General features: G+C 33.7%; 1 protein-coding gene across 9 annotated transcripts; it reads left to right on the top strand.

The window, feature by feature from the left end:
• The first annotated feature begins 18,927 nt into the window (after positions 1 to 18,927).
• LOC105226091 (homeobox protein abdominal-A) lies at positions 18,928 to 58,278 on the top strand. 9 transcript variants are annotated; one of them, XM_019990209.3, is made up of 8 exons: positions 20,895 to 21,242; positions 22,486 to 22,528; positions 22,632 to 22,836; positions 23,122 to 24,657; positions 26,094 to 26,329; positions 34,564 to 34,611; positions 55,274 to 55,497; positions 55,774 to 58,278. In XM_019990209.3, the coding sequence occupies exons 4-8, from the start codon at positions 23,765 to 23,767 to the stop codon at positions 56,128 to 56,130; spliced, it is 1,758 nt and encodes a 585-aa protein (XP_019845768.1). In that variant the 5' UTR covers positions 20,895 to 21,242; positions 22,486 to 22,528; positions 22,632 to 22,836; positions 23,122 to 23,764; the 3' UTR covers positions 56,131 to 58,278. The 9 variants fall into 9 exon arrangements, with proteins under 9 accessions (XP_049303991.1, XP_019845768.1, XP_019845771.1 ...); XM_049448034.1 differs by lacking the exons at positions 20,895 to 21,242; positions 22,486 to 22,528 and adding an exon at positions 18,928 to 20,865 and having other exon boundaries at positions 26,097 to 26,329; XM_019990212.3 differs by lacking the exon at positions 22,486 to 22,528 and having other exon boundaries at positions 20,895 to 21,147.
• The last annotated feature ends 13,811 nt before the right edge of the window (positions 58,279 to 72,089 follow it).

Below are 72,089 nucleotides of genomic sequence, written 5' to 3'. Positions count from 1 at the left end.
CCATGAAAGGACGACGTTACGCTTCTCTTGACGAGATAAAGACGGCATCGAAGGAGGAGCTGAAGAAGATAAAAAAATGATTTTTTGAAGTGCTTCGAAGATTGGAAAAACCGTTGGCACAAGTGTATAATATCTCATGGGGATTACTTTAAAGAGAAAAAAATAGATATTCATGAATAAATAAATAATTTTTAAAAAAACACAAAATTCGCGATACTCTTTGAACACACCTCGTATACTCGTACATGTATGCTTGTACCATTAACCATTTCTATACATATTGAAAAAGTTATAAATATATAGAAGTATGAATTATGAAAATCATAGATTGACATCAACTTCTGTTTAATTTAGTAATGATTTTTCTTCTTTAAATTTCATATCAAATAATTCCTTCGATATTGCGTTTCAATCGAAATCTATTCGTCTCAAATTATTTAATATCACGACCTTCTCAATCCATAACATCCAAGTAAGGAAGAGCTACGTTCGGACGTAATTGGCAACTTAAAAGGCTCAATATCGTTTAGATATTTTCAAGTGTAAGCAAAAAATATTAAGATTTTTTAATTTAACTTTCGCGCGAAAACCCATTCGTTGAAATATTTTTTTTTAGGTTGGTATGACTGTAAGTGATATCTGTGCCAGATGTCACATCAAAATAATCATAAGTGTTTAACGCTTAACTTTCTGAAGTACGTAAGTGCATACAGTGTCTTTTAGAATGAATGAAATTATACAACGACGACATTGACGTAGTTCAGGGTATTAAGAGACAACGGCTACACTGGCTAGGTCATATAGGTCGAACGGATGAAAACACTATGGCTCTGAAGGTATTTTACGCAGCAACCGCCGGGGGAAGAGGTAGAGAAAGACTCCCACTCCGTTGGCAAAACCAGGTGGAGTCCTGGCTATATTTGGAATCTCTAATTGGCATAAAACAGCGAAATAGAAAATCCTCTGGCTAGCTGTTTTAAACTCGGGTATAACCGCGTAAGCGTTGTCTATGCCAATAAAGAAGAAGAAGAAATAAAAAGTTCAAATTTCTGAAGGCGAAACGTTCACTGTGTTAATAAATGATATTCGTTGGAGTATCAGAAGGAACAGTGAAAACCATATTGAAAGATCAATTGAGCCTAAGAAGATTGGTTTCAAAATCAGTAAATTTTGACGCATAGCGCCGTGTTAACGTCAATGTTTTCCGACTATTAGGATGTCATGAAATGTACAATTTTTTTCGATGAGTCTATGCTTACGACCTAGATCAAATATCAAGGGTATGTTCACAGTTTTCTTCGATTATCGAGGTGTGGTGCACACCAAATTCCTTCCGTCTGGCCAAACTGCCAACAAGGAATACTATTTGAGTGTTAGCGCCGTTTGCAGCTATTCATACAAGGTGCGTTCCAAAATAAACAGGACTTAAAAAAAACAGAACGAATGGTTTTTTATGCAAAATTTATTTATTTTATTCAAAATAGTCTCCTTCTGCTTCAATAAAGCTTTTTGCACGGTCCAAAAGCATGTCGAACGAGAGTTTTAGCTCGTTGGCCGGTATGACCTCTACGTCTGCGTAACGCTTTCTTTTCATGGGCAAATGCAATTTTCCGAAAAGGAAGAAGTCTCATGGTGTCATATCAGTTGAATACGGGGAGTGAATTCTCCTGTAGGGAATAGTTCTGTTTAAATACAACGCATATATAATATGATGTCCTTCAATAAATTTAATTACGCACTGAATTGTATATCATAATTCCATAAAAAGAAGAGAATAAACAATTTCATTCACAAAACTTTATTGGTTGAAAATATTTAAAATATGAAAAACAAAATCTCTCACTCTGAGGCGGTGGGGTTATGCTGAAACACCATGGCAAGAAGTTGATAAATAAAGCAGAGAAATTGGACGTTAATAATTGCCCAGGAGAAACCGAATGGACCTTATTAGCATATTTCGACAAATACAATTAAAAAAATAATTGTAGTGTTTGAACGAATTTTGTTCATAACATAATTATTACCTCCCCTTTTTTCTTCAATTGTTATAGAGTAGCAAAGTCTGTTTAAATAGACCGTCGCAATGGTGTAACATTATCCTTACGTTTGATTTATTTCTTTGGTCAACATAAATATTTAATGGAGTCTTACTTTATTAAGGGGTCAGTAGGGTAATATTTTTTATACCCTTAGAGCGAATGTAGAAATCCACTTTACCATTGAAAGGTTTCGAAAAAGGCCTACAAATAATAATACCTCTCGACGTTCGTGGCGCCATAACCATTCACATACGTTTTAAGAATAAATTGGGTTTTTGTGTTTCAGATTATCCAAACATGAGAAGATGGTCTATTCCTCCGTGCAAGCGATAACTTGAGTAAAAATTGAGATATTTTGGCACTCAAGAATGGTTGGTATGACAAATGGGACATGCACGGAGCATTGTTACATACATGTAGAAAGATTTTCCTTTTCTAATAATCTGTATGCTAAATATGTCGGTCAGTGTATGAGATATATATACGTATATGTATATAATTGCTTAAAAATATGTTCTCAAGTATGTCCGAGCAATGACCAAAGTTAGGGCAATCAGCTGACTTTAAGCCATCATTTTTTATTTTCGCTACGTGTCACCAACTGGACATTCCAAACAAAGCCAGGAACTTCTCCACCTCGTCTTTCTAATGGAGTCGAGATCTTCCTCCTATTGCATCGAATATTTTTAGGGGAGGTGTGCTTTCATTCGTACGACATGGCCTATACAGCGCAACCGCTGTCTCTTTATTCGTGAACTATGTCAAAGTGGTCCCATATCTCATACAGCTCATCGTTCCATGCGATATTCACCGTAGTCAACCCGCAAAGGACCATAAATCTTTCGCAGAACGTTTCTCTCGAAAACTCGTAACGTCGACTCACAGATGTTGTACAAAATCATGTAAACACTGAAGCCCGACAACTAGGAGAGAGTAGAAGTAGCAGGCGCAGACTGAAGAGGACAACATTTCCTGATCTATTAAGAATCTAAGAAAATAACAAATAAATTGAGTTATTAAAGTTAGTTTTAAAAAAGAAAAAGTTTGTTATTACAGCTTTTATTGTATTACTTCATAAATTGAAAAAAAATAGTGCTTGTTAGTTAACATTTGTCACTAGCTGCAATTTCAACGAAATGTAAAACCATTACTTTATTACGTTTCAATAAAACAAAACAAAAAATAAAAAAACCGTTGGAAAAAGTTATTCTGCGTTGGATTTCGAGGCTGAAATTGTTGTTGCTGTTTAATGCTGGTTCCAAGAAAGGCGAAATTATCGACAACTTCGAAAATTTGACTGTCATCTGACCGGAGACTTAATTCTGGTACCACGGGGAGCAGGAGCCCTTGGAGGTAACTCCAACCTGCTCATGCGGACAGGCCCCTCGGGGAGTATCGTGGTGGTTGTGGTTTATACCCAAATGCGGGTAGAATTGACATTTTGTCAGTTCGATGTGGAGTTGCATTGCAACCGGGTGCCGGACCCATAGTACGGCAGAGGTTTTAGATGGGCCTCGAACCCTACCAAGGTGGTTAGTGTGTCCATTCCACACTGCCAATTGGTACTGGAAATGCCTGGCATTTTCAGGGCGCTGATCAACGCATTGATTTGATCCGTTGTACTTTTTGAGTACCGTGGAGTTAGACCTTCGCAGGTAGGATCCCACGTTAAATTTTCCGGTTGTTGTCATCAGTGACGTGGGTGCCTAGTAGAGACTGCAACGACTGTTTGTTTGATGGCAGGAGATATTCTGTCTTGCCCCCTTCACCACCAGACCCATTTGCTTTGTTTCCTTATCTAGTCGGGAGAAGCAATACATTCTTATAAAAGATTGTACCTGTCGTTTGGTATCGAACGGCTCGGCGAAGTCCTTCCCGATCTTGACAGAGCTTTTGGTGTTACCCAGCGTCAGTTTACACAGTCGTATTAGTTTTGCTGTCGATTCTCTTCTTGCGGGTGTTTTCTAAGATTTGGTGCATGGAGAATATATGGTCGGATGTTGATTTTCCAGTTCTAAAACCACACTGATAAGGTTCAGTCAGTTTGTTGACGGCGAGCTTTAATCTTTCAAACAATACGCTCTGCCGGCAATACGAGAAGGTAATTGCTATTCGAACTTCTTCATGGTCGGGCAATGGAACGTCTGTTCATCGTCATCGATTGGAAATTAGGGTACGCGTTCTCCTGGCGTTTTGCATTCACTACCACTCAGTAGGCTGGAGAAGTCTTCTATCCATAATTTTAGTATGCTCTGAGCATCACCTCACCTAGATCACCTCTGGTGGTTCTACAAGAGTATGCAGCTGTAAGCAAAGAGCTTGAAATGCTGCCCCACATTTTCCTTTTACCGAGTTGCTGACGAGTCATAAAATCGTTCGTCTGTTTGTTGTACTGCATGTCTAAAATACTGGAAACGTGTCTTCCGTCTATCACTGCATGATTGATTTGGTTGGTGGCTTTTCGATCTGGAGACAGCCAGGTATCTTGATAAATTTTCTTATGCTGGAATTTAGTTTTGCAGATGACCATATTTCGGGCACCGGGGAAAGAAACCTTCCCTGCTCACCTTGCCGTTAAAGTCACCAAGCACGGTTTTGACATCCTGGTGGGGGCAACTCTCATAGGTGCGCTCTAAATGCTCACCGAAGGCATCTCTGATCACATACAGTCTGTCAAGTAAGAGCGTGGTCGCCTTTACCGACAGTTAATAAAAGATTTCACTCTCATTTCTTCGCGAGCCGATAGAGGGAAGCTTTGTCATTGATGCATTGCCAACAAAGGTTCAGTACGCGCCGCGCTATGAAGCTGTGTTCCTTTGCATCCACCCGAAAGGTCCCAAAATGTCGCAATCAGCGGCTGCTAAATATATAAGAAAGTCGAAGGCATTTGTACAGAAGTGGATACAGCGATATATAGTGGCTAAAACTATCGATGATTTACCAGATCGTGGTTCGATAGGAACAGTGAACAAAAAAGATGAAAAAAAATAGTGAATCTGTTTTCGCGGAATCTTGCTTTAACACTGCAGCAAGGACAAGCAAAATTAATGGCAAAAGGTTTAGATATATCCTACGAAACTATCTTAACCATTCTTCATACTCATGATCTGAAATGGCGCAACACAATGAAAAAGCCTTTGTTGACTAAAAAACTTGTGAAAAAACGACTCGCTTGGGCGCATGAGAATATTGATAGAGATTTTGAAAATGTCATTTTTACTGATGAATGTTCTATATGGGCACGTTCTGTTCTCACGAGAGCCTGGTCAACTTCAACCAATAGGCTTGTTCAGCGGACCGTAAAACATGGAATAAATGTGCACCTTTGGGGCTGCTTCTCAAAGCAGGGATGGGATTCGGCACTTTGTACCTCTTTACTGACAACCTAAATTCCGAGAAAATGATAAAAATCTACAAAAAGGCTTTACTACTATCTGTCAAACGATGGTTCATCAGAAAAAATGAAGATTGGATTCTGCAGGAGGAGAACGATCCTAAACACCGCAGCAAGCTTTGTACTCAGAGGAAAACTCAATCTGGCATCGTGAAAATGTGGGGCAATGCCCACTGGGCACATACACTTTGAAGCAGTTGTCTTACGAAATTCGTCGGATCTGGAGATCCTTGCCACTAGAATACGCCTACAAATTAGTAGAAAGCATGCCTCGGAGATGCCAGGCAGAGGAAAACTCAATCTGGCATCGTGAAAATGTGGGGCAATGCCCACTGGGCACATACACTTTGAAGCAGTTGTCTTACGAAATTCGTCGGATCTGGAGATCCTTGCCACTAGAATACGCCTACAAATTAGTAGAAAGCATGCCTCGGAGATGCCAGGCAATTATCGACGCCGGTGATGACTGGACATATTATTGACCAAATTGCATCATTGTTTGTAATGTGAAGAATGTATATACATATAAATATGAAAGTTTCATAAAATAATTTCTTGTATAAATTAACACGACCACGCTCTTACTTGACAGACTGTCTTCGTGATTGTTAGTAAAGACCATTAACTTAGATTTAGTTTTGATGCTGTATTTCAATTCGCGTCAGCTAAAATTTATTCAAAACATTTTCATACGAGATAAGTGTAATGGTAATTTGGTCGAAAAGGTAAAATTTAATACACATAAACCGCATATTTAAAAAAAAAGAACTTATTGATGCGGTGACTTTATACCGGAAAGGGAAATATTGACCCGATTCAACCCATTTTTAAAATACAGACATACCATTATCAGGACAGGGTTATCTCTGCCTTTCACTTATATACCTCGTACATTGACATGGTATTTTCGGTCAAAAGTCAACTATAAGTACTAGGGTCAACTTATTTGTTACCTATGGGCTTGGTGGCATACTTAAAAAGTACTGCTCGTGCAAAGTTTCATCTCATAACATTAATTGCAAAAGGAATGAAGGAATCAAATGGAATTATGTTATATGGGAAGTAGACATGTCTCGTCTGATTTGGCAGTGTAGGATGAAAAGATTGAAGAATGTCATACGTAGATTTTGATTGAAATCATGTCCCGAGATATGTGATTTAAACCAAAAGAGAGCGGTTCCATGACTATCGTACAATTTGGACACCGGCTACTATAAAGCCCTCCCATACCATCTCGGGTCTAAAATTTAATGCATGTGGCGTGTTTGCTTATTAATTTATTGCACTTTTAAAAGTCTTTAACAGAACTGTTATATAGGGAGTGGGCGGGGTTATCATCCGATCTCATCCATTTTCACAACGTCGGTAAGAGTTCTTATAAGAATTGTCCTAAGCAAAATTGGCTATTTTTTGCTTTAATAGTGTAGGATATACATATGTATGCGCATTAAACCTTTTAGAGATCGGGGCCACATCTAGTTTTAGCAAACTGATGTCCCTTTCTACTGCAATCCCATCTACGAACTCATCTTCACATTTTAACCGAGGAACACAGCTTGCAGGATGGGCGGACGAGCGGGCAGACAGACATTCACCCGAATTTCAACTCGTCCCGTATCGTGATGATCTATGAATATAACCTTTTTTCTATCTCGCTTAGTTTTAGGTGAAACATACTGAACGAAACTATTATACTCTGTAGCAGCGTGTTTTAAGAGTATAACAAGTAGGGAAGAGCTAAGTATCGGTGTAAACTTTCAACTTGCAGGCCAGATAAATACTTTTAAGTATTGGCACAACTTTAATTAAAAAAAAATTGCGAAAAGGTTCAACTTCATTGTTGGACGAAATAGGGAATAGATTACAATCAAACTTGTTATCATATTAACCTATTATGACTTACATATGTACATACGTACTATATTTCATAATACTCGTATACAAACATACATATGTACATATGTATATAAAAATGAATCGCAAAATGTGTTGGTAAGCGCATAACTCAACAACGCCTTGACCAATTTTGCCAACTCTTTTTTCTAAATGTTCGCTGAGGTTCAAAGATGATTTTAACGGCAAGAAAAATTCGAATAATTGCCCCTAAAAAGAGTCCTTTAATTTTTTCCATACAAACGAATGAATATTTGTTTATTAGTAACGCTAAGGAAACGACTGAACCAATCTTGATGAAATTTTCAGAGAATGTTCTGTTTGGATCGGGAAAGGTTTAGAAATAAAAATACATGCATGCTTTTCGTGAGGAAAAGTCAGAAAATTGGAAAATTCCAAAAAATTAATTTTTTCCATACAATTTTTTTTAAATTTTTTTGTTTTGTTTTTCAATTATTTGAATCGTTCAAATTTGTCGTTTGCTTCAAAATTTTTTGAAAATTATTCAATGAAAATGTTATGTGTGTTGCACACAAAGTGATTAATTACAGATTGAAATTTTTTACGATGCCACAAAGAGGTCGTGCTAATATCGGTCGGCGTTTTTTTGACATCAACATACATTAGTAGCCCAAGGCACATGACCGAGTACTCCCAGGATGCGATGACATACGTGCGGTATTATGGATCGCGGTCAATCAGCAAGCGATCAGCAAGTGATCGTCACGATGTCACAGCACGACTTTTGAAGCAACGTATATACGGTGCTGTTAGATGCTAGATGTACTCTATTGAGTGGCAAAAGAGAGGTTTGGCGCACGCACACATTTTTCTTTGGATGGTGGATGGTGGTTACACCAGATCAAATTGATGAAATCATTCAGTCATGCGGAAATTTCAGATGCAGAGGAAGATCCAGAATTATACGAAGTAATGAAAACCAATATGGTTCATGGACCTTGCGGACACCACAATCCCACTTCGGTTTGTATGTCTGCCAATAAATGCACGAAACAGTATCCACATGCTTTTCTTTCGGAAACACAAACTAGAAATGATGGATATCCACTCTATCGGCGTCGCTCACCAGACGACAATGGCAGAACATTCAGCATTCAATTTAGAAGAGTGAATATCGAAGTTGACAACACATGGATCGCACAATATTCACCATTATTGTCTAATTCACATTCAAAACTCATATCAATGTTGAGTATTGCAGTTTGGTGTAATCGATAAAATACGTTTATAAGTACGTCACCAAAGGAAGCAACATGGCCGTTATTGGTCTTGAACGATACGGTCGATACGTGAACTGCACTAAAGCGCTTTGAAGGATATTTACTTTTGCAATTCATGAACGTTTTCCGACTGTTATACGTCTCGCAGTTAATTTGGAGAATGGCCAAAGAGCATATTTCAATTCAGAGAATACAGTACAGCCAGTGGACATTCGGAAATAGCTTGATATGGAATGCATCGTTGAAGAAATGATTACTCAGAAAGCAAAGCCAACCAGTAGATGGACATCCAAGTGTGTTATCAACTAATGCATTAAGACTAATTTACACAATCCACCCGAAAAACGACGATTGTTTCTACCTTCGGGTGCTATTGATTAATGTACGCGGTTCAACTTCATTTGAGTCATTGCATACTGTGAATGATACGGTGTGTGCGACTTTTTGAGAAGCAAGCCAGTAATTACAATTGATGGAAAATGATAATCACTGGAATGCGAATGAAGTTCGCACACTTTTCGCGATAATCATTTCGACATATTAGCCTTCAAATCCGCGTCTATTATGGGATACGAACAAAAATGACATTGCCGAAGACATTTTACATCGTCTTCGCTAAAAATTGGAAATGGATCAATTCCGGTGGTTTGATATCAATTCCATTTGCCGTTTATCGATTCACGAAGATGAACTCATCACGAATAATTATCCATTGTCCAAATTATCGTAACTACACGTGGAAGTGCGATGAGAGCTCCCAAAAATACCGATGTTGATGACTTAAACTAGAAGATTCAAAGTCAAATTCCGGGAGACTTGCGCTCATACAAATCGATCGATCGTCTTGATAATGAAGACGAAGCCGTGAATTATCCATTGGGATTTCTACATTCTTTGGAGAGGCTTGGTTTGCCACCGCATCATTTGCGTCTCAAAGTTTGATCTGTCATTATTATGTTTCGCAATCTTCATGCGCCGAAACTGTGTAATGGAGCCCGACTGATTGTGACGCACCTATCGAATACGAAGGGGAATCTACGAATTCCTTTGAGTTCTATCAATTTGCCATTTCAGTTTAAACGGATTCCGTTTCCAGTAAAAATTGCATTTGATATAACAATCATCAGGACACAAGGATAGTCCCTAGAAATGTGTGGCATAAATATGGAACTGCTATGTTTTTCACACGGCCAAAAATATGTGGCGTGCTCACGAGTTGAAAAACTATCTTCTCTGTTCATTTAGGCACCGGAACAGAAACCAAAAAATTTTGTTTATCAAGCTGCGTTACATTGAAAAAAAAAAGAAATGATAAATTTAACTTTCCTTTCATTTCAAAACACATAATTTCACGCAGAAAAACGGCTGCGGTGTCAGCTACTATTGTGTAAAGCTCGTTGGAATAAAGACAATTTTTATAAGTAGTATATGAAAGTGCAGGTAGTATTGACTTGGTTTTATCTGTTTCTGTCCATACCACTTACATTTAGTACACCACAGACTAAAAAATGTTCTCAGGGCTCCATTAAATAGTAAAGTCAACCGGATGTTCGAAAATCCTGACATTAGTTATATAGTGCTGGTCAATTTTTCGGCCAATTTTATTTTAAGCACTGTTACTATAATTAAAATATGCATTTTCATTGAAATAACTCACATATTGTCCGATATTTGCGGAATAAAGTCACCCAGAAGCTCGAAAATAATTGTGTTAGGTATATTGGAACTAAGGGAAGTATTGAGCCGGTTCAAGACATTTTTGACATACAGACACGCTATTGTCTGCAAAGTATAATCTCTGAATTTCAGTTCAACTATTGGTACTGGGCTCCAAATATCCGGTACCTAGGAGCTTTTTGGTTTGACTTGTACACTTTTTTTCATAAAGTGACATACTTCAAAGGCATTATTCGCACATATCTCATATTAATTGCTTTTTAATTTGTACACTAGAATATGAAAGAGTCAAATGGAATTTCAAATTGTCTTATATGGAAAGTAAGTGTAGTTGTTGTTCGATTTCGCCCAATGTGCCATAAGAATATGTGAAGAATGGAACGTACTAATGTTAAGGTAGTAGTCTGGTAACTTATGCCTATTTTTATGACTTCTTTGGGGGGTGGTTTTTTGTAGGAAAATAAAAATAAATTAACTTGAATATTTAGAGTGTTTTTATTTACATATTGAAAATATAAATAAAAAAAATATTTGAATAAATTTGATATTTTATTACTATTATTATTGTCACTCGAAGTTGGAACCTAAAAAAAATGCACGTGGGTGGCCAGGGTGATTTTGGTTCTTGATGCTATCTGAAATCAAATATTTTTGATTATTCTTAATCTACAGACATGTCATTCTGGTCGGAACTACTAAAATGAAATTTCAAGGGCAAATAACAAAATGGTGGACTTTGAAAAAGTCCTGTTATTTTAGCAAAGAAAGGGTTGTAAAATAAAAAGTTAGGAGTGAAAAAAAGTTAGTACTGACGAGAACTATACGTGCGTAGAACATCCTGTTAAAATTTGAAAGCAATCGGTTCAGTAGAAAAAAAGTTAGGACCCGGGCCGACCAGAAAAACATTGTTTTAAGAAAAACGCGTTTAAAGTTCGGTCGACCTTAAAAGTTGTACACCGAGGCGCTCTAGGAAACTCGTTATAACCCCCGAAATATTTTGAATTTCGGTCTGAAATTTTCACAGTATATTTTCAAGACATTGTACTTTCAAATTAAACAAAAAAATCGATTTTTTGAACCCAAGTTACCAGACTACTACCTTAAATGGGCAGTAGGCGGGATTATCATCCGATTTCATTTTTACGGATTAGGTTTATTTCACTAAGATACGTCAATTTTTACTCAAATTACACCTTGCACTCCAATCCAACTTCTCTGGCCGTCGTGATCATTTATAAATACACATTGTGACAAAATAATAACCGGAAGTTGTAATCAAATTACCTGGGTAAATGGTATTTTTAAAAAATGTATGAACGCTTTGTGTCAACCAGTTTACTTACAGCAGCTGCTTAAGTGTGTACACCTCAGTAGTGGGTTACAAATTTTTCAATAGATAAAAATATCGAACAGAGATTTTGTTCCAAATTTTGTATTTTTAACCAAATTTCGTGTACAGAATGTTCGAAACGGTATACGGTGATTTGATACAAAGTATTTAAAGACGGTGGAGATCTCGATAAAGAAATGCCTCGTTATGGACGACCTTCGACCTGTTTAACTGATGAAAATATTAAAAAAGTGAAGGACTTGCTGTTTGAAAATCTTAAATTCTGCGAAGCCGAGCCAGTTAGCTTTGTTAAAGTTAACGAAGATGCGGTTGTCCACAGAAACATAATCGGGAGGTTTCTCAATAGAGATAATTATGGGCATATGGTCTGATGCGATACACTAGCAATGATAATATTGGGCGAGCTATTGCAGGTGCCCATAACTCTGGTGGGGGTTTCGTCATTCATTGTGCAGAATGTCGAATCGGCAATCTGTTCCCCCAGCTCCATCCCCCTATGATCGTTTGACAGGCAGGAATGCCAAAGATCGTGGTGCGCGTTAAAGCCGCCTAGTACCAGATGGTTTTCACCACGAAGTAGCGTGCCTATATTCGGATGATATCCTGTAGGGCAACATGTAAATGGGGAATGTATATTTTACATATTTCGAGCTCGACATCGCCTGGTCGGATAGCTATATCCTGACGTTCTAGGATAGTATCCCTGCGGTCGATGTATTCATCGATTAGACGATATTGCACGGTGTTGTGAAATATGAAGAGTAGGCCACCACCATTATCTCGCTCGCGATCCTTACGTGGCTTGAAACTTGACTTGACTTTGGAACCGGCACAACTTAGAAGATCTGAGCGGCTGTTTAACTTGATTTATTGGAGTCGGTTGCAGGTTGAAGAACGGGGGTTTGTCGTGGGTGTCCTTTGGTATTCTTGGGTGTGAGAGAGTGGCGTGTAGGTGGTGTTTGTTGCAGCTACAGAACCCGCAGAGACGGTTGTGGCACTGTGGTGTTGATTGGTGACGCCACTGTTGTATGTTGCGGGGGCAGACTCCTGCGGCATGGGGCAACGTACGACTCACTCCATGGTGCGCGGGCCGGAACACGCCGGCAAGTGACACCAGTGCAAGAATTGCAGTTAAGTGATATGACGTTTCGACGTATGATGGTTTGACACACGGAATAACTGTGCGAAGAACCAAGAGTTGCTGCTTGTTCTCGCACGAGAATTGGAGCCGCATGAAGGGGGGGGACAAGTTAGAGTGGGAGCTATGTTGCCTGTTTGAGCTTCTGGGGACCGCGAAGGTCCTTTGTAGGCCACTCGGGGTGAGTGCCGTCGCGGCGTGCGAACTATGTGCAGATTGCATAGCCGTAGAGGCTAGTGTCGCAGTATTGCGTTGGCAAAATGGGGCCACATAACTCGTGGTCCACTCCCTGTGAGTCTTAAGGCCTGAGCAGGTCTTAAGATGGCTCCATCCTGACCGAGTTAGATTAGTAATTTGATGCAAAGATATCACACTTTAATGATGAACGCCTTCTTATGAAAGATGTTCGTGATCATTGTCACTACATAACATTAGTCGGCAATTTTATAAATACAAAATTACAAACCACCGTTAGATAAGAACATATTATAAAATACATGTTACAATAATATGATATGTTTATAGTATAAGCCGCTACTTAATAGTAGTTTCCTACCGATGCCTAATTTTTGGTTGATAGCGATGCCGGTTAAATGGCCAGTTCTCCAAGAATAGGCTGATGCTGAAGCAAATATTTTAATTACCCGAATATTATTTCCTTAATGAATAAATGTATTTAGTAACTAGTTTAACAAATGAAAAACGTGAACAAATAATACCACAATGCCTTCGTCAATAAAGAAAAATTCAGTTGATATTTCAATACGAAGGTGCGAATCGCTATACCTAATTACATACATATGTATATGCAACTTTTCATCAAGCTTTGCTTGGTTAAAATTTTAAGCTTTAGTGGAATTGAAAACGAAAGAAACAAAAACATGGAATGGCATCCGAAAAAAGTGCAAAGGATCGGTCAAAAATGGCCGATGCAGACGCCTATGCCGATTACCATTTTCTTGGCAGATGGCAGTATCGATTAATCGGTCTCGCACTACTTATAGTATAATTGACAAGAATAGTTTCCTTTTAACAACTGTTACAGGACATGCGTACAAATTCGTCAAAACTGCATTGCCGAGCACTACCTTACCGACAATTAACTGACTTAACCCCAGATGTGAAGTTAAGTCAATAGATGTCTCCCTTATGCAAAAAAAATATAATTTTAAGAAGTCTGCAGTCGCTACCGACTGTTTTCCATTCTAAAAATATTGTGCCCTTTTTCTACTTATTCCGATGAAGCTAATAAAAGTCAATTTTTGAAAACGGTAAAGCTACAATATTAAAATAATGTCTAAATGTAAAACGCAGCTTACGATAAATGAAACATATACATGTAAAGATAATTGGAACATATACGTACTATTTTCCTTTTAGGCGCATACCAATTAGACTTATAGAAATGTTTAAAAACACTACGAAGAAATGTTAACCATGGAATGCTGAGAGTTTTTGTAGTTTTTGTCCTTCTTCTGCAGTAATATACCAATACAAATTTCAAATTGTAAAATGTTGATGTAACAAAAAATTGTATTAATATGACATCCTTTAAACGTTAGATACCACAACACTCTGAGAATTCTTGTATTACAATTACAAAAGTTAAGGAAGAAGTAAATTAAAATTATGGCTTTACTTAGTTAAAAAAAAAAAAACATTTATAAATAACATGACTACGTATACTCATTTATCAAGCCATTTACGTGACTGTCCCAGTGACCACACCATCAAACAGAGTTTCCACTCGTGTAATGTGGATTCAACATCTATTGGAGTATTGTGTAAAAAATGATTTTGAAAATTGTTTAATGTTCCAGCACGAACTAATAGAGAATGTAATAAGTGAGAACGAGTTAAGTATACATTGAAAAATTGCAAAGATAAAAAAATTATGTAACATTTCAACATTCATTACAATCATATTTAATATGTTGCTAATTTATATATAGGTCACCAAACACTCACTGACTTTCATTACTGTATTTTGCTCTGGTTTTGTATATACTGAGTAAATATAAAAACCATCAGCTAAAGGGACAGAAATTATTACAATATATAGAGAAAATGAGGCCTAATACAAAGTTGTAATCAATTTCATTCTTACTCAACGCTAATTCATATTTTAACTTAAAAAAAAAAAAAAAAATATCGCACAAATCGCGGGAATCCTTATACCAGAAGACTACTAAATGTTTTCAGGTGGTAAAACTTTGTTTTAATACTGTGTTTATTTAAATGGCTCAAAGGCGGGGAAATAGTTTCAACACCGGGACAGATTATTATCGGGAAAAGTATTTACCCTGGTGTAAATGAAAACTATGTTTGAAGTTGCAGATGACTCTACACATAGTAAGTACTATTATTTGTAGCTTAATTAAAGCAGTCTATAATTTTTCGATGAACATGTATACTAAGATTTGTAAAAATACTTAAATTTTTACTTAAGTTATCTCTTGCACAGGTGGAGAACATATGGACGAAAACTTTTAAACTAACAGTAATTAGATATGTCTAAGAAATAAAATAAATTAGAAATGGTATTAATTTAATAATTAATACTTTACTTTAAATAATACTTATGATAATGATTTTATCGATATGATATCGTAATAATTGAGTTTTGTTTCTCTTTTCTAGAATTCATGCAAAAATAACGCGTCAGAAGGTAAGTTAGGACGAAAGGTTAATAACCAAGCTGTTTACAAAGTTAATAAATTATTTCCAGCAAACCTTATTGTCAATTAGGACATCGTAAAGTAAAACAGAGTATATGATTTAGACTTACCGTACACTGAAACTTTAACTTAAATATCGCTAATCACTTTTCTTGTTGAATTTTAAATGTACATTTTTGAAGCTAATAAATATCAAACATCTACTCTTAATATATGTCTTTATTTTGAAAACAATTTGTTTTAAGGGAAGGCAATTTTTTTATATGGTATTTTACTGAAAATGATATCAATATTATTATTATTTGTTATGCATAATTCTAATATTTTTAAAAATAATTACAAATACATGTAATGTAAATGTAATGGAAAGTCAAGAAATTAAAGAAATATCCAATACTTTAAAGTAAAATGTGAAATACAATCAACAGACTAATGAACACCGAAATACGATGTAGCATGGAGAGTCATGGATATTTTCAATTATGTTTGATATACTGATATTTAGCTTTTACGATTTCTTTGCTTACTGTTAAATATGGAAGTATAATAAAAAAGATTTGCTAATTTTAATTTAATTTCTGTTTGTTTTAAGGGTTTAAATGTGTATATTTCTATATTTTATTTCTGGCTTGACTAGCTTTCCAGCTACCTTTCTAATAAGAAAATTCTAGGGATTTCCGGCTCTTTGCAGTACTTCCATAACCCTATCTTAAAACTCCAAGTTATGGTAATTAGTAAAGTTTAATTATTATTTTATTATATTTTCGTTAATATTTTTCACTAACCCATATGTATATCAGAATAATCCGTGACACGCTTTATACTTATATACACACATCCATAATGTATGTTTGTTTGTATATCATTGAATCAGGGTGTCGTAGCGCCTGCGTGTATCACCCAGTTTCAGTTTTATTATTAGTTTATTACGATTATTATCTTTTAATGACACTGTTGTACAGACAAATGCTTTACAGCGGTGAATAGTTGCCGAACGCCACAATTCACTTCTTAAAAAACAATAACACTAACATGACACCAACAATATGGGAAGTAAGCGAAATAATTTAAAACTCATATAATAACATACATATCTTTAAATGTATGTATGTACTTTAAGTGGTAGTTAAAACGAATAATACGTAACGCTGTTTTATTATTTGTTTTGATTATAAAATTGTTTCCAATGGCTTTGAATTTAGTTTCTATTTGTTTATGCACCGACAGTTTTCGTCTTCTAAACTATCATCAGAGCAAACATAAAATCATATAATTGGTGAATTTGGAGCCAAGGGATTATAGCAGCATAAGCAAAATTTTGTTAAAATGTGGACATAAGTATGCAATAAAAGATAATTAAAATTACAGATTGCTTTGCTATAAGCTTTGTATGATGTATTTGGCTCAGCTTAGCTTAACAATACTGTTATTATAAGTTTGTATAGCTATAAGTGATATGAAATATGCAGTAAAAGACGTAATGTATTATGTAATTTTATAATTAATGTTGTAGAATGTGAAAAATTATAAAACACATTTACTAAAAGATAATAGTAATCATATTCCCTTTGAAACGCGAACATCGTAAAAATGAAAAGTTACAGAAATAAATTACTTAATATTATGCACATAAATACTCTACTAAAATAACTACATTTATGCATACTTCTTTTATTATACCCAAGCGAAGAACTCGACTTATTGAATAAACTAACTCATAAAAAGCCTTCGATTTTTTTCTTATTTTAGAGTTCTTGTGTTAATCCGAGATTTGATTCAAAGTGGAGAGAGAAATCACTAACTTTCGATTTTTTACCGACTACTACAAATATATAAGCCAATATTAATATTAAGTGGAACAAAACGAAGAGTATATATTTTTGAAAATCTCTCCAAATAATTTCATATCGATAGCACATTTTCGTTTAAAAATTCACTACATATTGGAAAATCTATACTTGGATATGATTGGAAAGAAGAGTTGGACGTTACTATTCATAAAACATAAAACAATAGTTACACTGCATTGGCACCACCCAGCTTTAGCGATCACCTTAGGCTAGTTAGTCAAATCAAATAGTACATAATATTTTCCAAATAATTGGCGCCCATGAAGGCATTTATACATAGTTAAAGTGAATTTCAGTGAAAATTGCTCGATATGGTTTGATTTCTAGCCATAAATTAAAAAAATCATAAAACTGTCATAACAATAATTTGAAGACTCAAAAATAACAACCTCAGTAAAAAGCAAATAAGAATACAAAACAACATTCAGTAAGCACATCAATGGAAGTTCTCACTCAACTAAATTATTATGTCGGCGTTTTTCATGTTATTCCAAATTAAAATTGCACTCGGACATAATTTGGAATTCCCTCTTGCCAAGTGTTTGATTGCTTGTGCGATTTCTGGTTTTCTTGCATCTCGCTTTTCACCCCGACTTTGACCAGTAAGACATGTGGACATGTGGATACAAGAGGACTTTTGTTCCTCAGTCGACGACAAGCGGCAGGCAGCATCTGTCAATTATTCAAATACACACGTTCTTATGGGCACAGTTATTCAAACAACAGGAGGACTTCATAACAGTAGGCTTGCAGATGCCGCTGTCGCAAAATTAAAATCAATTTGTTGATGACAATGGGCAGCGTTGCCACTGATATGTTCAAATCTTTAACAAGTCTTATGGTCTTATGTAATAACTATTAGCAACAGAAGCTTAAAATATATCTGATGTATCACTTTTAATAATTCAAAACAAATGAATCGACCCATTTACTTATTTTTGCACAAAAATTTTATTTTGGACAAAATATTTAAAATTTATACGAGTGAAAGGTTTTCGGTCATTTTCAGACAAAAAAATTTTGCTTTCGTGTCGTGCAATCGTTTTTGTGTTTACAACATCATCATCAGAAAAGTCGGATATTATCTTTTGCTGTCCTTTTCGAAAACATGACTACATACAAAAAATAGACGATAAAATTCAAATATCTTAACATATATGTAATATTAAAAATATTACTTTGGAGACAAGCGCAATTGCAATTATGTAAAAAATTTCAAATAAACAGCAATGCCGAATTACATAGATACGAACTGTTAGGAACGTGAATAATCAACATGAACAATGCGTGTTGCCCGACTATGAGTGAAACGGTCTCTTCGGCTTTCCTCTTCGTTCCCTCGCCGGCAAAACACTAGTTTGAGCGAAAAAAGTTTTTGTGTGTGTGGACGCAATCTTAGTGATAGATATGTAGTTAGCGCATCCTTCCTATTTTGGAATTTTCTGAGAGTGACTATACGAACGATTAAAAAAATTAACTTTCCCATTTTAAAAATTATTTACATTTTTCCATTAATGATATATACAATTTTATTCATTATTTCAAACACACATTTACAGGTGATAGTTTCAGTTGCTTACACAATTGTATTAATATTTTATTTGTTGTTCCCTTACATTGGTTTATTTAAAATACATAAATGCGTTTATGCTTATAATCCTTGAAAATGTATTTAAAATTTTCAAAAGGAAAATATAAAATACATATGTATGTATATTCTTCAGGAGTAAAGGTAAATTTGATATTAAAATTTGTGCAAACTTATTGGAAATATGTTATATTATCAAAACCATAAATCAATGAAGGATTTTTTTGCAAACTTGTAGCCATTACAAAATCTAAATTCATAATAACTACGAATAGGAAAGCTATCTACTATATTGGAAATTGTCTTCAAAGCAGGATGCTGAAATCTTCTGGCAGAACTGGAGGACTCTCGCGACTTTTCATTTGAGACGTTAGCAGCTAAAATTTAATATTCTACAACGTTTGTTTAATTTCCTGTCAGTTATATTAAGACTTAAAAATAAACCTTTTGAAAACAATACAACTATTCTTATTTTTCTACTTTCATGGAAGCTTTAATTGATATATCTCGTGGTTTCTATGCACAAATTCACTACGTATATATGTATGAATATACATACATACATATGTCAATATGTAAATATATAGATTTCTAAATTACACTTGTGTGTGCAAGCATAGTCTCAACCAGCTCTTTTATCTGTGCTAACAAACAGTTGAGTGCCAGCTCGTTTTGGGAGAGTGGTTTCTGCTTTCAGTAGAAATTTGCACGCTATTAACCAGAATATTAGCAGTCATAGGACACTCACTAAATACAATACGCAAAAGTAGTAAAGCCTCTAGAATATATACAGTGCAGAGAACAATTCTGATATGAAAAGAGCTCACATGGAAAAGTTCAGAGAGCATTTTTATAAATTGACTACAATGCAAAAGACGCTCATGCAAAGCTACTCAAAAATAAAACACCAAATAAAATTTTTTTGTTATTTCACTCAAGTAGCAAATCGTCAATGCACTTATCACTTGCTGAACAAAAATACACCTCACTACCGTTCTTTCAGATGGAATTGAGTGCTCTTGCTGGCAAGCCACAAACGTTCAATTTTAACATGCGACAGACAGAGAAAAGTAGAAGTAAAATCATACAACCCTATAAGAAGCCCCAGAGTTATAAAGAGTGAATGAGGCAACGAACGTGGTGCCTTCGAGCAGAGCCAAAAGCAACGCTACCTAAAGCAGCGCGGCGAAAGATTGGAAATAACGATAACAGCGAGATGTTGCTGCGGCTGTTGAGTGTGAAATTGCGGTTTATTTATTTTGATTTGCTTTGAATCTGCACCCCGGATTTTATGAGTGTTATTGCCATGTCATTTTGAATACCTCACAGAACGAAATTAAGACGAGTAATGTGAACTCCCAACCGAGCAATATACATACATATGTACATAAGTATCTATGTACTATACATATGTATGTGTGTATATTAAAAAAAACATATCTTTCTATAGTTACGTACGATAATTGTGGTTATTCTATTTGTAGTTGTAACACATAAATAGTTGTGAATATCTAATTATTGTAAAGAGAGTTATAATCGACTTTTATATGGTAATATTATATATTACCATTTCTGTGGTGCATGTATGAAACCACTCACAACATACTCTTAGTGCGCTTTCATCCACCAATTTCTCTCCATGTAGCTCAATTCTCTTCCAGTTGAAATTCACATGTGCAAAAAATTGCAACATTTCCAATTAGCTTTACATTTTGCCTTTTGCATTGCAGCTCAATTACTTACACATACGAACTAAATCCCAATCAGTTACTGAGTGCCACTACGAATATCCACTCAACTCATTCAAACGTATTTTACTTCGTTTCAATGGGTTGCCCTATTTGTTCATACCGCTGGTCACTGTGCCTCGCTGCTTCTGCCTAAGTGTAGTATGTCAACCATATTTGAGTGTTTTAGATCTCAAGCGCGACTGCTACTTTTGTATTGTAAAGCTGCGGATTCTGTCGTTGTCGCTGCCGCTGGAGCGTAAGCGTCGCTGCTTCTGCTGCCTCAAATGTGTGCATAGTCATAGCGCGTACAAAAGCGCAGATATTACCAATTACACGAATTTTTATACTCTTTTAAAAATTTCGTTTTATTATAATATTTATTATCGTAGAGCGCAGTAGTGTCTGCGGAGCGTTTAGCGATTTAGTATTTGCGCTGACGTTGTGTACCCGACGAACAACAGAAGCGTAACCAAGCATACACAAAAATAATAGCGAATCAACGATTTGATATCAAAGTGAACGAGCGAGTGCCGTGAAAGCAAAATTCGCGTCGTATTGTCTTTTAACTGTTTGTGATTATTATTACAATACGAGCGACAATCGTCAAAACGCCATACGCTATTGCCATATATCATATAACGCGTAACGCTGTTGATATTAACCGTATTTGTGCAATATCATTACTATTACTATTATTATTATTACATTAATGTTTTTAATCGTTTTGTTATGTGTTATTATGCTCCATACTCACGTGTTGGATATTTTGTTTTTGCTGCTGTTGACTTTAGTGTAACCTTTTTGCAACAAACAAAATATGCTAGACAGAAAAGGTTTTCATCATATTTCAATGCATTCGTTTTAATTTTGCCAGGAAGTGTTATCAAAACGCGTCAAATAGTTATATCTCAAAAACGCGGTACTATAATGAATGTTATATAATAATAGTGATTAAAGTTTTAACAAATAACTTCAAATGAGTACGCATGTTGTATAAATCGACCGAGTTCGAGACAAATACTACAAAACTAACTTCAGCTTTTTACGAAAAAAATATTCCTAAAGTTAAAAAAAAAGTCACTATTCGTAAATTAATTGCGACAAACGCAAAATGTAAGAATTTTTCTTAAATCCATAAGTATATATTTTTAAAATGAGTTCAATGAGATTTGCTCGTTCATCCACATGTACCCCTGCCAAAAATCGAGGTTACAAACAACCCGTAAAGCACTTAGAAAAAATCATAAAATTTAAATAGTCGTAAAACTGACGCAATTGTAATTACAAGTCATACAACACATAAAAAATACGAAGAAGAAGAACAACGAACTACCATCAATGGCAGCAATAATTTCAAAGAGAAAAGCTGCAGTTATCGGCTAACAGAGTTTCATATGAACAGCTAGACATTTGCACAATGATTTCAGTAGTCACAGAACCACTTGCATGGAAGAAAAACTTCCGACAAATATGGTTCTCTTCGCCATAAAGCTTCTAAAAATGATCAGAATACCTGCACAGATGTGTTGGATTAAAATACGCATCTGTTACTTTAATTGGTACATAGTCTATGTTAACGCTTGTGTCAAAAATGCAAATAGAACAGGAAAAAGTATTCATGACAAAACCAAATATAGTCATTTTCAAATTGCGAGAAACGCGAGCACATTTTTCACTCATTCACATTTCTTATGAATATTGGATTTAAGTTAGTAAATGAGAAAATGAACGTAGTATACTCATGGATAATCTTTTATTCGTGAATTTTTGATTTTCCTTCACTATGTAAACAGCAGCAATAACAATTACTTTTGCAATATGTGATTTCCATTTTGAGCTCCTAATGATAGATATTATAATATTAATAGCAATGGTAATAAATATCTGTTTTTTTATAAATGAAAAGTGATAGATGTCAATGCCGTCGCTAAGGGATCAATTTTGTGAAAGTATTGGCACCATTGTCGCATACGCCAAAGTGAATGTGAAGAAGTGTTGTGTTTTGTGGTTTATTCCTATGATTTGAGTTAATTTTTTAAAAATTGCATATAGGAAAATTGGAAAATTTCAAATACTCAAACACGAAATAAATACAAGTGTATAACACATATAAATGTTAAACACAATACATACAAGATAAATAAATCAAATAAGTTTTAAAAAAGAAAAATTTCCAAATTACATATGTATTTCGAAGTTTTGTAAAATAAGAAACAACCGCGATATAATATACATATATATATTCTTCTCTTAAAAGGTAAACGCATTTTCATTTTGAGTTCAACTACACTTTTATTTACTCATTAGAGCTTCCATCAGAGACATTATATATTTATTTTACCTATTTTTCAAATTTATCTAGATGTATATCTTTTACTAATTGTTTATTAATCACATTAGCTTTATTTGTTTCCTGCTTACTCTCAATGATATTTAACACTAACAAATGCTACGGAATAGCTCTCTATACTTCTGACAATATTTTTATTTGTTTTATATTTTCTTTCCTGTAATATCATTTTGGTATCTTCAATGAGTAAAGAAAAATGGTAGCCATAATGCTGTTATTATCCGATCTTCAACAATGTAGTTTACTATCTTTACAAATTTGTTTGCCGACTGACTATTACTGCCATTATAAATGAAAACACTTGATATGTGGCACAATTTCTTCTATTACATTGGATATATTACCTTGTTTCAAAGATTCCGTTTACATCGTCTTCATTTGATAAAACTAGATTACAATGTAACGATCAGGGTAAGAGTCGGATTAAATTCACTCATTTTACCAAGTCATGCTGCAAAAGGGTACTGCTTTTTTGGTATTCTTGTCAATTTTTTTTTAATTTTATAGTTTTACACATGAATGACATATTTCCTTTTTTGCAATGTTTTTTGAAAGTCTGTTAATCAGTAATTTTTTTTAATTACATTTCACTTAATTTACTTCTATAATTTTTGGTTTGCTTTAATGAAAGCTTAAGTTAAAATACGGTCATCTTACATTCAAGAATACAAATTTGTAAAATAAATATCCATTAAATGGAAGCTGTTCCCAATGTTTTGTTAAACTAAAATTATTAATGAAATTCGATAAATACGATGAAAGTATTTAGCATAAACTATCAGCAAAAATAAACAAATTTAAAGACCGGACGCGCGAGGCAACAAAATAATGTGCAATGTCAAAATTTGTTTTCGATAGTATGCTACCGAAGTATCCACAGTTTCAGCCATTTATCAGTTCACATTTAACTTCAACCTCACAAAATTCGTCATCAGCAGCTGTTGCCGCCGCCCTCGCCGCCGCCGCAGCTTCCTCAACGGCTTCCGTTAATACCTTAGCAAACAGCTTTAACAACAACAACGGCATTAACTCCAACAATCACCATAGCGGTAGTCACATATCATCTGTTGCCGTCCACTCATCGTCTTTATCGCCATCGACGTCTAGCGTCAATATTAGCAGCAGTCATTTAAACCAGTCGTCCAACTCACCGGTGTCCTCGTCTTCGCCGTCGTCAACTACTTTCGGAGCCCTTTCAACTCAACAACAGCAATTGCAGCAAAACCACCAACACCACCATCAGCAACAACAACATCACAACCAATATTCTTTGTCGGCCGCCTTACATTTACAACAGCAGCAGCAACAATTACATATAAATAAATTAGCTGCCGCTGCCGCAGCAGTCAGTTCCCAAAGTGGTAACGGTCTGGGTCATACTCACAGCATTCAACAGCAACAGCAATTGTCCCATCAGCAATTGTTACTCACACCCCCCTCTGGAACTAACTCCCAAGCAGGAGATAGCAGTTGCTCACCGTCGCCCTCAGCCACATCATCTTCGCTGCATCGCAGCATCAGCGATCACTCACCCACCGCCGCGTCCGCCGTTGCTGTTGCATCCGCTGCAGCCGCTAGCACTGTAGCAGCAGCCGCAGCCGCCGCCGCCGCTGCCTCATCTTTTGCAATACCCACCAATAAAATGTATCCATACGTATCAAATCACCCATCATCGCACGGCATCTCTGGCATGCCGGGTTTTTCCGGACTGGAGGACAAATCATGCAGGTGAGTAGCAATATTCAGCAGGTTTATAACAATAGAAATTTTGCAGTGTATGTAATTAATTCGGCAATGTACAAATAAGGAAAAAATAGCATTCTTTTATACTTACAAAATATCAATCTTCTTTCTCTGATGAAATAGTCGATCTTAAAAACTGATTATAGCTTCTAGGGTTTCTATTATTTAAATCTAATAGCATTGAGTGGGGACAAATCTAGGCAAGTGTGATAAGAAAAAACCCATTATAAACCTAATTAATCATTCAGAGATGGCTTATTAATCATGGTATCTTAAAACTATACCCATATAAGGGAAAAAGCTTATATTTGCTCTAAAGAGAAACGCTGAGGAGTTTAATAAAAAAAAAAGTTTAAGCACATTTCTCCCAAGTTAAGAAACTAAGAAGGCTGAAAAAGTTCCGACGTAGTCGAGATTTAGCAATCAAATTTCTAAGTGAACAAACTGGAAATTCTGGAATGTATCTTATGTGTTGTAAAGATACTTACCGTAAATAAAAGAAGAACTGCTTTTGTATATCTTGACCGAGAGTAACCGAACGAACATAGTAAGATAATAAATTAGAAAAATACGATAGGTGTTGTGGATATTGCGGGATTTTTCTTGTTTTGGCTAAAACAGTACTCGGGTTTTATGAATATACTCATGGCTTGGAGTCCTTCTTCTCATATGGTATTATTTGATATAAATACACACATATATTGTATTATTTGCTGAGCATCCCTTTAAAATTAAAAATATATGAACTAACCGGAGGTCGGAGGTGAATATTCAATAAATTTACTACGATTTCTTTAAGATTTTACTCTTCTTATTGATATGTGGTGGATATATGTATGTATGTATATATCTACAAGTTTGTATGTATTGTATGACTAGGATTATAACCTAATGTAATCACGAACCTAATAGTAAGATTTTTAACCACATATACTTATGATATAAATAATAGCACACGACCACCCATTCGTTATGCATAGACACATGCAGAATACCTACCTAAAGTAGTAGGAAAATTAGAGCATAACTGCAAACAAAAATCTCATTACTGCCAAAACTCTGTTACCAAACAGGAGCAATGTATTGTAATGGATGGCAATTATGGCCAATTTGTAAGCACAGCACCTTTTCTTTTAAATAGCGGGAGAACTAAGTTAACCATAACGAAATATCTGAATTGGACTCCACAGAAAAATTCGCACGCACATTGACCTTAACCTATTTGCATACATGCCATACATATGAGCGCAAAGCCATTACCTTAACCGAATGCCATTGAAATTGTTTAGAGAAAACTGAGTGAAAAGAAAACATGCGAAAAGCCGCTAACTTTTGGCAGATAGGTGGCATTAGAATATGACAGTATTTGCCTTCTTGTGATTTTTGAAATCAATAATAAATTGTGTTTTTTTCTTTAACAGCAGGTACACAGACAGTATCATGAACAGTTACCAATCAATGAGTGCACCCGCCTCTGCATCTAGTTTTGCGCAGTTTTATCAACATGCCGCTGCTGCGTCAGCCGCTTCTGCTGGTGCTGTTGGTGTTGATTCGCTCGGAAACGCTTGCACGCAGCCATCATCTGGCGTTTTATCCACAGGTGGCGCTGGTCAGAGTATTGCAGATTTGCCAAGATATCCATGGATGACTTTAACAGGTAAAATTTGTTTTTTTGTATATTAAGTTAGAGGAATTTCAAAAATTTAAGTTGGTCATGCTTCTTTAACCTTATTCAAGTCATTTCCTTTGTATGGTATATACCATATAATATATAAGTTGAAAACATGCGAGCTTATACTCTTTGAATTTTTTAGGTGCTGACATATTTTCAGGTATTGATAAATTAATCGATATTATATTTAAAAATGTTGAAAGTGACTTAAAAGTTCCATGTTTGATGAACATTAATTACCTATTAAATTATGCAATAAGTCAAAGCGTAGAGCAACATTTTTCTTAAGTACATAGTCCGACTAACATAGATGATCCACTGTCAGCTGGAACATCATATTTTCTTGCATGTCTAGATAACTATATATTTGTCATATTATCATATGTAATATATGGGAGCTGGGGTTATTCGTGGACCGATTTAGTCAATTTTATTTATTTATTTATTTCTAATCGAAGCCAGTTGTTTTCATCGTCCAAGCCTCTGCCATATAACAGGACGGTTCGTCGAGAGAGGACTTTACTTCTCAATTGCCTACTCAGTCCGAAGTAGCACCTGCTGGCAAGAGTTATGGTACGTTGAATTTCCAGGCTGGCATTGTTGGTGGTATTTACACTGGTTCCAATAAAGACGAAATTATCTACGACTTCAAAGTTATGGCTGTTAAGTCGCCAAGTCACGAGTGCGATGATTGTTTGTTTGATGACAACAGACATTTCGTTGTGCCCTCGTTCCCTTCCAGACCAGGTATCGAACGGCTCGGAGAGGTCCTTCCCTACCCTGATGGATTTGCGAGGATACCAAATTCAGACATCGCGGCATAATTCGTTGGGAATGCTTTCGTCTGACCATATATTACAAAGAAGATGATGCATGCTCAGTTCTTCGCCGCCATGTTTGAATAGCTCGGCCACCGATCCACGGGCCCCGCTGCTTTGATGTTCTTTAGACTGGTAATTGCTGTTCGAAATTCTTCATGGTAGGGCAAAGGAACGTCTGCTCCATCGTCATCGATTGGGGAATCGGGTTTGCCTTCTCCTGGCGATATACTTTCACTGCCATTCAGCAAGCTGGAGAAGTGTTCCTTCAATAATTTTAGTTTGCTCTGGCCATCGGTCACTAGATCACCTTTGGGGGTTCTATAAGAGTATGCTCCGGTCCTGAAACCTTCTGTTAGCCTTTTGGTAACTATGGACGGATGGATGGAGTCATGTGTAGAAGTTCACACAAGTGGGGAAAGTTCTCTGATCGCCATTCACTTGGGAGTGGCCAGAAACGATTCTTTTACATATGGCTCAAGCAGCTCACAACTTCCGGTCCTTGATCAAGGTAGCCTAAGAACATTCGTTTGAAGGCGAACTAAAGTGAGAAGGCGAAACATCCCCTACTTAGGGTTGTGCGCTGGGCTTGGGACCCGTCACTTAAAACACGCACCCAATGAAAAGAACAACAAGCCTAGGATATAAATGATCAGTATAATGAAAAAAAAGAAGAAGAAGAATGAAAAAAGTTGAAATCTATGTGAATGTCTATTCGTGCGTCCGTCCGTCCGTGCAAGCTAAAACCTGAGAAAACATTGAGATATATCGATGAAACTGGGCATACGGCTTCCTTAGTACGAACCATTTTACGATCTCACAGATGTGATGTGATAAATCGAAAACTTATAAAATGTCATAACTACTCAATAGCACTAAGTTAAAATATAAAACTATAATTTGGCACAAGGGATCACAGAAGTTAGGAGCACCTGTAGGCAGAACATTTTTAAAAAGCGGGCGTGGCCCCGCCCTCTAATAAATTTAATATACATATCTCCTAAATCATTGAAACTAAAACAACCAAATTCGCTCAGAACAAATATTACAAAATGTCCTACAAATGATGTTAAAACTGATGAAATCGGAAGATAACTCCGCTCACTCCCCATATAAAGTACTGTTCAAAACTAATAAAAGCGCAATAATTCGACAACTAATAACCCCAGAAAAATAAACTTTACCTCCGAGATGGTGTAAAGAGGCTTTATGGAAGCCGGCATAGAAATTGAACGATGGGCGTGACACCTCCTATTTTTTGTGAAATCCCATATCTTGGGACCCGACCAAAATTTAGGACGTAGCATTCTTTTTATACTCTCGCAACAAAGTTGCTAAAGAGAGTATTATAGTTTTGTTCACATAACGGTTGTTTGTAAGTCCTAAAACTAAAAGAGTCAGATATAGGGTTATATATACCAAAGTGATCAGGGTGACGAGTAGAGTTGAAATCCGGATGTCTGTCTGTCCGTCCGTCCGTGCAAGCTGTAACTTGAGTAAAAATTGAGATATCATGATCAAACTTGGTACACGTATTTCTTGGCTCCATAAGAAGGTTAAGTTCGAAGATGGGCAAAATCGGCCCACTGCCACGCCCACAAAATGGCGGAAACCGAAAACCTATAAAGTGTCATAACTAAGCCATAAATAAAGATATTAAAGTGAAATTTGGCACAAACCATCGCATTAGGGAGGGGCATATTTTAATCTAATTTTTTTGGAAAAGTGGGCGTGGCCCCGCCCCCTACTAAGTTTTTTGTACATATCTCGGAAACTACTATAGCTATGTCAACCAAACTCTATATAGTCGTTTCCTTCAGGTATTTCCATATACAGTTCAAAAATGGAAGAAATCGGATAAAATCCACGCCCACCTCCCATACAAAGGTTATGTTGAAAATCACTAAAAGTGCGTTAACCGACTAACAAAAAAGGTCAGAAACACAAAATTTTACGGAAAAAATGGCAGAAAGAAGCTGCACCCAGGCTTTTTTTAAAAATTGAAAATGGGCGTGGCGTCGCCCACTTATGGACCAAAACCCATATCTCAGGAAGTACTCGACCGATCTCAATGAAATTTGGTATATAATATTTTCTTAACACCTTGATGATATGTACGAAATATGGGCGAAATCGGTTAACAACCACGCCTTCTTCCGATATAACGCTATTTTGAATTCCATCTGATTCTCTGTATAATGCAATATATACATTAGGAACCAAAATAAACAAATATGTAAATGACGGATAATGAAGTCTCGATTATCACTTTATCATGCGAGAGTATAAAATGTTCGGTGACACCCGAACTTAGCCCTTCCTTACTTGTTATAGATATTAATTTGTCACGTCACGTTTCGAAAATGGATGAAATCGGAAAATAGCCACGCATACTTCCCATTAGGCACAATATTAAAATCCACTTGATCCTTTCACCTTCCAGTACACAAATCAAGAAGCAATTAATAAAAAAAAAAAATATTGCACGAATAATCACTTTTGTGATCAAAAGTTATTCGAATTGAACCAATCCTTCTCTAGCAATGGTATGTCTGTATGTCAAAAATGGGTTGAATCAGTTTAATACATCTCTTATTCTCCATATAATATAATAAAAAGATTTGATTTTCCGGGTGACTTTATACCGCATATATCGGCTAATATGTCAGTTATCTCAATGAAAATGATTTTGCTCTTACGGTGTATCTTTGTGAATAAAATGGATAACTTTGAGCGAAAATTTTACCTAGCCCTAATATAACTAATTTCAGAGTTTTTAAACATCCGGCTGAATTTACTCCATATGATTTATTAGTATGTGGCATATTAATAGTATGTAGTATTGGGAAGAATAGATAAAATAACCCCACTTCCATATACTACATATTATGATTTTGGTTTTTCTAAAAGGCCTTGTGTGTCTGTCAGTGTAGTATGAGTTATATGTATGTATATATCATATGTATGTATATATAAAATTTCTTGGATTTCGATTCTCTGGTTGACGCTTTCACCTTTTTTTAAATATCCAACTTAGTAATAATCCTGCCAGTTTATTTTATGTTCGGTATGTCCATATACAGACCGGTGGAATCTTAATGAAATAAGTGAGCAAGTCTAATTTAGCGCCGAAATTGGTGAAATCGGTATATGTATTACCCATGCCGCATGTGGCAGTTTAATAGATTTTCACCTGTCTCTCTCCCTTCATATCGGACATGTCGAATGCACGAATATAGTTATTGAGGGATATCTGAATTGATTTTGAGTAGTAAGTTCAATGTAGACATTACGGATCCTAAACGGAATAGCTTGTTATCTCTATAAAAATGTGGATGTAGTACATAGCTTTAGTTTAAATGATTAGCAAAATGATCACTATAAGCTCAAAATATCATAAAAATTTCAAAGTTCCCACCAAATTTCAAATTATGCAATTTGCAAACCCAATATTCGCCTCAGTTAAATTACTGATTTTTTTATCACCTAAATATGATTTTATAGGAAGAATATCTGCATATAAACTGTGTCGTATTCAAATTTTACTTATACTCGTACATATACATCTGTATATTCGTTTGTTATGATTGAGGATTTAAATTTTTTCACTATGCATATCTCAACGCTCAGCTGCTTTGTCGAATTTTACTCAATACATATCACGTTTGAGTTTGGGAGTGATCATCGCATACATACATATGTATCTCCTAAACTCATGCCGGTCGATCGACACGATCGTCTGCACGCGTGTCCATTCCATAAACTGTTCAACTGCCCATTCAGGCTTATTTTAATGGCAATTGTCTCAATTTAAATTGTACCTTTATAGCCTTGTAGTATATAAACAATAGATGAATGGCATCATTATTGCCAATTTACGTACAATTCATAATGGCCCCTTTCGAGCATGTCTTTTCTTCAGTCGTACATGCTCTTCACTCTACTGCTACTGATACCTGCGAAAGTTCGATTCTATTAAATATTTCGAGTGTTTAGATAATCATAAAGAAATGATAGCAGCAATCGTTTATTTAAAACTGTGGGTGTGACGGCTTTTGAAATATCTGGCGATTCTGGTGCTTGTTTATTCTGTTGCGCTGTCGTGGACTCGCATCTCTATTAATATCTGCTCTGTGATTAGTTATTTAAATCTCGTCAAGGTTATAACTCTTTGCTCTTTGCCATGAATGTTTGTACGTGTGTGTGAAAACTCATGAGTATTTTAATAAGTGGAGACTTTCAAAATGGAATTTGTTTAAGGTTGATTGAGAGCAAGAATAAATAACTAATTATTCAAAATATGATTCAAACTTTTATTATGTGTTATTACATGAAGCGTGTGAGTGTATAATTATTTTCTGTCAGTTAATTACACAACTGACAGCATTTTTGCTGATAAATGTGAAAGATTTATTTCTGCAATTACTAATAATCCACATTTCTTGGGTTGGCTGATAACCAACTAGGCAGAAAGGTACATACGTATGTGCATATGTGGATTTACATATTTATGTTTTTACTTTTGCAACATGATGCTCTGTGTATAATGATTTGGTTCACCTAATGGTTGTATGTATCACTTAAAAATAAAAATAAGAGAGTTAGATTTAGGGTTTGATATATAAAAATGATGAGGATGTCGCGACGAGTTGAATTCCGCGTGACTGTCTGTCTGTCCATCTATATATGCTATAACTTGAGTAAATATTAAGATATATTAATGAAACTTGGTACCGGTACACAACGCAACCAAATAAATTGCAATAACTTAGCTCCGAAATAAGATAAATATTTGTGTTTGGTATAATAAATTAAATAAGAGAAGTATATCTGCAATTTTGAAAATTTAAAAAAAAATGGTCGCGGTCCCGCCCTCTAAAGCTTTAATTTACATGTCTCCTAAACCGTTAAACCTATAATAATCAAATTCAGGACAATTCCTTTTAGCACCCATACCGACAGTGTAAAAATTCGATTCGATAGATAACTCCGCCCACTCCGACGACGATTTTCTTATAAACTTCAAAATGCATCATAAGCATTAAATTTTACCTACGAGATACCTAACATTTATAAGATTTTGAAACTTCCGGTTGGCTTTATGCCACTAGAAGCGGTTAAATTTAAGATATCTTAGTAAAATTAACTGAATTATATAATATAGTTTAATATCGAAAATATCTAAAATGGTATTATACTAAATGTTGCAAGAGTATGAAATGTTCTGCTACAGCTGAACTTAGTCATTCCTTACTTGGTTTTAATTATAATTAATATATAAATTATAATTTAGTTATTAAGTGTTGGTGTTATTATAAACACTTTAAAAATTTGTTTAAATGAGACTTCCCTTACACACTTTTGTGTTCTTAATATAAAAATGTTTTTCATATTTGATGTATGACGTCATATACATACATATATACATATCGCTTTTGCTGTGATAATCTGAAATTCAATTGGAAATTATGAATAATAATGAAACTCTTTCACTCTAACTTGCTTGACTTCATCGCAAAGCATTGAAACTCATTAGTTGAGTTGCATTTAAACCAAGTTCAAGCAACATACACTCGTGTCTATATTTTCCTCTATATATCTACCCATTTTATATTTTACTCTATACATATGAGTTTCTATACACAGTAAATGTGTTTACATGCGTTTAAGCTCACCCTGTGGAGAAACATAAAATACTCTGGACTATACTCGTATATACTTAAATCAATTTATCAACAAATACTTATATCTAATCATATTAGTAAATCCGCATTAACTAAAACAGTAATTCTTATTGAATATGAATTAGTATATAATACTTTGTTTAACTCCGAAACAATAGGTCATAGAACATCAAAAAATCATCACCAATATTAAATCCACTAAAGGCGAACCGGTTTTAACCATAAATATGTCCTTACGGGATATTTTATAAAGCACGGATCGCTGCTACTGGGCTTGACTCCATATCCGTATACATATGTTTGTACGTGTGTATGCATTCACACACCGGATTTCAGATTCATACATGTACATATGGCTTCAGATACATTTACTTGTATGTCGACACTTGTATGTCGACATCTTAGCTGAAGCGAAAACGTAATTAGCATATGCGGAATAATGCAGCTAATAAATATTACAAAAGCAAAATGTATTTATGTATACACACTTGGTATTGCAGATTTATCAAATTATTTTATTTTTAACTGAAACTTAAATATCCGCTTCAATATCAACACACTGTATTCTCTCCTTTGGCGAAAGCAATTGTGATGCAGAGAAATTTTGAAGTATTTAGAATTATGGTGTTGCCAAGCGTTCTCATACGCTATAGTCGGAACTCATTTGTTTCCTCCTCGTAATGCATTGCTCAAATAACATATTCAAATGTAAGATGCGCACACACTTCTATGACAAGTACGGAGAGATGCCATGATCCCTTCATCTCTTTATTCTTAATGTACTGCAGTCAGCATGAGTAACGCGGCTAAGTCTTTGTTACTCAAAATTTGATTTTTAAAATTATTATAAGATGTAGAAGGCAAATAACCCAAATGCAGGTAATTCTGTCAATTGATTCCAGGCAAATGCAAGACGGTCTGTTCACTGTTTCCACATTGTCATCGCTCCTCTTAATGTTCGTGAATTCATCTTCACCTAATGAATGCTATTTTTGTTGTTAGCGTAAGTTTGTCAAATTGATAAACTTGTATTCAATCAAAGTTTTTGTACTTATGTAATCAATGGGCTTCCTTCATACTTTCTTTACGTTATCCCAACATTAGTGGTGCTAGTAGTTAGTAAGGAAAGCCAAAATATATAAGAAACAAATTGCACAATTAAGATGATATTATACCTCTACATATAATTAAAACTGAAGCTCCAATTGTTATAACCTCTTATTACCTTATATTGTCAATTATTTCTTAGAGAGTATAAAAATTAGGTACATAAATCTGATAGATAAGTCTAGTGTTCATGGAAAATGTTGAGAGGTATATAAAGATATTCAACTGATATATAACTTGGGTATAAGCTAAACCAGCATCTACTTAACTATATCCATATTTTTATAATAAAAGAGCGGAGATTTATTATATGACATTGCTCACTCCTCACGACATGGTTCACAAGTTGACTTTTGTTATAAACTATACACACGTACAAATAGATTCCAATCGTGAAGGTCAACATAATAATTACTTATCGTAAAGTTAGAAGTATTTTAATCAGTTTTTGGTATTTTCAAAGGGTCAATGCTAACGTATTGAAAATGTTTACCGTATGTGCAGTATTGACGGCACATTCAAGGCCACTCATATTTTTTAAGCAAAATGTATTACCTAAATGTGTAAAAAATTAAATTTTTACTGAGGTCATGTGTTTTTTACTTTTCAGATTGGATGGGAAGCCCCTTTGAGAGAGTCGTCTGCGCAGACTTTAATGGTAAGTATTCAATATGCTCTTTTATAATTGAACGGTGAAAAAAAATTCTTCAAGTACAGTGATTAGGTCGGCTTTTTAACTTATTATGTGTTTTAAATTGCTAAACGGTTTTCATCAACGTTACGGGCACCACGTGTAAATAATATTTTACAAACGTTTGTCATTGCATGCATGCATCTGCACAAACGTTTCCAATGTGATTATTCTGACTTTAAACTCTTTTTCTTTGGAACCGTTTACGTCAATTTTAGAAATTTAGAAAAAGAAAAAAAACGAAAAAGCCAAAGGGCTAACGGAACGGTTGATACTCTTGCAACTTAAGAACCAAAGCTCGGGGAATTTCTTCTAGCGGTAACAAAACTTTATATTAAAATATGTTGCGAAATAATTAAACTTATTGTTATTTCTGTACTTAAGATCGTCAGCTAAATTAGTTTATCAGCTAAAATTATTCTAAAAATATCTTCAAATAAATGATATATGAAATATTAGCTTGACCGAAGAGGCTGAAATTAATAAATTGAGTTAAAGTGAAAAACGTTGATCAGAGGATCGAAATTCTTTATATTAAGAATATGAGATTTACACCAAGGTATAGGCAAATTTCATTCTAATTCATTCATTAAAATTTCATATTTTGACCAACTTAAACGGTGAAAAGTCAGGTGGAAAAACAGAAATCATTATGTGGGGTGTTTGGGGAGCAGAGAAAGGGACGACCTGATCGCATTAATTCAGATATTGCTAAGGTTATCTTGAATTTCAAGAAATTTTTCATATGTATACAACACACGAACTACCGACCTATTCTTCATAAGGTTTTTAGAAAAACTAAAATCTTTATATGAATAATATACGATTTGGGGTTATTATGGAGCCGATGCTATTTATTTTTGTCAATACGATATACTATTAACATGCCACATACTCATAAAATGGGTTTCATTAAGCTATCTCGCATACCATCACCAATTAATGTGGAGTAAAGATAGCTGGATGTTCTGAAATCTTGAATAACAGTTATATAAGATTAAAACACGCTCTCCCATTTTCATTGATACTATTCACATTTTGGCCAATATATGCCGATACAGAGTCACCCGGAAGTGCGATTTGACTTATAGGAAAGTAAAGGAAAGTATTATCTCCGAGTTTCAATTTAACGTCTCACATATTGACCAATTTATGCGTAAAAAAGTCAAGAATAATCGGTACCTATGGGCTGAACAGGAACAATTTTTGTTTATGCGGTGGTCACTTCAAAAGAATTATTCCTACAAAGGAGTATTGATTGTTTCTCAATTAGTATCAGCTGAGTTCCGAAATATGGATTTTCATCTAAAAGTGAGTGGTGTCACGTCCATCGTGCAATTTTAACCCCGACTCATACAAGTATAAAGCTTTTTCATATCATCCCAAGTACAAGCTGTCTCTGTCGTATTCAGTTGTTGATATATAGCACTATCCGATGACACTTTATAAGTTTCCGCTAACTGGCGTTTTGTGGGCGTAGTAGGCGTTCAATATCATCCATTCACGAACACGTCTTCACTTTTTTACCTAGGAAGTTTTCACAAAAGACGAACAGATGAACAAACAGAGTCACGCGGATTTCAGCTTCTCTCGTCATGCTGATCATGTATAGTATATATGTATATAACCGCTAATCTATCTCGATATAACTTCTATCTCGATTAGTTTTACGTCATACAAACAACTGTTAGGTGAGCAAAACTATTGTACTCTGTACCAACATATTGCAAAATTATACAGATTCCATACATATATTTTATATATGTACATTGCATATGTGTATGTAAGAATTCGCATTTTGCTAAATATTTGATGTTAAACTGAATGAAATTTAGTTGTAAAATCGAAATAAGTCTTTCACTTTGGAATTCAGACGTTCATAATTTAGACCTCAACAGACGGCAGATAACATTTCCTATACTTATTACTTCACATGAACCTATTCATTCTGCTAAAACATCGACTTCATCATTAACTCTTTCATCACTGGTATTGGTTATAGCATGTCGTTCAAATTTCAGTGTCGCTTTATATATGCGTAATTCGATGACTAGCTACAGGGAAATGAGGCGCAATATTGGGCTACGTTAATAGTAAAGTGCAGTACTTGGAATGGTAGGAAAGCATATTTGGGAAGGATCACAACAAAATAACAAATTCGAACAGCGGATTCAAGCGAGATTTTGTTTGTTTGTGCAACTTTGCGAAATTAAATCTCAGAACAAGCAATTTGAGAACGTGATTTCACGCCGTTGCTTGTAGTGTATTTTATCGGTCGTCTTAGCGTCACAGTTGCTATTTAAATCGCCAGATCGTGTGCTTGGTTAGTTACAACTCGTTTGAAATTTCAGATGTTAAGGCGTTTTGTAGTAATAAAAAGTAATATGCTGAATACAATGCTCGCGACACGACATGGCAGCACGACAGTGAACTGAAAATGGCGTTGTGCCACCTACTACATGAACGCATGTACACAAGATAGCACAGCTCTCGATTTTGCATGTACACAATTTCGTTGTGGCCATACTAATACCTTGCACTTCAATGAAATTTTAATATTTTGTTCAAAGTGAAATTTTTTATGCAAAAAATAAGTAAATAGATATATATTTTTGTTTTAAATTATCAATTGTTATTACAAATAAAATAACAGAGCTATTTTATGCTTTTTTTTTGTAAAATAACGTCAAGTTTGTTAGAGCTGTGAATAATTTTACATTTTACATATTTGTGGCATCACCCTCTACCTCATCTCCCTATCTTCCATTCTACTGTCAACTTTAGTGTCGTCCTACTGTCGTTGGCAAATATAGGAGTATATTGAAGTTAGCGAGAACGACAACCGTCGGCCTGCAGTCGTGTAGTCGTGCAGCTGTCAAAATAACAGTGTCCATAAGAACGTGTGTATTTTAATATTTGACAGATGTCGTTTGTCGTCTGTCGCCAGCATTGTATTCAGCACTTAACTGTTGAACTTTGACGGTAAACGACGGTACATACCACATATCGAAAATGTATAAAATCTATATACAAACATATATAATTTTCATAGACATTCATAAATTGTTGATACTATATATCAGAATAATTCAAAAATAATGAGCGAAAATAATTTGATCAAAAACAAATAAAATTTATAATCTGGGAATGTTAAGCTTATGATAAGGGAGTACGGTTAACTGAAGTTTTGAATAAATATTTTTTTGAGTAAATATATGTAAACGGTGTACCTTGATTAAACAAAAATAAACTATTATCTCTAAACATATGTGGAAAAAAACAACGAATAATAAAGTAGACACATACACAAGATAATAAATGATCACAAACACAAAATTTTTTCCACATTATTCTTCAAATAGACCATAACAATCACAATAAATCGAACTTGTCATTAGCGACATTCTGTTTGATATATAGGATTATAAAATAAATAACAATAAAACATAAATATTATTCAACAGACATGATTTTAGTGACACCTAAACGGTCATTAAAATTTACCAAGATCATCATTTGCTTTATATTTTTAACAACACTGCTATAATCAATGTGTTGTCGTTGTCATCATCAAAATTCTGAACACCAGATTCATACTCAAATGCTTAAACCGTAAATAGCTCATAAAACGATCGTAAAAGTAATATACGCTGTGCCATTGAACATTTTGTCGCTTTTAGATGATCTGTTCCATTTCGTTCGTTCTATCCTACGGCAATTATATTAATGCCGTAAAAGTAGTTTGCGGAAACAAGAACATAATGTTATATAATACATATATGCGAACGCTAAAAGAAAGAGGCGTCTATTTCAGAGGCCTAGTTGATCACTTTAAAAATGTTTTATTAAACATTAATAACAAATGCTGTAATGTTTTTTGTAAAGAGTAATAGACCTTTAAAACGGTTTTTCAGTACTTAAACACCTATAATATGCTGTGGTCATATTCTTCCCAATACATGTATACGTATATGCTAATGTCCAATTTAAACCTGCATCACAAATGAATTCGGCAGTAATTTAAATCTTACTTTGGGAAACATAACATACATACATAACACTGAATAACGCCTTATGGATTTGTGGTTGCTTTATATCAGTGCATACACTGTAAACGAAATCGTTTTATCACTGAGAAGATTGACATTTGTGACTGTTGGCAGGCTGTAAACGGCAATTTTTTAATAAAAAAAAATCTATATTGAACGTTCAAAATAAACCTTTTAGACTCTTCCAACATGTTTCTACAGAGTATAATAATTTTGCTCACCAAATGGTTGTGTGTAACACCTGAAATAAGAGATAAATATATGTAAAGCTATATACATATATATCATTACGACTTGAATTTCAAGTGACTGTCCGATTGTCGATGCTAAATCAAACTTGGTACAAGTGATACACGGTAAAAACTGAGGACCAGTTCGGAGACTGGCGTAATCGGAATACTGTCACGCCCACAAAACTCCAATTGAGAACCTATAAAATTCCAAAGCTAATTTCTTAATTAAGATTATCTACAACTATGGATTGCTGCGACACCTGAGGTAAAAAATTTTGTAAAATTTAAAATAATTAATTAAAATAATTTTAATGTATGTACATGTAAAACACTTAACCCACAATAACCAAATTCGCTTAGGAGATATCCCATAAGAACCTCTACCGATAGTGTGAAATATCTTGGTGATCCTATGTTACATTGTGAAAATAGATGCAATCCGACTACAACAACGCCTACTTCTCGTAAAGTAAAATATTTGATTCCATATGATATCCTTTTCAGATGGCAAATCAAGCACCATTGAACATATACGGATAAAACTTTGCACAAATAGTTCCCTTAAAGTATGTCATCTCGAGTCAAAATCGAACCATAACTGTTCTAGTCCAGATTCTAGTTTCTAGTGTATCTTTGTGTCTAAATGAGTGTGTCGATTGATTGCCTTTATCCCATGTAGCCCTTCCTTATTTGTTTTACATACTTTAATTATTACTATTGATACTCAGAACACATGCAAAAGGCAGAAAGAGCAACAATGGCCCCTCAATCTGTCGTGCCCACCAACTACCAGTAATTCCCGATAAGCGCCATGCGTATAAATATTCTACATGCATGCAAACATTCTTGATGCAATAAATTACGTTAAAATAACAATGAAGGCGATGCTAAGTATTTGTAATCGACTGAGGTAGACCTATTCCACCCGTAAAAAGCACGTAGGACAATAAATAGTGGTGATTGCAAAATTATTAAAACTCACATCTTAAAAAAATGTATAGAAAGAAGAAGTATATATTCTCTCAATTTCGAATAAGTAAAGGTATAGGAAATGATAATAAAACTTTGAATTTTCTATTCTAATCTCTAATTGATTGGAAAATAGCACTCATTACTAAGCGAAGCGGTTAAGAGCATGTTTGACATTATAATAAGCGATAGATTAAAATTAGTCAATAATATTTATATATATATATATATCCTCCATTTTGTTAATCAAAACTCACTGTACTAGGTTACGTTCTGTTAAGCTAGCGAAAATTCTGAATGATAGGTGTGTGACTGATATATGCATCATTAAGTGGGGCCGACGAAAGTTTATTGGCGTATATGATATGAGGGTTATGAAACGTTACGGGCCGATTTCACTAAATCACTACAAGACCAAAAGACCTAAAGACCTGTGCTAATAAAAGAATTTTATAAATGTATAATATATTCATCAAATAAGTGGTCTAACGTCAACACTACGGAGAGAAAATATAACATTGGGTAAAAATATAAAACGTAAATATGTTCTTTTTTATCTTTTTTAGTGTCAACCCATTAAGTTCTAAAATCAATTTTACCTATGGGACTTAAGGAGTTACATGGGTTTCCTCGGGCAAAAAACGACCTTTTTTCAATAATTTTTTTTTTACATATAAAAAATGAAATATTTTAATGAAATTTTTTTTTATTTAAAAGACTCATATTAAGTAAATATTTTATAAAATTTTCAAAAAAAAATAACAAAATGGTCATTAAAGACAATAAACTAATTATTGGACGAAGAAAAAAAATGAAAATTGGATTTTTGGCAGACGTTTTTATAAAAAAATGCAAATTTCGATGAAAATTTCTCTACATTTTTTTTTTTAAATAGTGTTAATTAAAAAAATGAAAAATCCTTCATTCAAGACCTTGTAAATGATATCTCAAAAACCTGTGTAAAATTTCATCAAGATCGGTTGAGTAGTTCGCGAGAAATCTTGACAACCGACTTTGAAAACATACTTTTGAGAAAAACGCGTTTAAAGATGGTTCACTTAGCCTATTCAGCCTCGAGCGCACAGGTTCTCAAGGCTGTATCTCCGAAAATATTACTCGCAGCAACTTGAAAATTTAGGACAATATTCTAGAGATTAGAATTAAAGATTATAGAATTTAATAAGACAAAAAAAATTTTAAATTTTTTGAAACTGTGAAACCCATACAACCCCTTAAAAGAAAGCAAACTTGAACTTATGGTTGCAACGATGAACAGTAGATGAGAATAAAAATTCACTCAATTTACACTGAGTGCTAAGAAACATGTGCACTTAGTTTCATATAGAAATTTAAATTTTTACTCAAGTTTTCGGTAGGGCAGACAAACAGATAATCAATTCTCCTCGTGCTTTCCATATTGGCGCAGTCGACAGACGTGGCCGAATATTTGTGTTTAGACAACAGTATTTCTATAAACGTAGCTTTAAACTTGCTAGACAGTGTTGTTTTCTACGGATTACTTAACGTTCGTGGGTTAAAGGATGAAAGGATGATTTATGGTAATCGTCTAGGATCCCATATAGTGGTATATGTGGTTTAGTTGATACATACGTTCATACTTATATGATACATATATTCAAGTGTTGATATTCACAACATGTATTATTTTAAATATGTCATATATTGGGATATGTGTACATACATATGTACATATGTATGTTGCAAATGTGGGAAGCAATTACGATGTGCTGAGCATGTACATTTACAATCGATGGTGGTTGCAGATGTTGTTAATGTACTGCGGTTTTAACAAATGAAATTTATATGTAGAAGTTTAACTTTGAAAGGATTTTGAAAGGGCCAAGTTACGCTCAGACAGTTTTAAATTAAAATTAACTGTTTGACGAGATGTCTGCCTCTCTCTTCTCTCTTTCTTTGTTTCTCAGCAGCTCTCTTCTGTATTCTTTTCATACATTTACATCTCATATCCGATGCACCCGAGTTTTTGTCGCTTATTTTCGCAGCCAGTTTCAATAAAGCGTTCATTACACTCGACAATGTGCTTCCAACCACGATGCCGAAAATAAATATTGTACGAATATGTATAATACTTATATACTTGTATATACTACTATGGTCTACCTATAGTTTGGGTATCTCGTCACAGATCAGCACAAGTGTGGATAGTTAAATAATCTCGACTGCAAATCCAATGCGATACAATTATGTTTATTTAAATTAATTTATTTAAATATCCAAATGATCAAGATTCTCGGGTACATACATACGTATATGTATGTATTAAAAAGTAATTGACATTTTGCGTGATTCACTGCATTTTACATCATGTAAACAGCAGTAAAATATAAATAACAGCAAAGGCAAACGAACTTTAATTTTCGGCACAATTTTGTTTTGCATAAGAAAATTATTATGTTTGATATTTTATATTTTTGGTACTTGTTGTATTGCATTTTAATGTGAAAAGTAATCATTATGAGCAATTAATGCAAATGACGTTTTCATTTTTTATGATTGTCTCTAAACACCAATTTTCGCTTCGGAATAATTAGAATTTTCAAAATTTTACTTAATTCTCTTCAAAGGTGTCCATATTTCGCAAAGTTATTAGGTAATGTTCTCTATAATTTGGAAGAATGATTGCCAAATTAAAGTTGACTCTAAACAGTTTGAAATGGGTTGCTTACTGCTTTTGACAGCTTATTGATTATATGGACTGTATGTTCAACACAAAACATATAAACGCCGTGTATATTATTGTTGAGAAAATTTTCTACCCTTGAGAGAGCATTTGTTCAGAAATGTGAAAGAACTAGTTGTGGCTAGCATAGCAATGACGTTAGTATATGGCTTAGTCGGCGTGCGAAATCATCACCGCTCCTCCCATATATTATTTTCCCACTTTTTTTCGTTTTTATGTGAGATTTGTCGATTTTCCTTGCTATTTACTTATTTTTATAAGTTTGTTTGTATTTTTGCCGAATTGGAACAAAATATTTTTGCCTATATGAATAAGTATTACAATTTATTGCGGATATTTTATCTTACCACCCCTTGTAACTGCTAATATCATGTTACCCAAAACTGCAGTCAAACCAGAACAGCCACACAATTGCTTAGAATTCAGTAAAAACTCTAAGGGCGAATATCTGCGATTACTTAAAACTAATCAATATATATATAGAATAGAGCTATACATAAATGACTGAGTACAGAGTTATATGTATACATATTATAAATGATCAAAATGATGCTGCGAGTTGATTTTAATGTGACTCGCTTTCCGTCCGTCTATATGTGCGGTAAAGCGATAAATATGTCAGAAGAATTAAATTTCGCATTTGAGATGGCACGGAATAGGTGTTTAAAGTATGGTGTAAAGCTGTATAATAGGCGGGCAACACCCATTTTTAGGCGAAATTTTTTAGATTTACTTGACCAATATTAACGAAAATGTGTGTATTATACTATATTATTTTGATATCCTTGAATCAGACTAAAATCATGTCTGCATTATCATGCAACTATAAAATTATCGGAGAAATATTTTCGCAAGGCCTTTAACGTCTATTGCCCATAAATGGCAGAAATCAAACCATAAATTTTTAAGTCCTCATATACCGAATACATGAAGATGCACTTAGCCTACGACCGACAATATTGATCAATTAGTGAGTTTAGTTAGTATATAAAAAAAGGTTAAAATGAAAAGAGTAGTTCGCTTAGCCCCATATAGCTGATATAAAAATCTTCGAACTTCCGTTTGACTTTATACCGTAGTTTAGTTATGTTAGTGACATTCAGAGAGCATCTTTTTCTTATACTAATTTAAAAATGGTTGAAATAGTATATACGTAATAAGGGATTTTCAAAATATCGGTAGACCTTATGGCATATAATATATGTATATTGGTCAATACATTTGTATTACATTTTAAAAAAATTATGTCAACGTATAAGTAATAGTTTAATACCGTAATGTTGCAGTATTCAATAATTTTCGACAATTTATCAGAATAACAGATATTTTTTTTGAAATTGCGTAAATACATTTTCATTAGCATAGTGTAATTTACTGAAATCGGTCAACCTCATGGTCTAAACTTCATACCGCTCATATATAGAGGCTTTGATGCTTGTGATTTTGAGAGAATAAAATGTTCGGCTATACCGAATATTCGATTTCTCTTATTTGTTGTTTCAATGGTTACTACTGGGTACAAGTTTCCTTTTTTAAGGATGGAATAATTTAATACACATACTCGTATCTTCCAAACTGGTTGTGTGTTGTGTGAAGATACGTAAAATCGGATAATAACCACGCCCATTCCTTATATCGCGGTTATGAAGAAAATTACCAAAATTATGATAACTCACTGAATGAATGAGCCACAAGTATTACATTTTACAAACAGGATAGTAGGGAAGGGTTTTATAGGATCTAGCGTAAAACTTGGACAGTGAGGGTAGCATCGCTCATCTTTAGATGAAGTTCTATATTTCAGGAACTACTTGACTGATTTCAGCTAAAGATATAAGGTTACCTAAACGTTCCCATTAGATACTGCAAAATTATCACCAACGTTAACTTACAATAATTAATCCAAACATCAATGACGTTATCAGAATCACACTGTGCACAGTAAGCGCCCTCAAGTTATTTCATCTTACGTTCAAAAATTGTCGAAATCGAACTATAACTTTTATTGCAAATGGCTGAAAGCAGGTCAACAGTTCTCTTAGCCCCCACATATCTAATATAATTTCGAACATCTGGTTCACTTTATACCGCATCTATCTATAGTAAAAATATGAAGAAATATAGTTTGAAAATGTGCTTTTCACAAAACTATTTCGGCTTAAAAAAGTCGTTCCGTAATATTTTTCAGAGAGAAGGCTGGCTTTGATTCGGAAGCATCTGGTAAATAATACATATTATTATCCGAGCTTCCGTCTTATTTTTACAGTTTGCTTTCTGTTTTGACTAGTCATTAGTAATGAAGCGTGACAAAACAAAATTATATTCACCATTCCCTAAACGCCCACTCCCCCAAAACACAAAATCATAAGGACATAAACGAACAATGCAAAAACAACAAGTATACATGTGACTGACACGATTAACGTAGCAGAAAATGAAAGTTTATGCATTCACAGCCAAGCGTAACAGCAGCAGCGAATTGTGAATACTCTTAGAAATCTTAGTACACGCTGAAAAATGATATGAGCAGAAAGCAAAAAGAGAACCAGAATGTCAATAATAGCTGTTACCTTTTGCGCCACGAAATATTAACCCTGACGATATAAAGGCGATGTGTTGGGTAGGTAGTCAATTTTGTATATAGAGATGAATGTTGTTACTGTAAATGGTGACGGAGGCTTAAATATCATGTGGTATAGGTAGAATTTATGTTTATTAAATTTATTTAAATTTAATCAGTACGATGCACATAATGTGTCTGTAATGCCTTATTAACATTTCAGCCATCGTGCAATTTTCTCCTTTATTCTTGCCATAATTTTGGTGGTTGCAGTACAACGAAGAAAACCGGTTTGGCTTGTCCTTTTAGTAGCAACCATAGCCAAAATGGTGTTTGTGTTTGTAAATTTCTGGCACCATAAATAAGGGTGTGTTGATGTATACCAATATATACAATATGTATATACTTTAATGTAATGGCGTACACCAATTTCTGATCATCCTTCTTTTTTATTATAAATGTACAGTAAATTTCCTTTCAAAGTGAAACAAAGCTAAGCAAAGCTTTTACGACACAAATATTTCAATGTAAATTATTGTGAAAAAAGTTCCATTTGTATTACATTTGAAATTATGTACGAGCAATATATGAAAGTTGAAAGTTAGAACTCCAGAAGAAGATAATGGTGCTTTATCGTTAAATTTTCCGAGTTCCTATTGAAAGAAATCTATATTTCGATATCTCTCCTTTCAGCCGAATCGTAATAATCAAAGGAGCGATTAGATATAACGGGTATTCCTTTTGGCAAGTTACATATAAATATAGAATATCGACATCAATAACTTATATTAACAAATGTATTAAATGCATTCATAACGAAAATTTATTATATGTATTTATTATTTAAGCAATACATATACATGTATATATATATATGTTTGTTGGTATCTACGCTTCTAACAAATGATAGAAAATCACAATATCGGTCAGTAAACTATATTCTACTCTTGCAAAATGTTGCTACAGAGTATAATAGTTGTGTTCACCTAACTAATCGAGATAGATATATAGTTATGTATATATAAAATATCAGGATGACGAAACGAGTTGAAATCCGGGTGACCGTCCATTCGTGCAAGCTGTAACTTGAATAATAGTAGGGGTATGCGCGTTCCAATAGTAAAAAGGATGGACGTAACGAACCACTACCACGTCCACAAAACGCCTTTAACCGAAACCTATAAAAGCCATAACTAAGTACTAATTAAAGATATAAACGTCTAATTTGGCACAGGGGGTTACAGTAGCAAGGGAAACCTGTGTGGAAAAAGTTTTGAAAAAGTGGGCATAGACTCGCCCTCTAATAAGTTTAATGTACATATCTCCTAAACCACTAAGCTACAACAACTAAATTGTTCAAAACTACTAAACGCCCAATAAATCGATAACTTACTAAGCTAGAGACATTAAGTTCGAAAATCAGTGAAATCGCACTTTAACTTTTTATTTCCCATATAGCACAATTTTAAATTCCATTTGATTCTTTCACTTTTCAGTACATGCTAAATAAATAAGTTATTGATATAACGGGATAAAATTTGGAACATTAAAGTTCATTAAAGTACACCACCTTATAACCTAAAATTGCCCAAATCCAACCAAACCCGTTCAAGCCCCTAGACAAAGAATACGTGGACCCCAGTATATATAGATGTTTTTGCCGAAAATATCGGTGAAATGTATGAGAATTGAAATTCAAAGATAATCTTTTTCAGACAATAGTAACTCTGTGCAACAAGAATAGGTTGAATCGGGTCAATACTTCCCTTTTCTCACATATACCCATTATAATCATTTTCGATCTACCGGGTGACTTTATTCCATATGATTGGTGAACGTATGTGAGGTACCTTAATGAAACCTAGAGAACATTATTTTAGTATAAGGCATGGTAACAGTTAATATAAAATCGGTTCGATACTACATCAACTCCCATATTATAAACATAATGGTTTTTGTTTTTCTAACAAATCTTATGTGTCTGAGTTATATATAGTATATCTATATATAAAGTTCCGATCCTTTGGTTGACGTTTTATACCTTAAAGTATTTTCGTGGCTTGGGCTCCTGAAAGTTGGAAGTGTATAAAATGTTCGATTGCATCGGAACTTAGCCCTTCCTTACTCTTCCTTTCATGTTAATTTCTATTACCGTCAATGCTTGCAGAACAAATAGATTTGGGTTGTTTACGTTTTTATGATGCCACATTGATAAAGTCTTTACAAATGTTGGTAAACGTTTTCAGTAAGCCCGTTTAAGCGAACTAGTGTTCCCATACGGTTTTTGCCTTTTTCATAGCAAATGAATAATGACCTGTTATAAATAAGGTGTTGCCTTTTACAACTCAATTATAAGCTTCGGTCATAAAATACGGTGATTAACTTTTATAATGCTGCTGCGCTTTGTACGTTATATGCACGATCATGCTATGTGTGCTGGGCTGTAATTATATATATGGTGTTGTGGTGCTTAAGTTGGAATATAAAACATCCAAAAGTGGTTATTAAAGTGGCAAATTATGTTTTTATTTTTGTGAATTTCTTATATGCTTAAAAACAGAAGCAAAGGGCTTGAATTCGATTACTACGTCATAAAATTTCTAATTATACGAGTATATAAAACATGGTCTAATTAATTATATGCAGTTCAGAAAAATTAGAAGATTCTTAAAAATTTCAAGTTTGCTTGATCTAGCACCTTTATTGAAACATCTGATATTAACCAAACAAACTCAAAAAAATTTAAGTCAGTATATTTGTTATCATTGAAAGGTAGCGCTAAATCACCTGTTTTCTATACATATATATACTTCATTGGTTAGAAACATGGTGAAAACTTTACTTACTGTATATCATAAAAGTTATAAAGCATTTTTCATATTTTGTATCTTTGTCCGGAAAATAAAATAATTGATAAAAGAGAAGAACTTATGAACATCCTATGCTTTCATTTCAAAAATTATGTTTATTCTCTGAATTATCTACCGTAATCAGTGTGTTGTTACTTATAAATACGTTCAATGATTATATGGTTTATGCTATGTATTCTTGTCTCTCAAAATGTTATTATTCTTATCCAATTTTGGTATTTTTTATTTTTCCACACTTGCCAGACAGGCAATTGTTTATTTAAAAAAAAGGTGCTTCCCGGATGGCATGTTGAAAGCACAATGTAAACATTATCTTACACAAAAGCATTGTGTTGAAGATATTGGTTATGGTACGAATACAAAAATATATGGCATAATGTTATTATTGTCCACATGTACCGAATAATTTGTTACACTTTGAATTAAAGTTAAGGTTTTTTTCGCCCATTTAGATTTCAAACATATTTTTCTATGTACTTTCAAGTGTAAAGGCAATCATAAATAAATTTTGTAATATAAACATGTTAGAGTTTGAATTGGTCTGAAAGAAAACCGTAAAAGACAAAACGGCACCACAGTTTATTAAAATGGGAATATTGTTAAGTAGATATGTATTTCTTATCCAACTCACAGGGAAATTTTTTAAAGACGTCTATGATAGTATTCTAGAAAAAAAGCTTTAATATATAGCCTCAACCAACGAGGTTAAATTTAATATTTTGTGTATATAAAGAAAACATCAACCGAGGGATCGGAAATCATTGTATTAGGAATATGAAGTTTATACAGTGGTCTTGAAAATTTGTATGATTAATTTCATTAAAATATTACGTATTGTATATTCACCAAAACCAACGTTTTAAAAGCAAATAGTCGAAAAATCAATACATCGGGTATAAGGAAATAAGGACGCTGTTCTATAAAAAAAACGAAGATCTCTGAATATCATTGGGATAATTCAGATATTGACCGATGTATCCGGCATAAAGTCAACTGTAAGTACGGAAATTTTTATATGGGTACAAGGGAAAGTATATTTTTTAAATAATATGTGAAATATTGGCATTATTGTGACTCAATTTGTAATATAAATTTGTTTGAAATAGCTTAGGTGGTTTGTAAGTTTGGTTTCTAAAGCACATTAGATCAATTATTTTAAATTTTTAATTTAGAATTTCGTCTGCAATTTTTACCTTCTTATGATGTCAAGTAATACTTAGTTATCAAGTTATAGCTTGCACAAACAGCAATTCGGGTTTCTTTCCCGTCTTTCTGATCATTTATACATATTTACAGAAACTTATATCTATCTCGATAAGTTTTGATGTTATTTAGTCTTTTCGACAGCTGTTACTTGTTTTATCTCAGTATGATTTACCATTTACTAATTTACCGACTAACTCTGGAACCACGTTTGCAAATCGTGCACATTTATTACCAAAATAATAGTTCGGTTCACGCAATCGTCCAGCAGAGTCGGTGATTCGGTAACCATTTTTTACCACATTTACTCTAGTTGATAATGCGCATTCTCAGAGACACCGTGCAGGGTGCTATTACTGCTGTGGAGTATAAATCGAAAAAGATCCGAATGAATCCAACCGCCTTCGTACGCAATAATTGAAGCTGCGTAAATCCGCGTGAAATATTTACGCAGGTATCTTGGTTGCCGGCTTATAAAATCCCACTCATACAAGAGTTGAAGCCGAACGGTCATCAAGCGCATTACTAACGCAATAATCAATTTATTAAAGGAAACTTTTAGTGAACGCTTTATCTTACATCGTAGGCCTTGAAAGAGAATATTATTTCTTTCTTCTGGTTAACTACATGTTAAAAAAAAACCCTTTATTATATTCTGCAGCAAAAAGTAGCGAGAGTATTAAAATTATTTGTAACAGAATTTAGACATACAGATTTAGATATATTCCTCGCCAATTTTTAATGTTTCTTGAACAGTTTAGTCAGCTCAAAACGAATATATCAAAATTTTTGTTAAATACATTTCTTTATTTGTCTCTTAAACGTTATTTTTACCTTCGGATCGTTAAATATTCAACACTTGGTTGATTTTAAATATGCTATTAAAAACTCAGAAAATCACAGCACTGAAGGTACATAAGTAAAATAATTATAAGTACAAGGTTCTATATGGCGTAGTGTATTTTCTCAATGAAAAGTAATAAAACTAAACAAAATTATACATTCTTGCAAATTCTGTATAAAAATAATAATTTAGAAGTGGACATTTGTAAGTTTAATACATGATTAAGCATAAGTAAGGTTTTTATGCAGAGATATTTTAATATTTTAAATTTTTAATGGTCAAACTTTACAGAACAATCTCAAACGATTTTATTTTTGTCCATGGTTATCTGACCTCGCAATATGGAAAAATGATAGGGAATTTAGTAAAAAATTAATAAGATGACTATATTTGTTTGATTGCTATTTTGATAAATAATTTAATTTTACCTCCTTCGTATATATAATTGATGGATTGGAGAAGATTGTTGAAGTATTCCATAAATAAAATCAAATTTCTTTTTGAGTTAATTAATACATTAGAAAGTTCCGGGAATAATAATATTTTGAATTTCGCAAACTCTCTGACAAATGCCAATTTGTTCCAAACTTATTTAAATATATCAAGCTGAAAGCGTTAAAATGTATAATTACTTAGCTTAAAACGTAAAAGCACTTCGCTAATTATCATGTAAACATTATATACATTTGTGATATATCACTAATTAATTTCTTTGTCATTGATTGTGTATTATATGTTTTAACTTTTGCTTCCCTCAATTAATAAGAAGAAACCAAATTAATTATTTTCATGACACACTCAAAGGTGTTTAAAGTTGAATGTTTATCGATAGATTTTCAAAAAATATTTCACGATTTTCTATTATACCTGTAAGTTTTTTGCCGTTAAGTTGATTGATCCTGAATATCCGAAAATTAATTTTGATCTTTAATAAGAATTTTCTTACTGATTTTTTTAGTACTACTCTGCCATGTAATTGGATCGAGTGAAGAACTTCATAAATACAATAAATATTCTATAAAAACGTATCTTTTCTTGACCTATAGCTGCTGGGAAAGAAGCGCAACTACCGGGTTTTCCAATAGTGATGGTATGATGTCGTTTCGGCAATTTTTAATATGTCATGATCTGTAATTTTTTTTTAAAGGTATTCAGTAATGTTTACAATTTCATCATCATGATATAACGTTTATAATTATTTAATAATAGTTTTCGAATTAAAACTTTTCGTGCCCCAAGTGGAGAAGGAATTGGCTTCGTTTGTAATTGGCGCTGTTGTAAACTCGGCTATAACCTCGTAAGTGTTATCTACGCTAATAAAGAAGAATAACGTTTAAGTGCACATAAGACAAAGAACCAATCGAAGTAATGAAACTATTGCTGCCGTTCAGGCTAGTGTTACTAAAAACCTCGATTTCCCGATTTCAAGACGTTCTTAAGAACTGGGACTTAGAGAAAGGTTCTAGGCTTGCAGCTCTTTAAAATTGTTCTCACTCCAGAACTGAAATCATTGGACCGCCGTCAACGTCGTTAATTTGCTGACCTTGCCTAGGAACAACTTGAATAGGAGTGGCGTGGTAAATAAATCGAACTGCTGACACTGGTGCAAAGAAAATCCAGAATTTTTCATGAACAACCATTACATTCACCTAAGTTGGCAGTTTGGTGTGGTTTTTGGTCTGGTGGGTTCATCGGTCCGTACTTCTTTTTATGGGTTATTTACAATTAGAGCGCTTTTCTTTTGTTAAAAAGAAATCAAATCACTCTTTTTTATGTGTAACTACTATGATCAGCTATCGAACACTATTAATTTGGTCGTTAGTTAACAATTTTTAATATAATTGTAAATTATTATTATATAGGCTAAACGACTTGAACTAATTGAAAATTAAAAAAAATTAGAAGATTATGAAAAACTCTTGTAGTGTCTGATTGCAGGGGCACCAAGCAGTTCTTAAATTTAAACAATTTTAACATTTTATCGAAGAACTTCGAGACTCGAACCCAAAAGCAGGCAACACATTACTATACATACAGTTACATATATATATATATATATATATCGAATTTTACAACTCACCATAGCTGCTATACTCAACACTTTAATGTTTATGGAGAGCACAGCGCATGACTAAACAGAAGATGGAAAAGAGCGCTTAGCACCTCCCAATGAGCATTCATTTGTTGTCATGACAACAGTACACCATTGTTGTCTACATGCTTTTGTCTCTACCTGACCGCTAACCAATATCGATAGAGCAGCCATATTGGATTCCATTGCTGCTGCTCAGCTCTTACCTTCATAGTCACGGTAAATTCATGTGACGCTCCACTATATATTATTTAATCATCTAATTTTGTTTGCTATGGTGCTACCCTGCATGCTTTCCAGTGCAGTGGCCTATCTCTTTTTGACGTATGCACATACTTGTTGTGATTTTAATCGTGTCCGCCTTACTCCCTCTATGATAGAAAACAACCGTATTTTTTCTTTGAAGCATTTACATCATGAAATAATTGTATGTATGATAGAAAAAAGGAAAATTACATTTGTTAATTTTTATAGTTGTCTGCATGCAGTTTTTCGAGATAATGGATTATTCTAAATACATATATGTACATACGAAGCATACTTAAACAAATATATGTACTTACGATTTTATTACGTATATTACTTAATCAAACGTGACGGTTTAAATAAATACAGTAAACAAGTAAATTTTTAAATTTAACTTCTGCAAAAAACATACGTACAATAATTTATAGGAATTTCGTTATAATACTTTATAAACAGATTATTTTTTTCCTTAAAAAACTCAATATGTTTTTAACATATTGTACACCTATGACTCACTACTGGTTAAATAGTTCAAAATGATCGGATCCTAAAAGCACCTGTACTCAAGAAAATCTCTACAAAATATTCTTATTAAAGTATGACAATCGAAGAGTGCTTTGTAAATTTTTTGGAAGAAATATGAAGTTGCCTCGAATATTAATTTTTTAATTTTTTTTGGAAAGCTTTTAAGGAATACGCTAAGAAATCGGCTTATTTGTTATTGCGAAATAAATATTATTAACAAGTTTTAACTTTCTGGCGTTACCTCGTATATTATGTATAGAAATAGCGCTTAATTTCAAAGCGACCAGAGCAATAGACTTCGAATACATGAATTGAGATGAAAATATCTCAAATTTGGGAATTTGATATATAAAAGTACTCATCACTTCGTCAGTTTTGCTCCAATCGATTTGAAACTAAGACACAACCAAAATCATTTTTACAGCCACTGCGACGACTTTCTTGCAATAATTATGTTTTATAATTACAAGTTAAAGGTGATTTTTCATATAACTTAAATATTTTTAAAACGCCATATTCGTGGTAAATCTTTCGCGACTTTGAATTGCTTCTAAATTGTGCAAAATCTAAAATGGCGATGTGAAATTTAGTTTTTATAATATACATATATGTATTAAAAAATATAAGACATTTGCCTCATTTAAGGAATACATTTATTTATTATTCGGCTAATTGTGCAAAAAAACCGACAGTTTTAACTTATTTTATATGCTGCTCTTAATAGCGCCTGTCAATCGACAATTCGTCATTGTCTTTAAAGGGCTTTAACCAAGTGGATTGAAATGAAATTTTGCCTGGTTTTAAATCCATGTGGATATTACATTACGTTCACAGTAAAATTATGCTCTTTAAAACTTCTGTTTTACTTTTCACTGCCGGAAAAGACTTGCATCTAAACAACCAAAAATTCTTAAATATTTAAAGCATGAAGGTTCACACATATCGTTTTTTCGGGGAAAAAACAAATAAAGGTATAATGACGCATACCTGGAATGTAAAAAATGCAGACGCAAGTAAAAAGTGAGATTTGATGGAACTTCTACCAGCGAAATACAGAAACATTTTGCCCATAAAAATATTTTGATTTCCTAAACATAAACAGTGAACTGCGCATCCATCGCGGCATACCGCTCATCTGCTTAAGGTAAAAAATTCGCACAGGTAGCGTGCATAATTGAAAGCAGTAAGAGGTATAAAAGTAAAAAATATGAAAGAACTGAAAATACTCAAATATGTCCAACCATAAATACAAGAACAAAAAAATAGTGAAGCAAAGCAGGTGGTCGCCCTACTTGACGCATTAAGCTGTAGAATACACTCACTGTACAGAAAGATTTACAGCGCATTCGAAACAAATGAGATCTACAAGCTGAAGCACAGCAGTACATGAGCAAAACAAACAAACAACACCCGAATAGCTGGACTATGGTTGGCAAAGACCTGCTGAGCAGAATGCTAGGGTTGTCACCCTTTAGCTACGCCAATAGCAACAGTTATGTAGAAAGTTTACCAAAATGGTAAACGAAAACTCTCTGAACGTGTTGGATTGATGAAAAAAATAGTTAAAAGAATAGTTCATTACCATAGCAAAGGCTCATTTCCTTTGATATTTGTTGAAGTAATTTAGGAGGTTCATATGAAATATAGTAACCTACCAAATCATATATTATCTAATGCAACTGTTTAAGTTGTGGCATACAAAACCAAAAATCCGTAAGAAAATTTTAAATGTGCCACCAGTTCTCTAAAATATTACCATAAATGCTAGCTACTATATATTTTTTTTAATTTCAAAGTTTAAAGAATATTGAAAAAGCGTTTAACATTTGTTGAAGAAAGTTCTGCCAATTGTAGTATAAAAGTAAACGACCCTAAAGGAGAGCATCTCACACTCTCACTAGGACCAGATATGCACGAATTTCGTACTTTAGTATTCACTTAGCAAAATAACTACCATTACATTAAACTAAGGCAGCTACTGGATTTGAAATTTAAGGTATTAGTTTAACAAGTGAATAATAATAATTAATAGCTTACAAATTGACATTAGTTTCATGAAAATGGTGAAACAAAAACTTTAGCAAAACTCGTGGAAGAGACACCTATTAAAATTTTATTAATATATTTCTGCTTGTATCACTATGAATAAGCTTAAAAAGAAGTGATACAAAAATAAATCTAAAAGAAAATATTATTTATGTAAAATTAAATAAAACGTATAGGCTTCAGAGAAATATGAAGTAGATATCATAAAATTGGTGCATATAACATCTTTTGCATCTTTCAGTAATTTATATTCATTGCGTATAATTTTAGGTCCGAATGGTTGTCCACGTCGTCGTGGTCGTCAAACATATACACGATTTCAAACACTTGAGTTGGAAAAGGAATTCCATTTTAATCACTATCTAACCCGCCGGCGACGAATTGAAATCGCCCATGCGCTTTGTCTTACTGAGCGTCAGATAAAAATATGGTTTCAGAATCGACGCATGAAATTGAAGAAGGAACTACGTGCCGTAAAAGAAATCAACGAACAGGTGGGTAACCTTATACTCAATTACCATAAAACCTAATCATAGAAAATTTTGTAATAAATTTAACATGTAAAATAGTAAATAATTATATTAAAGAAATCAATAAGAATTTTAGCTTAGCTTAAAATATTATCACCAATTAAAAACTTTATGAATGGATCAGAATTACAATAGTGATATGACAAAAACTATATATTTTAATTTCTTCTTTTTACATTCCTCGTGTGCCCTTTCTATTCTTGTAATACAAAATAAATTTGAATTTGTGTTATTTTACAGGCTCGTCGCGACCGCGAAGAGCAAGAAAAAATGAAAGCTCAAGAGTCCATGAAATCCGCCCAGCAAAATGTTAACAAACAGGTGCAGCAACAGCAACAGCAACAGCAGCAACAACAACAACAGCACCAGCAACAGCAACAGGATCATCATTCGATCATTGCACACAATCCAGGACATTTGCATCACTCCGTCATTGGTCAGAATGATCTTAAATTAGGTTTGGGAATGGGTGTTGGTTCGGGGGTGGGAGTGGGAGTAGGCGTTAGCGGTGGTATCGGCGGTAATTTAGGCATGATGAGTGCGCTCGAAAAGAGCAATCATGATTTGCTCAAGGCTGTAAGTAAAGTTACTTCGTAAATTCATAAACACAAAAGCATTAATAGCGAATGCAAACATAGCCTATAGTAGAGCAGTTGTTGCATATATGACTAATATGTACGAGTATATGCCATAATAATATATGGTCAATGGTCAATGGTCAATGGGATTATGCTTGACAGAAAAGGAACAACACAAATACTAAACGAAAGATGATAACTTAAATACGTAAAACATTTTACTTAGTAAATTAGTTACATAAGCCTGAAAACTATAAATTTATATAAACTATACTTAAACCTAAAGTATCACATCAGATATGTATATGTATCTGCATAAATAACTATATATACAAATATATACAATATATATATAACACATCAGTACATGCATGCATATTATAAGTAAGGTGTTTAAATTTATACGCATGCAGACACTTAAGCTTGTTAAAATATTGAAGAAAAGAGCAAAAGAGATATGCGAACACCAGAGCGCAGTTAGTCAAAGAACAAAAACAACATGGTAAGAGAACAGAGCATTTAAAATTTTGTAAATGGAATTAATGATAATTAACCATGGTGATAAATTATTGGTACTTCCACAATTTTCAAACTTACTTAACGTATAAAAATATGTTTGCAATAATAACCAAAATTTTAGGCGAATGTTTAATCAACCAGCAACTTATTAGTTATATTCTCCCGACTCCCTATGACATTTCATATTCCAATAAATAAACTAATTTATATTTTTGCAAAAGTTTCTCTCCAATGCCATAACTTAGTGATAATGAATTGATTAAGTAATATAATAATGCTTACTAAATTGTATTTTGTAATATAATGCAAATTCTTTGCAATTATAATCTCATTAATGATTAAAACAACATATTTGGTAAGTTATAGCTATGCGATATTTAAAAAATACATTGTTGACTGCGTTGGTCTGTAGCATAAGCAGAACCATGATTACCAAAACGAAACAAACAAGAAAACATAGAAACTAGTATACATTTTAGCCAGTGACTAAATATAAAACTTAGAACTTTGCTTAAAAAATTTTACAAGAAAAACATCTAGCTACACAAAACAATTTTAAAGTAGCTGGATATTATGTTTCATAAACATACGTAGCAATTAAAATTATTTCCTTCCTACAGAAATAACACAGTTACATACATATATACGATAAATAAAGTTATGTATTATACTGCAACTCCATTTAAATGATTAATTGGTTGAAGATGCAGCAGTAAATGTGTTAATAATGTAATATCAAAACAATACGCAAATGCAAGTGGTTAGCAAGGAATGACTCAATATACGTATTAGATTTAAGCCCATTATAAATGTAATGTTTGCATACAAATATATTATTTACTAAAATAATAATATAAAATTTGTGAATAAATAGAAACGCCCACACAAAGCCACTGTATTAATCGACTTATCAATAGTTGAAACTAAAATCTGCAAAATAAATTAATTAATAAGTGTAATATATGTAACAGAATTAAGTCGATCGAGGACGCACTTATATTTGTAACAGCGAAGAGCAACAAAGCTTACATTACGTTGAATTGCGTTATGTGATTTAAATAATATATAAGCACACATACATACTATATATGACTCATTAAAACTAACTGATTTGATAGTTTCCACAGAAATTTACACACGATCGGAATTTATGTAAGAAAATACTAATTGACTGAGCCATCACCTTTTACTATGTTACGGACTATGCAACTTAATAATTAATAATTGTAATCATTTACGATTATTTCCTATTACTATTGACACTTTTTATCTCATATGTATATAAGGAAAACTGGGTATAGTACATGGGTTGCATACTTTTCTTCCATTTTTATATTGCTTTAACTAACTGTAATTGAAGTATGTTCACTTATTTGATTATATAAATCATTTGTGTTACTTTTAAATCTGTTTTCTGTTAAGTTTAGTAATTTTAAGGTATCTTGAAAGTCTTAATTACCTTTAAATGATAGGATACCACCAAAATTAATAACCTTTAGTTGATTTTGTTAACAAATTGTTACACGATTTGTCAAATTGTATATTTTTCTTTGTGAGATAGAAATGATTCTGTCAGAAACTCTTTGATTCAATGAAAGAAATGAGTGCAAGTATATGCATTTAAGAAAATATATATTTAAAAAAATAACCTGCTTTTCATTTTTCTTTCTGTTTATTCATTTAGTTTTTACAGCTTAGTTTTTACTTATCAAACATTATACTGAATTACAACTATAAAATTTTTTTACAATTTAAATAATGTCTTAATACGATTTGCATTTAATGTATAAAGACGTGCTTGCTTGTCTAACTTATCAATTTAGCTTTGTTTTAAACCAGATGAAGAAGATCCGATTCTATAAAAGTGCTCTTTAAATATTTTTAAAGGATTTTGAAATGACATTGTTTTATGATTTCATATACAGAGCGCCGGTTGCGGTAAAATAAAAAGATAATTTGTAATGTAGAAGCACACAAATTGAAAAATTACGAAGATAATTTGTTTGTTTATATGTACACTCCTGCCTTAGGAATAGAAAAGGCGAATGTTTTGACTAATATGTTCAGGTAAAAAATATGAACTTATAAAATTATGAATAAATGCAATAATGCATAGTGCCGCTCACTTAGATCATTTTTAAATAAGCATAAGAATCCTAAACAGGGTATACTGAGATTAATCAGCGTGACCCGCTGAGTTGAGGTCGCTATGCCGTCTGCCCGTCGGTTTGTCTGTTTTTGAAATATTGATCTAAAATTTTTTACATGTCCTTTTCTCCCCAAAAAACTGCTAATTTATCGAAACCGTTGATATCGGGCCGCTATAGCATATAACTGCCACACTCTTTTATATTTGTGAAGAATATTTTATGTAGCTTTGGTGCAACCGAAGTTAACGTTTCCTCTTGATTTTAAATCAATCAATAAATGTTCATAGGAAATTAAAATTTTCATTTTTTTTAATATTTCTTCAGTCTAATAAAGTTTTCAAATTCATTTTGTGTAAGAAACGGATTTTTTATAAATCTTCAGCAAATATGTGATTTTTTAACATTACTTTAGATTGTTATGTGTTAAACACAGTGCTTCATACAAAAAAAGTAATTCTGGTTGTCTCCCAATATGTTCCGCAGACTATATTTCACTTGCCCAATACACCTTGGACTGCAACCACTTTTATCACAATTCTCATTCAACGAAATTCGTGATTGTAGTAAAATAAAGCAGTTTTTGACCTAGAAAATCGTATCATTGGAAATACCATTATATCCTTTTTTCTCAGGCTCAGTTGAGGAATGTATGCTATTTTATTTTCCATTATAATGCTAATAATAACAATATGCATAATGCCAACAATAATATTATGAATTAAAGCTAAGTTTGATGAATTTATTTCGTCAACACATATTTAAACAGAAGACGTTTGAAAATATGGTCATGTTTTAGTTGTTTTCTTCTATTCAATTGGTAAGAAATGCAGTTTGGACTAACTTCTTTTTGAAGCAAACTTCGATTCAACGCATTCGTTTGGGTGTTGCAGGAATGAATAAATTTATGTAGTATTTGAAAAAACAAAACAAATACAGTACCTACATTGAAACCCATCGGAAAGAAAGATAAAATAGTAAACAATAAGAGATAACTAATTTACGGTCATCTGAGTTCGGGGAAAGAAAGGAGTGTGGCGTGACTGATTTATTTAAGGTAGGGAATGGTTTATCTCGGGTTCTTGAGAAAGAACGAGACCCACAGAAAAAAAATGTTATAAAATGATGTAGTTAATGAAGAGATCTATAATTCTTATTTATCGATTATTTTCACACAACCTCATACTTTATGTTAACTAAAGTCTGAATTTTTGTTTTTACCTTGTACAAAAAAAAAACATTTTGGTGAAACGAATCCAATGAATGTATTTGGTCCCAAATATGCTGTATTTCTTTCATTAAAATATTCATTAGTTCTCCTTATATTGTCCTATTATCAAAAAACCCTAACTTTCGATCTAAAAAACCTCAAAAAACATAAATTTATTACTATAGTAAGTTTACACCAAAAATGGAAACAAAGACCCAACAAAGGGTCTCAAATCAAAAACACAGCTTCCAAACGTTTTTCATCTGTTTTGTCGGTTAACGCCTACTGACTTTTAAAAAAACATTGATATTTTGACTTGATATATTTTGATTGATAGGGGTTTTCGATAATAAGAAAATAAATAATATAATATATACATATATATATATATATGTATTATATATAAAAAAATAATTTTCATGTAAAAAAAAGAAAACCTAAACCCAATAGTTTTGTGAATTTTTCACATAAATTTTGAGGTTATGTGAACAAAAACTTTTATACCTAAGCTATATACCTTTTTATTGCATGCAACATTGTCATAAGAATTTTTTCTAGAGCACTCGTGGCTTCGCCGGAAATCGAGATAAACCATTCCTAACCCTGAGTAAGTCCCACCTCAGATCGGTCGTAAATTATCTTTCCCTTCTTGTTTGTTATTTTATCTTTCATTTCCGATGAATTTATTTTTTTTATAATTTTTTAAGGCCTTTGCACTAGCTTATAAAGAAAAACACATAACAAACTACACAACAGTTTACAATAATAGAAACAACTAAAATACGTAAATACTTAACAAATGAAAACAAATGATATACACTTACGTGTGCTTACAATATTAATACTTTTAAATAAAATATTCATATGTGCATATATCTAGCGGTAATATTTAAGAAACAAGAAACCATATATACGTAATTTCATTACTCGCCAATGCGAGTATGGAATATAATTATAATTAAAATGAATAAACACTCCAACTCATACATCATTTTATAATAGACTAAGTGAGTAAGTTTTTAAATTAAAGTATTGGAATATGCTGTATATAATCGACATAATTGCAAACTTCAAGGTAAAATAAACTTTACTAAAAAATAAATACATAATGGCTTATTAAAAAGTTTTAAAGCATGTTGTCCTATAACAATTTAAACACTTAGTGGATGGACAATACCTGTGTGTTTATGACTTATTTATGAAAATTCACAGTGATGATTTTCTAAAATGAAGGGAACACAAATTTCTTTCATAATTCTAATCAAATTTTTTCACCAAATAAATCCAGCCAGACAAACAGTTAACTTTTCGCTCGAAGTCTTAATGAAATGCTATTAGTAATATGTAAATGTTTCTTAACATAGTAAGCTTTTAAGAAATTATCGATCGAATAAAACGAGGGCTTATTATCCATAGTCCAAACTTTTAACTAACAACATCTCAAAATCTAAAAAAAAGTAGAATTAATTACAAAATTTAACAGTTAAACAATGTAGAAATGTTTAATCTCCATCCCTTGCTGAAACAGTTAATATATAATAGTAGTACCAGAAGCTAGTCGATATAGTTATAGTTTAGTAGATATCGGTTATAAGATGAATCGCTTTTATGCAAATTTGGTTATTTGCAAAATGTTCATATTCCAACTCATTATTATATGAATGTGGTTGATTAAATGCAAATCGTTTATAGGCAAATATCGCATTTAGGCAAAGAGTTTTCACAAAGTTCAAATCTTTACCCAAAAATTTTGATCAGTTTTAAGCACATTTTCCAATTAAGCAGTAAACAATTAGTAATCGTTTCAGAAAGGTAGATTTCATATGCAAATTGGTACAAGTTAAAAGCAAAATCATTCATTTCATGCCGACATTGTTAAAAATCAAAATAGAGATGAGATTGCAGCTACTGAAGGCGAAAGCTATAAATGGTGCGAACTTGATAACGAATACATTGAATGCGAAAATGAACCTGTTTGTCCGACGAGGATATTGTTGCGAACGTATGGGCAGTCAACGAAAATTCAACTGAAGATAAGCAAGTATTCACGCATGCTGGTATTTGTATTAAACACCCCTCAACGGAAGAAGTCTTGCTTAGATTCGCTGCGTGACTTTTGTTTCGTAACAATTTAGATGCCTTAGAGGCTTTTGAGGACATTGAAAAATAATCCTAGAGAGTTCTGAAAAACAGAAGTGCCAGAAAAAAAACATATTTCTTTAGGTAACTTTGGATATGAAAATTATTATACTTTCAAATGAAATGAACTGACAGAATTCATATTTAATTTTTTTCGATAATACATCAATACGATATGTACATTGAAATATGATTTTAGTTGCCTTATGTTCTAACTAAGTTAAACTTAATAAATTTTTGTTTTATATTTCTTTTCTGGAATTTCTTCTTTACATCGAAATGATTACGCATATGCATAGAGGATGCATATAAAAGAATTCCGGTTGTTTGCAAATTCCGCCTGAGTGAAATTTTTAAAAATTGTATATAACAGATATCTACTGTATATATGTATATAAATTATCTGGACGACGAGTCGAGCTAAATTCCGGATTACTGCCGATTCGTCCACTTACCCGAGCAACGGCTGACTTAAGTAAAAATTGAGGTCGGACCGGATACCATCAAAAATCGTTCAATCTATGAGATATATTATTGAAATTCTGAGACAGTCATCGCCCAACAATTATGTATCGAAATATTCAATTGTTACGCATTATAAATATAGATGCGACAAAACTAAGAACAGTTCAAGTTGGCAAAATAGAAACGTTGCTGATTATAGCAATTGACTACCGCATTACCTTTGCGGGTAATAAATGAATTTACAATTACACTACACAATAGTCGTCTTTCATCGTGAGTATGCTTTGAGAAATCAGGCTTAGGCCGATTTTAACTGAGAAAAATGTAATCTCAACTAAATAAAATTAAGTGAACTGTTAAATTTATTTATCTATATATAATATGCATACACTATCAGCAATCCCCATATGGATCCAGGAAGACACAAATTCTAACCTCTATGAAAAATGAAATAATTTAGTACGCCCCTATCTTTTTCTTCTGTAGAAATTAATTGCATAAAGTATCTGTAGAATACAGCTAATGTAATAACAATTATAGAAGGGTTAAGTTCCGATGGCATCGAACATATTATACTCCGGTACTTTCAAGTTTCAAAAGCTGGTATAGATTTTCAATATACGTTATTCGACGAATACTGAATAGCTTAAAATAATATTAGACATATTTTTAACTTTGATTATTTTTGCAATTGCTTTTTGCTCAAGATATTTTATTATATACAGTTTGTCGTTTGATGATTTGCAAAATGAAAAATTGCATCACAATTCAGTTTTATACTGACAACATGAAACCAAAAAAAAATGTACATTAACGCAAATATTATGCCGTCTATTAGTTTTCTGCAAAATGCTAACGCAAGTCGCTAAAGGAGGCGATACTACCTAACAGCGACATGATAAAACTTCATTTTTTATATAAGGGACAAATTGTTCTCATCACGTTAGTATTTCATCACTTGCTTGAGAAACGAACTGGTAGGAGGCAGTCCATCGAACTTAATAAATGCAACTAAACAAAAGTTCTGTAAAAGTTTAACAATAATCACATAGACAAGTTAGAGACAGTTGGTATCCATTCTGAAAAATGAATGTGAAGATGCAATTTACCACGAGACATCAGAAATGTTTTAGAAACACTTAAATACTCATCGAAAATAGAAAGGAAAAACGATAATTGCGCGGAATACAAGTATTTGCTGATAAAGACATGGGTCATGTATAATTAAACAAAAATGTATGTATGCATCTCTCTTGATTCGTCGTGATGTCTGTTGCTGGTATTCTCCACAGTAGGTCAGTTCTTTGGCTATTTTCTCAATATCTGAAAAAGTGGATCGCATTGCTCGGACGTAACCATATAATGATTCGTAAATGGCGTATCCCGTATTAAGATCTTGATCAGACGACTGCAGCGAAGCACTAGTCGCTTGCAAGCGTTTCTATCTTATTCATCGTTGAAAGTAGTTCGTAAGCTTTATTGCGGCACTCCGCTTTTGGATCCACGTTATTGAAAATGTCTTCCAATACTTGCTTAATAGTGATAAAACCACATAAAAGTGCATTCGTAGCATCAGTTCGGGCTGACCACCTAGTGTCCGATAACCGTTTCAAAATCGGAATTTTTGAATTAGAATCTTTAAGTGCGTTCGTCAGATGACCCCATCAATAGGTAGAAACGGAAAAATATGTAAAGAGGTTTTCAATGAAATCGAAGAAAGGTAATGCTTCTGTACAGCAGTCTGCAGCGCACTTAGCAACCGAATTTAATGAATGTCAGGGAATGTATTCTGCATACTTATTTATTTTCTTAATTCGGGCTTGTAAACTGATGTATTTCCCACTCATGTTGCTGGCATTATCGTAGCTTTTCCCACGACAATCTTTGATATTAATGCTACTCTCGCTCAAGAATTCTAGTAAACTTTAGGCGAGTTGTTCAGCAGTATGACCTTCCATGTCCAAGAACTTAGCAAATCTTTTCATTGGTCCAGATGGCAGAACATAGCGTACTATCACAGTCAGTTGGACTACATGCGATATATGCATCTGGAGTAGAATCCAATGAAACTAAGTAGTATTTATTTGCATCTCTTAATTTCGCAAATAAGTTGATCCAGTATGTTTGATGCAATTAGATTAATAAATTCCTCACAAGTTCTTTTTGATAAGTATAACGTATGTCCCTTTCCTTTATTAGCATGACTATATATGTATGTATGTTGAGCCATAAAAGCGTCAAAATGGGCTCTGAATTCTAAAAAGCCTAAATAATTTCCATTGTAATATTCAACGAAATTACATGTCGACGAACAGATAAAATGTGTAATTTTTAATTGAATAACCCTTTTTTTATATTATGAATAGTTCATTTTAAAATTACCCGCCTTTTTACTTGAGACTCTGAAACACCTCGCACTTAAGGTTGGGCTGAACCAAATTTTTTTGCTTCGTTAAAAGGTTAGCGTCCGACTAGATATAATATTTTAATTACTGTGTTTTATGATCTAAAATAATGTTTTTTTTTTATAATATGGAAGGTCCCAAGAATATCGCTGAACAATTATTTTCAATAAAAATATTGTAAACATGAAGCATAAAAATCTAGTGATATTCAATAAGGATTTTCTTTTTATTTTACAAATTTTATGAAAATATTTATTTAATTAATAAAAGTTCACAATAGCGGCATTTGGCAGAAATTCAACTTTATTTTGATATAGAAACTTATGGATATTAATCAAAAAATAAAAATCTGGACGCTTGAAGGGTAGAAATGTAGATACTAGTCTAAACATATCGATTACAATACTTAAAATTAAACATAAGATCATTAAAGTAAAGAAGCTCGTAAAATGCCTACTTATTTTTACAATTTAAGGTGACGAAATCGAGTTTTAGATTTCCAGGTGGAAAGGGGAGGTGAAGCATAGCCTAAGCGCTTTACATTTAGAGCATGCAAGGATATTTTAAATCTAAATTGATATATTTTTAATTACGGTCAGTTGGAGCGCCGGGCCCCCGATTCGCGGGCCCGTAGCATATGTTACTCTTGCTACGTGGTTAAACCGGCACAGGATAGTGAGTAGTAAGCATAATCTTTGTTGGTGGGTGGGCGTGGTTATAATCCGATTTTCATTACGCACGGCTTCAAGAAACCATTTTTGGGGAGTATAACTCCATAGGTCCCGCAATCACTAGACATTAATCCTAAACTAAATATCTAGAATTTTTTGGAAACCCGTATTCGAAAACATCGAACTTCTTCAAAATAAGGCAAAAAACTGGATCATCGACTTAGTGAGTCAAAATATCCGGAAATAATACTAGAAATCGAGTGGGAGCATGTGTCGACGTCTAGGGACAATAATTGCAACAAAATATACTTAGGCCAAAACCGCTAAAACTATTGTAATTACTTTTAAATTATATAAATAATCATTGGTGTATCTAAACTTGTTTGATATGAATTAGGCGTATTTTAAGCTTCAGCATTAATTTTTTTTATTTGTGTAAACAAAAAAATATTTTGATATGCTATATTTAATATTAAATATACATATGGCCCCCTGTGACTATTTTTTATTCTTCATACTGAAGTATTCACTTTGGGGAACACGTTTCGACACAATATATCAAACAAATTCGTCGCGAGAGCTGAAGGCCAGCCCGGAAAGTGCCTATAAAAAATGTTTTGACGATCTACAGCTACAAACAAATTGCTGAGTGTAAATCGTATCAAAACTTCTACCCACAGTGGGAAAATGGATGAAATCGGAGGAGAACCCCGCCATTCCTAATATAATGGTACTGTTCAAAACTACTAAACGCGCGATAAATAAATAACTAAATAAACCAGAAACATTAAAATGTACCATACCATACCGTAGCTTTATGAGAGCTGGTGTGAAAATTGTTCGATGGGCGTGGCACCGCTCACTTTTTGGTGAAATTTCTTATCTCGGGACCCGACCAACCGATTTCGACAAAATTTAGTGCGTAGCTTTGTTCTTACATTCTAATGTCACATTGTGAAAATGAATGAAATCGGACAACAACCACTCCTACTTCCCATGTAGAACAATTTTAAATTAAAATTGATTCGTTCAGTTTCCGGTACAGAAATCAAGAAAAAATTAAGATAATGGGATAAAGCTTTGCAAAAATAATATCTTTAGTATGCGCCACCTTATGGTCAAAAACTGTTTAAATCCAAAAAAAAAAGTGTTTAAGCCCCTAGGTACCAAATATTTAGACCCCGCTACGTATAGTTGACTTTTGATCGAAAATTTCGGTTTATTTGTGAAATATATAACTGAAATTAAGGGATAATCCTTATTTTATAATGGTATGTCTGTACGTCGAAAATGGGTTGAATCGAACCAAAACTTCCCTTAGACCTTATACATCTAATATAAAAATTTTCGAACTTCGGGGTGACTTTGTACCGCATATAACGGCCATTATGTGAATTATCCCAAATAAAATAAGAAAGCGTATTTTATTCATAACTGTGTATCTTTGTACCTAGAATAGATAAATTTGAGCGAAGACTTGGTCCAGCCCCATATAACTAATGGCTGTCTAAGGTTGTCAAATACCGCTTTTATGCTCTTTATTAATTAAGCGTCTCGCCATACGGGAGCGGCTCATAGTGGATGATTTCCTTTCAATTCCTCCAAATACACAGCAAAAACCTTCCTGGCCGTCAATCCCGATTTGGCCACTGTTTGGGACGATCTAGCCAGTCCCAGTTTCAAAAGTGGGATGAGTTCGTTCCGTTTCAGCAGCATATCGCAGGTGTTGATTCGGTCCAGAAGTTTTTTGCGTTAAATTATGCGGCACCCAAACATCAAGCTTTTTTGTGTATCCAGCATTTTGTAGATGGTTTAAAATAGTTTGATGACTAGCTCCCATATTCTGGGCGACGTCACGAGATGCCACGTGCCGGTCTAACTCGATTGATCGGTATTCGTCGTCACAGGTCTTCCGTCGGCTGGCTTATCCATGGTGTTGTTTTCATCCGCTCTGTATCGTCGAATCTATTCCTCCTCAGTTCGAAGTGATAGAGTACCATCCCCCAAAACAACATTAATCTCACGGAAATCTAGCGGATTTGCCTTTAACGAAGGAAAACTTTAAAATGGCGTGAATTTTGGCGTTGGTGAACTCCATGTTTACACGTCTATAACTGTTGAACGCAATATCCAAATTAATCATGCAAAGCGTCGGGAAAGGGATATATTTAAATAATATTAAGATTTTCGAACATTTGGCAGACTTTACTCTATATGATTTGATGTCTTACACCTTATACAAGTAGTATTCCCCTGGCTTTGATTTTTACAAGTTGCAAGAGTATAAAATGTTCGGTTCCACCCGAACTTAGCTCTTACTTACTTGCTCAATATTAATTTGCACTTTAGCTAAAATGTATTATAATTTCGAGTATTTATATTTAATGACAAAGTTAAAATTTGCAATATTTTTTCATTCTTCCAAATTTATTTTTTTAAATTAATGTCAATATAATACTAATAGTCTACTACTACCATATATACGTTCCATCTATTAGTTGAATTATAACTATTAGTTAATGAAATATAGCATTTTTGTGAAACAACTTGTGTTAGCATTGCTTTTTGGGGGAAAATACTGTTGGAATCAACCGTTGAAAAGAGAGTTGCTAAGTTGGAAAGTGGCGAAATGAGCACGGAAGACAATTAGCAATTCGTTATTTATTTGTATAGATTATAAAGTTGCGAGACCCTCACTTTGCACAGAGCTTTCGCCACATTAGTACCTGTTCCTCTATCCCTATACCATGAACATTTAACACAATTTTTCCGGTAGATCTCCCTTTTTTTAAAAGCCGATTGTTGAAAAATGTTTTCCTGTATCTCCAGCGGGATCACTGAAAAACAATTTCTCTTCATTGTTATCAATTGTTGATAGTAATGCAGTGAATACTTTTCAAACATTTGCAAATGTTCATCTGCAGCGAATTGCACATACTGAAAATAAAACACCATTGGCAAAATTTAACATTTTCATACCGACAATTAAAATATTCCCTTTAGAATAAAATGAAAACTTTGGGTTTATTTATTTATTAATTTATGTCATAGCATCGTAGGGGTGTAAAAATGTGCAAAAATAGTCAACCACGCATGCAATTTAATAAAAGTTTACTGATACCTTATTGAAATTGGGATAGAAAGGGAGATAACACCCACCAATTTTAGGGTGGATGAAAGCTAATAAAAATACAACTTGTAACATATACAATATAAAGTAAGGTATGCTGATATTTAAATGCGGCAAAAAAATTTTCCATGTAAAGAAATCCTATTTTTGCGTTAATAACCATCCCTTCAATTTAACTAACGGTGTGCTATAATGCAACACGAGTGCATGTAAGTACAGAAAGTAAGAAGGTATATAAACACAAGTAAGGCACAGCTAAGTTCGGGCGCATTCGAACATTTTATACTCTTGCAAATTGCAATAATCAAAGCCAGGGAAATACTATAAGGCGTAAAACCAATCATATAGAGTAAAGTCAGCCGGATGTTTGAAAATTCTGAGATATTATTTAGGGTCTACGCCAAATTTTCGCCCAAATTTATCTATTTTAGGTACAAAAATATACTTTTATGAATAAAAACACTCTCTTATTTTCATTAGGATAACTCACATGTTGGGCGACATATGCAATTCGAAATACTTTATATTAAGTATATGAGAGCTAAGGGAAATATTGGTCCGATTCAACCCATTTTTGACATGTACCCATACCATTATAAGTGTACATTTCCGATCAAAAGTCAATTATAAGCCCGAATTTCTTCGGAAATGTTGTCTTCCAAAGCTGGAATAGTTGCTGGCTTATTTCTGTAGACTTTAGACTTGACGTAGCCCCACAAAAAATAGTCTAAAGGCGTTAAATCGCATGATCTTGGTGGCCAACTTACGGGTCCATTTCCTCAAAATGGCCATAGAATCGCGAGCTGTGTGGCATGTAGCGCCATCTTGTTGAAACCACATGTCAACCAAGTTCAGTTCTTCCATTTTTGGCAACAAAAAGTTTGTTAGCATCGAACGATAGCGATCGCCATTCACCGTAACGTTGCGTCCAACAGATTCCACCAGCGTACAAACCACACCAAACAGTGCATTTTTCGGGATGCATGGGCAGTTCTTGAACGGCTTCTGGTTGCTCTTCACCCCAAATGCGGCAATTTTGCTTATTTACGTAGCCATTCAACCAGAAATGAGCCTCATCGCTGAACAAAATTTGTCGATAAAAAAGCGGATTTTCACATTTCGAACCGAACACTGATTTTGGTAATAAAATTCAATGATTTGCAAGCGTTGCTCGTTAGTAAGTCTATTCATGATGAAATGTCAAAGCATACTGAGCATCTTTCTCTTTGACACCATGTCTGAAATCCCACGTGATCTGTCAAATACTAATGCATGAAAATCCTAACCTCAAAAAAATCACCCGTTAGATACACTAAGGCATTATTCGTGCAAAGTTTAATCGCATTATAAATATTAATTGCTTCTTAATTTATGTACTGGAAAGTATAATAATCAAGTGGAGTTTAAAATTGTGTTATATGAGAGGTACGCGTGTTTATTGTCCGATTTCATTCATTTTCACAGAGTTATAAAGGAATATGAAAAGAATGCTACGTTCCAAATTTTGTCGAAATTGGTTTGGTAGGGTCCCGTCCCGAGATATGGGATTTCACCAAAAAGTGGGCGATGACACCCCATGGTCCAATTTTTAGTCTGGCTCCTAAAAACCTTTGTCATTTTTTAACAGTTTTGAACAGTACCGTTATATGGGGAGTGAGAGGGGTTTTCATCCAATTTCATTTACTTTCACACTTTCACTAGAAATTCTTAAAAGATGTGTGTTTAGGAGATATGCACATTAAACATATTAGTGGGCGGGGCCACGTCCACTTTTCAAAATTTTTTATTCACAGGGGCCCTGTGCTGCTGTGATATCCTGTACAGTTTTATATCTTAATTAAGTGCTTAGTTATGGCACTTTATATGTCTCCGGTTATTGGCGATTTGTGCTGTTGCAGTGGTCCGATTATGCCCATCTACGAACTCGATTTTTGTTGTACTAAGAAACCTGTATACCAAGTTTCATCAAGATATCTCCATTTTTACTCAAGTTACAGATTACTCGGTCCGTCGGACGAACGGGCGGACGGACGGACAGACAGACAGTCAAATTTTAAAATTTTCTCGTCATCTCGATCAATTATATATATACATATGTGGGAACAAGTGCAGAATATGCGTTATGCTTGACGTCCAATAGCAGAAGAGATTTATTTCTTATTCGTTATAACTTAAGAACTAGTAAGAATATAATAATAAAAGGAATGAATGATTAAAACCATATGATAGCGTTGCCTTTAGGAGTTAGGTAGAGTTGTATTTTAGGAGTGCTGCGCCGAAGATTAAATTAACGCCGTAATGATCATTCGAGGTTGCCACAATACTCCCCTCCTAGACACTCTGTGTAGTGGCGATGAAAGCAGGTTTTAAACGATCTATTGAAACTTTAATAATGCTGTTGTTTACTTCCGCTAGAAAATATTTCGGAAATCGTTGAATAATTTTGTATGGTCCTTTGTATGGAGGCGATAGCGATGGTTGCACTAGATCATAATCGAATGAAAACTTGTTGGCAGGTTTTTAACCCGAAGTGGACGAAGACTTTTTGTTTGGTGTGCCAAGCGGTGTCAAATGGTCGCAGATCTCGCATACATGAACGTAGTTGTTTGACCCTGTCAGCTTCATTGTATGTTGGTTTGCTATCGATGAAAAATTGTGAAGGTAGTCGCAGGTTCTCGCCATAAACTAGATCGGCTGGTGCTGCATCCAAGTCGTTTTTGTATGTGGATCATAAGCCAAATAAAATAAGTGGTAAATATGAAGTCCACTGACTAGTGTTATGGCATAGAAGTGCTGCTTTTAAAGTACGATGCCATCTTTCGACGAGACCATTTGCTTGGGGATGATAAGGCGTGGTTCGAAAATGACGAGTACCCAATAGCTGTAGTAATTGTTGAAATAGGGCGCTTTCGAATTGATGTCCTAAGTCTGATGTGATGGTTACAGGTACACCAAACCGTGAAATCCAGCCGTTTAGTAGTGCTTTGGCTATAGTTGGAGCTGTTATATCTGGTATAGGTAACGCTTCTGGCCAGCGTGTGAATCTATCCAGGATAGTAAGACAATAGCGGTTTCCTTCGGATGGTGGAAATGGTCCGACTAAGTCGATATGGGTGTATGAATTAGCCCCCACTGAATTAACCCCCACCGGGCAAAATAACTTAAGCCCCACCAATTTCTCAGTGAATCTTTCCCCACCAAAAATGACGGAATCCCCACGAAAAAAAAAATGCATTAAACCCCACGAAAATGATTTTATCCCCACCAATCGAAATGAATTAAGCCCCACCAA

Source organism: Bactrocera dorsalis, chromosome 2, assembly GCF_023373825.1.
Source record: "Bactrocera dorsalis isolate Fly_Bdor chromosome 2, ASM2337382v1, whole genome shotgun sequence".
Lineage (NCBI taxonomy): Eukaryota > Metazoa > Arthropoda > Insecta > Diptera > Tephritidae > Bactrocera > Bactrocera dorsalis.
Note: the sequence above shows the minus strand (reverse complement) of the source record. Positions and strands in the feature narration are given on the sequence as shown.

Excerpts from the sequence above, each read along its gene's own strand:
- LOC105226091 (XM_019990212.3), top strand. The coding sequence starts at position 23,765 with ATGTCAAAATTTGTTTTCGATAGTATGCTACCGAAGTATCCACAGTTT. Across the intron at positions 24,658-26,093 it reads CTGGAGGACAAATCATGCAG|CAGGTACACAGACAGTATCA; the intron begins GTGAGTAGCAAT and ends TTTCTTTAACAG. Across the intron at positions 26,330-34,563 it reads TCCATGGATGACTTTAACAG|ATTGGATGGGAAGCCCCTTT; the intron begins GTAAAATTTGTT and ends TTTACTTTTCAG.